We start from the raw sequence: 60948 nt of genomic DNA on the forward strand, positions 1-60948 counted from the left end.
TTTTGGAAATTATACCTCTTTGGGAATTTATCTACAGTTAGGGTATGTGCACACGATGCAGAAATGAAGCAGAAAATTTCTGCATAATTTCTGCATCTCCCTGGCAGAAAAAACGCATGCAGATTGTGCATGCGTTTTTCCTGCGGAATACATGCGGATTCACATGCATTTCCACATGCGTTTCCGCATGTGGATTGACAAGCGCTTTCCAGGCGATTTTAGCATCACCTGGAAAGTGCTTGACAACTAGGTCACACTATATAAATCCATGCAAACAGCATGGATTTATATAGTGTGACCCGAGAGAGTGTATATACTTACCTCCGATGGCCCGCGCTGTCCTGCTCAATCCGTTCTCCCTCGCCGGCAACTTTGAATTGAAAGACCTGCCGACGTCAGCGTCACGTGACCCGTCACATGACTCTGACATCAGCGCAGGTCCTTCAACTCACTGCAAAGTGCCGGGAACCAAGCAGGAGCGCTGTGCGGGCCGACAGAAGGTAAGTATACATTTATTTTTTATTTTATTCTTGTTTACAGCTTTTTTAATGGTACCTGGGTGTGGAGGAGACTCTCCTCTCCTCTACCCCCGGGTACCATCCGCACATTAGAACGCGCCAATAGCGCAAGTACAAATGCAGTTTTGCGGAATTGGCGCGTTCTAATGCAAGTCAATGGCGGCGAAAACGCCGCGTTTATGCAAAATTAATTGACATGCTGCGGATTTTTGAGCGCAGCGTTTACGCTGCGGAAAAATCCGCATCATGGGCACAGCACATGCGGATTTCAATTGGGGAACATTGCTGCCCTTCTACCATGCGTTTTTAATGCGTTTCCAAGGGGTTTACGCAGCTGCAAAAACGCCGCGGAAACGCATTAAATACGCATCGTGTGAACTCAGCCTAATAGTGATGATTTTGACTCTGTGGGTGTTTTACAGAAACAAGTAGAAGTGGATGTTGCTGAGTGAAAATTGCAACCTGCCATTGTAGTGACCAGTATGTTGTAGTGCCCGTACATTGTGCCCAGCTCATGCTTCTGGAGACATGCACCCATAAATTAGGCGGGCTCTCATCACTACAGAAATGCCAGACATGTGGACGCTAACTGCAGTTTAGGCACACTGGGGCTCAGAAGGGAGGGGGCATTTGGATTTGGGAGCACAGAATTGGCTCGATTTCTTTTGGGGGACGAGGAGCCATTTAGCTTTTCCAGACCTTTTGTACTACCAGTAACGTGGAAGCCCCCTATATTTCCAGTGACAGATGATGGACTTGAGTGGGGGCTTTTCTTGTGGATTGATTTGAAGCTTTTGTTGGGAACATTTTATATAATGTTTGGGGTCACATTTATACAGCGTTCTACGCTGAGCACCTACATCAGGGTTTCCATCTTTGGCTACGGCCCCACTATCAGTATTTGGTCAGTATTCGGTCAGTATTTTTTCTCAGGAGTGGGAGCCAAAACCAGGTGAGGAACAATCAGAGAAAAGGTATAATAGAAACAAGTCCACCAATTCTGCATTTATTACACACTCCTGGTTTTGGCTCACACTCTTGAGAAAAAATACTGACCGAATACTGACCAAATACTGATAGTGGGGCCGTGGCCTAAATCTCCAAGTGACGTGATTCAGATGAAATCCCCTAGGAATTCATTCATTATAATGAGGCAGCAGAGTTACTCTGGACTCTGTCTGGCCCCTGTTCAGCAGTGTCCTTTTTTTCAGAGGTGCACAAAACTGTTGCAGACGGCACTTGTATGGACGCCTAAAAAGACGGACACCGCCGGATTACAGGCCAGACAGCATCCACAGTGCCGTCATCTGCCTCATTATAGGAATTCTTCCACCGGGGGTTTCACATATTTCAGATATTTACATGGAAACTCTGGTGTAAGCGCTCCGCATAGGGCACAGGATAAATGAGCGCCGAGCCATACTGCAATCTTTGGGAGGCAGAATAAACAAATCAACAGCAGCTGAAGAATTGGTTTTATTTTTTTTTTACGCCGTTCCTCATGTGGTATAAGTGATTAGATGACTTTATTCTTTGGGTCGGTGCGATAACACTGATACCAGATTTACATTGTTTTTTTTTGTTTTGCTGCTGTCACACACTAAAAGATTCTGTTTTGCAAAAAGTAGTTTTTGCATTGCCATGTTTTTCCATATTTTAACCAACAGAGTCATGTGAGGGCTTGTTTTTTGCGGGACGAGTTGACGTTTTTATTGGTACCATTTTCAGGCACATGTAATTTTTTTCATCGCTTTCTAGTTCAATTTTGGGAGGCAGAATGAACAAAAACCAGCAATTCAGGAATTGTTTTTCTTAATTTTTTTTATGCTTTGTTCCGCGTGTGGTAAAATTGATAAGGCTGCTTCATTCTTCGTGTCAATACGATTACAGCGATAGCACATTTATATCTTTTTTCGTGTTTTGGCCCTTTTACAAAATAAAAACTATTTTAGAAAAAAAATAATTAATTTTGCATCGCTTTATTCTGAGAGCTATAACTTTTTTATTTTTACGCTGATGCAGCATGTATGGCAGCTTGTTTTTTGCGGGACAAGATGATGTTTTCAGCCATTTTTATGTACTTTTGTCTATTATTCCACTTTTTGTTTGACAGTATGATGATAAAGCATCGTTTTATGCCTTGTTTTTTTATGGTGTTCACTGAAGGGGTTAACTAGTGGGACAGTTTTATAGGTCGGGTTGTTCCAGACGCGGCGATACAAAATATGTGTACTTGTTTTGTTTACCGTATTTTTCGGACTATAAGACGCACTCCCCCCCCCAAATTTTGGAGGAAAATGGGGGGAGTGTCTTATGGTCCAGACGTAGCTTACTGGGGAGTTGTGGTGGTGGTGGAGTGGGATCGCAGGAAGCAGGGTCCCTCCCTCAGGAACCCGGCCATGCATACCAGGATGGGGATGAGGGGTGTCATGCATACCAGAATGGGGATGAGGGGAGCCATGCATACCAGGATGGTGGATTTGGGTGCCATTCATATCAGGATGGGGATGTGGGGTGCCATGTATACCAGGATGGGGATGGGGGCCACGTATAAAAGGAAAGAGAGGCCATATATACCAGTATGGAAGATATTAACAGAATTGGGGGATATTACCTCTATACCAGTGTAAGCAGCAGACCCCCTCCCCCATAACAGTGCATCATGACCACATTTTTTGCTCACATTTTTTTTTTCTATTTTCCTCCTCTAAAACCTAGGTGCATCTTATAGTTCGAAAAATACGGTAGTTAATAAATAACATTTACCACATGTCTACTTTATATCAGCATCAGTTTTGAAACATAATTTATTTTGTTGGGAAGTTACAACGGTTAAAAGATTATCAGTGGTTTCTCATTTCTCCAACAAAAATTCACAGAACTACTTATTGTAAGGATCACATCACATTTGAAGTGACTTTGAGGGGCCTACTGTATATGACCCAAAAGTAACACCATTTTAAAAACTGCACCCCTCAAAGTGCTCAAAATCACATTCAAGAGGTTTATTACCCCTTTAGGTGCTTCAGGAATTAAAGCAATGTGGAAGGAAAAAAATTAAATTTAACTTTTTCTCACAAAAATGTTGTTTTAGCCCCAAAGTGTAACATGAGAAAATGCACCACCACATTTGTTGTGCAATTTCTCCTGAGTATTCCAATATCCCATTCGACTTTTGGAACGCAAAATTGTTTGAAAAATAATAGACCCCTCAAGGAATTTATCTAGATATGTGGTGAGCACCTTGAACGCCCAGATGTTTCATAGAATTTTATAACGTTGAACCGTGAAAATAAAAATCCAATTTTTCCCTACAAAAATTTGTTTTAGCCCTATTTTTTTATTTTCACAAGGGTAACAGGAGAAAATGGACTATACAATTTGTTGTGCAATTTCTCCTGAACATGCCGATATCCCATATGTGATGGGAAACTTCTGTTTGGACATACTGCCGACCTCCAAAAGTGACGTTTTGCAGCACAGACTTTGATGGAATGGTCTGCGGACACCATGTTGAATTTGGAGAACCCCTGATGTGCCTAAACAGTGGAACCCCCCACAAGTGACCCATTTTTGGAAATTACACCCCTCAAGGAACTATCTAAAAGCATAGTTATAATAATAATATTAATGCTTTTTGTTTTACTGGTGTATGAATTCATAGTGTGGTAGTATGTACAAGTATAAAAGAGTGTTGTGTTAACAGGGTAAAAACAAATTTTATTAATTTATGGACTTGTGATATGCTTTGAAGCAATCCTTAATGCAATATTTCTCAGGCCAAGTTTCACAATGGTAAATTGTGTCCTTTCGTATTCCCCTCTTGGAGCATACTTTGCACCTTTTTTGTGTTCTTCCCTCCTTGCAGTTTGGTGAACCTCACCGGGAAAATGTTGACCTGGTACAATACATGCACCATCAGTTTCAGAAGTACTGGGACCCTCACCTACTTGACTACCAAACATTAGGGCCGTGATCAGGGGCGTACATAGAAATCATGGGACCCCATAGCGGAAGCTCTAATTGGGCCCGACACAAAAAATAAATATTGGTCTGTGTCACAGAAGAGCAGATCTCACAACTTTCCATCCTTTACACATTAACTTTCCTCCTGCTTAAGTCCTAGATTCCTCTTTCATTGCCCCATAAAGTGGGATTCCAACAAAAGTGCCCCCCAAACACAGTATGATACTCCCATGGTGCATTCCTTCACATTAGCCTCCACATGCACAGTATAATGACCCTATTGTACCCCACTTCAACTCCCAAGGCAAAGTATGGTGACCCCAACACAGTATCTCCCAACTGTGACCCCCACAGAGCTCTCCATACACTAGAATGTGCCTACATACAATATAATGGCCCGCACTAGCCCTTCAAACAGTATAATGGACCCCACACAACCCTTCACACTGTATAATTGCTTTCTTACAGTATAATGGCCCCACATAGCCCTCAAAATATTATAATGGCTCCACAAAGCCTTCCATATAGTATACACCACTGATAATCCTCCATATAGTATAATGCGCCCCCCATAATCCTCAATATAGTATAATGAACTTCCCATGGTCCTCCATAGAATATAATGCACTCCCCATAGTCCTCCATACAGTATATTACACACCCCATAGGGTAAAATGCAGGCCCCATATAGTTTAATGCACCCCACAGTTCTGCAATATTATGGGCACCACGTACTCACTGATTTTAAAATACTGTATATTTTAAATAAGCCGACCCGAGTATAAGGCGAGGCCCCTAATTTTACCACAAAAAACTGAGAAAACGTATTGACTTGAGTATAAGCCTAGGGTGGGAAATGCAGCAGCTACTGGTAAATTTCCCCATCCTGGTATGTATGGCATCCCTCATCCTCCAATCCTGGTATGTGTGGCACCCCTCATCCTCCAATCCTGGTATGTGTGGCCTCCCCAATCCCCAAATCCTGGTTTGTGTGGCCTCCCCAATCCCCCAATCCTGGTTTGTGTGGCCTCCCCAATCCCCCAATCCTGGTATGTGTGGCCTCCCCAATCCTGGTATGTGTGGCCTCCTCATCCCCAAATCCTGGTATATGTGGCCTCCTCACCCCCCCCAATCCTAGTATATATGGTCCCAATCACCGCATACATAAAATACTGCACACATAAAGGTACGCCATTGGCCTTGATGACTACCTCCTGAAACTGAAAGAAAGTCCCCGTGTTACCGGCATATTGAAACAGCACAAAAGTATTGTGCCATCTGTACAATGAGCATGGCCAACTTTTTGTACCATACTTTTTATTCTCACATGGCACTGTATGGTTTGACGACCTGATCTGAGAGGTCTACACCCATATGAACTTATTATAATCTGGCCCTTCTTGTAATAATAAGATTAACTCCTTCCCTGCAAACCCTGTGAATCTCAGCAATATTCCTTGCATGCCATTTGTCTCTTTTAATTGTGCCCTCTGGAACTCACAGTCAGCATGTAACAACTCTCCTACATCCATGACTTTTTCCTTTCAAATTCCTTTAACTTTCTGGCTCTTACTGAAACCTGGATACAGCAGTCAGATACGACCCCGCCGCTGCTGCTCTCTCATATGGTGGCTTACATTATTCTCATACCCCGAAACCTGGCAACAGATCAGGTGGAGACGTGTTGGTTTGCTCCTTTCAACAAAATGTATTTTTAAGGTCATCTCCCCAGTACCATCCCTTATCTTCCCTTCTTTTGAGGTCCACACTGTCAGACTCTTGTAGCCCTTCTCCCTGTGAATGGTGGTTGTGTATCGCCCTCTGGGCTCCTCCTGTCAGTTCCTGGTTCTTTTTGGCACCTGGCTTCTAAACTTTCTATCCTGTGACATCCCCACTCTCATCATGGGGGACTTTAACATCGCCATTGGTGATCTCCTCTCCCCATCTGCCTCTCACCTTTTCTTGTTAACTACCTCCTTCGGCCTTTCACAGCTTACTAATTCTCCTATGCATGAAGATGGGAATATGCTGGACCTGGTATTCTCCCAGCTCTGCTCAGTGTATTACTTTACTAACTCCCTTCTTCCGCTCTCTGACCACAACCTTCTTTCATTCTCGGTCAAGAACTGTCACACCGCTCAGGACACCCCCACTTTCCACTCTTATAGAAATATACTTGCCATTAACACCCAGAAACTTATGAAGAATTTGCAGTTGTCATTGGCCCCAATCTCCTCCCTCTCATGTCCTGATCTGCACTGAAACATTATAATGAAACACTGCAAAGTGCCCTGGATGAAGCTACACCTCCTACACTTAAAACAACTCGGCACAGCGTTTTCTCCAGCGGTACTCCAGGTGCACCGAATGTCTGTGTAGAAAATCCAATCTGGCTGAAGATTTCATCCATTATAAGCTTATGCTTAAAACATACAAATCCACCCTTCATCTCTTCAAACAAGTCTACTTCAACAATCCTAAACGAGTCTCTGACACTTTTCACTTTCTCCTCAATCCAAGACTGCAGGCAGTGTCAGACTGGGGTGTCTGGGGCCCACAGAAGGAATTGATCCTAGGGGCCCACCCTACAGCTATATGCAAATACGTGATAGCCGATATCCCTGTTATAGTGGAGCGTCTGCTATAATTGGGATGTACAATTACGGTAGATTGCAGTAAAGGGGTTATTTGGTTAAAACAAGTTATCACCGATCCATGGGATCCACAGGATAGGTGATGACTTACTGATCGTTTGGGTCCGAACATTGGAAACCACACCGATCAGAAGAATGGGGAAGTTTTATCCCTGTCAGGACACTTCTCCCCATTTTAAAATGAAGCACGTGGGACGTCTGACCGCAGCTCCATTCATTCTCTTTGGGGTTTCCAGAAAAAAAACAACAACAGTCACTGAGGGAATTAATGGATCAGTGGTCAAGTCGCACATGAGCTCCTGTCTAATGGGGATAAAAGCTCCACATTCTACCAATCGGTATGGGTCCCAGCAGTCAGACCCCCACTTATCAATAATGTATCACTTATCCTGTGAAGAGGTGATTATTTGTTTTCCCCGGAGAACTCCTGTAAGTGCATCTTGTTCCAAGTATTTAATCACTAATGGAAATAAAGAATCTTCTCCTAATTAATATCAAAGAGAACAAATGACCGCCATACACAACACAATCCACTGTAACAACACAAATAGTACCACATACAAGGGAGAAATACTGCCACACCATGACTGGACTACATATTACCACCACATAGTGACCGAATAATACCACATACAAGGGAGAAATACCACCACACCATGACCAGACCACATATTGCCACCACATAGTGACCGAATAATACCACATACAATGGAGAAATACCACTACACCATGAACAGACCACATATTACCACCACATAGTGACCGAATAATACTACATACAAGGAAGAAATACCACCACACCTTGACCAGACCAGATATTACCATCCCATAGTGACCAAATAATACTACATACAAGGGAGAAATACCACCACGCCATGACCAGACCACATATTACCACCACATAGTGACTGAATAATACCACATACAAGGGAGAAATACTGCCACACCATGACTGGACTACATATTACCACCACATAGTGACTGAATAATACTACATACAAGGGAGAAATACCACCACACCATGACCAGACCACATATTGCCACCACATAGTGACCGAATAATACCACATACAAGGGAAAAATACCACTACACCATGAACAGACCACATATTACCACCACATAGTGACCGAATAATACTACATACAAGGAAGAAATACCACCACACCTTGACCAAACCAGATATTATCACCCCATAGTGACCTAATAATACTACATACCACCACGCCATGACCAGACCACATATTACCACCACATAGTGACTGAATAATACCACATACAAGGGAGAAATACCACACCATGACCAGACCAGATATTAACAGTATATAGCGTCAAAATAATTTCCCATCATTTCTCTCCCCCACCTCCATAATTGCTCTCCCCATCATTCCTCTCCCCCCACCTCCATCATTGCTCCCTCCCATCCCCATCATTGCTCTCCCCCACCTTGTCATATCTCCCCCACCTCCTCCATCATTGCCATATCTCCCTCCACCACCTCCATCATCATAGCCATATCTCCCCCCACCACGTCCATCATTGCCATATCTCACCCCACCTGCTCCGTCATCATTGCCATATCTCCCCCACCTGCTCCGTAACCATTGCCATATCTCCCCCACCTGCTCCATCATTGCCATATCTTCCCCACATGCTCCGTCATCATTGCCATATCTCCCCCCACCTGCTCCGTCATCATTGCCATATCTCCCCCACCTGCTCCGTCATCATTGCCATATCTCCCCCCATCTGCTCCGTCATCATTGCCATATCTCCCCCACCTGCTCCGCCATCATTGCCATATCTCCCCCCACCTACTCCATCATAATTGCCATATCTCCCTCCACCTGCTCTATCACTAATGCCATGTCATATCTCCCCCCACCTCCTCCATCACCATGCCATGCATATCTCCCCCTACCTCCTCATCACCATGCCATGCATATCTCCCCCACCTCCCCCATTGCCATGCCATATCTTCCCCCATCATGTCATATCTCCCCCACCTCCCCCATTGCCATGCCATATCTTCCCTGACTGGGTGGATCAGGGAAATGCTGTAGATATAGTATATCTTGACTTCAGCAAAGCATTTGACAAAGTATCTCACATCATCCTTATTGAAAAAATGACCAAGTATGCAATGGACCAGGCAACTGTTAGGTGGATTCATAACTGGCTTAGTGATCGGACTCAAAGGGTGGTTGTAAATGGCTTCACATCCAGCTGGATGAATGTCTCAAGTGGGGTACCACAGGGCTCCGTCCTGGGACCTGTATTGTTCAACATCTTTATCAATGATTTAGATGAAGGAATTGAGGGTAAACTGATTAAATTTGCTGATGACACAAAGCTAGGAGGGATAGCTAATACTAGAGAAGAGAGAGAGAGGATTCAAAAAGACCTAAATAAACTGGAGCAGTGGGCAGCAACCAACAGAATGGTTTTTAACCGGGAAAAATGCAAAGTACTACATCTGGGCAATAAAAATGAAAAAAGCATATACAGAATGGGAGGAATAGAGCTAAGCAACAGTACATGTGAAAAAGACTTAGGTATACTAATAGATCATAGACTGAACATGAGTCAACAGTGTGATGCAGCAGCAAAAAAGGCAAATACAATTCTGGGATGTATTAACAGAAGCATACAGTCTAGATCACGTGAAGTCATTATCGGTCTTTACTCCTCTTTGGTCAGACCTCATCTGGAATACTGTGTACAGTTTTGGGCACCACATTTTAAAAAAGACATCGACAAACTGGAGCAAGTTCAGAGAAGAGCGACCAGAATGGTGACTGGTCTGCAAACCATGTCCTATGAGGAACGGTTGCAGGATTTGGGAATGTTTAGCTTGCAAAAAAGAAGACTGAGAGGAGACTTAATAGCTGTCTACAAATATGTCAAGGGCTGTCACATTGTAGAAGGATCATCTTTATTCTCATTTGCACAAGGAAAGACTAGAAGCAATGGGATGAAACTAAATGGGAGGAGACACAGATTAGATATTAGAAAAAACTTTTTGACAGTTAGGGTGATTAATGAGTGGAACAGGCTGCCACGAGAGGTGGTGAGTTCCCCTTCAATGGACGTCTTCAAACAGAGGCTGGACAGACATCTGTCTGAGATGATCTAGTGAATCCTGCTTTGAGCAGGGGGTTGGACCAGATGACCCAGGAGGTCCCTTCCAACTCTACCATTCTATGATTCTATGATTCTATGATTCCCCCATCATGTCATATCTCCCCCCACCTCCCCCATTGTCATGCCATACAGTGGTGGCCAAAAGTATTGGCACCCCTGCAATTCTGTCAGATAATACTCAGTTTCTTCCTGAAAATGATCGCAATCACAAATTCTTTGGTATTATTATCTTCATTTAATTTGCTTGCAAGGAAAAAAACACAAAAGAGAATGAAGCAAAAATCAAATCATTGATCATTTCACACAAAACTCCAAAAATGGGCCAGACAAAAGTATTGGCACCCTCAGCCTAATACTTGGTTGCACAACCTTTAGCCAAAATAACTGCGAACAACCGCTTCCGGTAACCATCAATGAGTTTCTTACAATGCTCTTCTGGAATTGTAGACCATTCTTCTTTGGCAAACTGCTCCAGGTCCCTGATATTTGAAGGGTGCCTTCTCCAAACTGCCATTTTGAGATCTCTCCACAGGTGTTCTATGGGATTCAGGTCTGGACTCATTGCTGGCCACCTTAGAAGTCTCCAGTGCTTTCTCTCAAACCATTTTATAGTGCTTTTGTAAGTGTATTTTGGGTCATTGTCCTGCTGGAAGACCCATGACCTCTGAAGGAGACCCAGCTTTCTCACACTGGGCCCTACATTATGCTGCATAATTTGTTGGTAGTCTTCAGACTTCATAATGCCATGCACACGGTCAAGCAGTCCAGTGCCAGAGGCAGCAAAGCAACCCCAAAACATCAGGGAACTTCCGCCATGTTTGACTGTAAGGACCGTGTTCTTTTCTTTGAATGCCTCTTTTTTTTTCCTGTACACTCTATGTTGATGCTTTTTCCCAAAAAGCTCTACTTTTGTCTCATCTGACCAGAGAACATTCTTCCAAAACGTTTTAGGCTTTCTCAGGTAAGTTTTGGCAAACTCCTGCCTGGCTTTTTTATGTCTCGGGGTAAGAAGTGGGGTCTTCCTGGGTATCCTACCATACAGTCCCTTTTCATTCAGACGCCGACGGATAGTACGGGTGGACACTGTTGTACCCTCAGACTGCAGGGCAGCTTGAACTTGTTTGGATGTTAGTCAAGGTTCTTTATCCACCATCCGCACAATCTTGCGTTGAAATCTCTCGTCAATTTTTCTTTTCCGTCCACATCTAGGGAGGTTAGCCACAGTGCCATGGGCTTTAAACTTCTTGATGACACTGCGCACGGAAGACACAGGAACATTCAAGTCTTTGGAGATGGACTTGTAGCCTTGAGATTGCTCATGCTTCCTCACAATTTGGTTTCTCAAGTCCTCAGACAGTTCTTTGGTCTTCTTTCTTTTCTCCATGCTCAATGTGGTACACACAAGGACACAGGACATAGGTTGAGTCAACTTTAATCCATGTTAACTGGCTGCAAGTGTGATTTAGTTATTGCCAACACCTGTTAGGTGCCACAGGTAAGTTACAGGTGCTGTTAATTACATGAATTAGAGAAGCATCACATGATTTTTCAAACAGTGCCAATACTTTTGTCCACCCCCTTTTTTAGGTTTGGTGTGGAATTATATCCAATTTGGCTTTAGGACAATTCTTTTTGTGTTTTTTCATTGAAGACAAATTAAATGAAGATAATAATACCAAAGAATTTGTGATTGCAATCATTTTCAGGAAGAAACTGAGTATTATCTGACAGAATTGCAGGGGTGCCAATACTTTTGGCCACCACTGTATCTCCCCCCACCTCCTCCATTACCATACCATGCATATCTCCCCCTATCCCCTCCATCACCATGCCATGCATATCTCCCTCTACCTCCTCCATCACCATGCCATGCATATCTCCAGACACCTCCCCCATTGCCATGCCATATATCCCCCACCATGTCATATCTCCCCCACCTCCCCCATTGCCATGCCATATCTTCCCCCACCATGTCATATCTCCCCCCACCTCACCCATTGCCATGCCATATATCCCCCACCATGTCATATCTCCCCCCACCTCCCCCATTTCCATGCCATAACTTCCCTCACCATGTCATATCTGACACCACCTTCCCCATTGCCATGCCATATCTCCCCCCACCTCTTCCATCACCATGCATATCTCCCCCTACCTCCTCCATCACCATGCCATGCATATCTCCCCCTACCTCCTCCATCACCATGCCATGCATATCTCCCCCCATCTCCTCCATTACCATGCATATCTCCCCCTACCTCCTCCATCACCATGCCATGCATATATCCCCCCACCTCCTCCATCACCATGCCATGCATATCTCGCCCTACCTCCTCCATCACCATGTCATGCATATCTCCCCCTACCTCCTCGATCACCATGTCATGCATATCTCCCACCACCTCCCCCATTGCCATGCCATATCTCCCCCCACCTCCTCCATCACCATGCATATCTCCCCCTACCTCCTCCATCACCATGCCATGCATAGCTCCCCCCACCTCCTCCATCACCATGCCATGCATATCTCCGCCTACCTCCTCCATCACCATGCCATGCATATCTCCCCCCACCTCCTCCATCACTATGCCATGCATATCTCCCCCTACCTCCCCCATAGCCATGCCATATATCCCCCACCATGTCATATCTCCCCCCACCTCCCCCATTGCCATGCCATATCTTCCCCCACCATGTCATATCTCCCCCCACCTCCCTCATTGCCATGCCATATCTCCCCCCACCTCCTCCATCACCATACCATACATATCTCCCCCCACCTCCCCCATTGCCATCCCATATCTTCCCCCATGTCATATCTCCCCCACCTCCTCAATCACCATTGCTCTCCCTCAAAAAAAGTACCTCTCAGCGCGTTCCCCCGCAGCACCGTCCTCTGCTTCCTGCCCGGCATCTTTCTTCCTGACACAGGCTCGTGCTGCATGATGATGTCATCAAGCAGCGCGAGCCTGTGTCAGGGAAGAAGCGCCGGACAAGAAGCAGAGGATGGATCCCTCCAGCTCCACTGCCATTTTCCTCCTGTCGACAGCGGAGCTGGAGGGATCGCTCCCTGCCCGCCGCACAGGATGAGAGCAATCTGGCCATGGGACCCCCGGAACTTGGGGCTCCGAGAAGCAGGCCAGATTGCCCTCATCAGCCGCACTGCAAGGGCCCTCCTGACTCTCCGGGACCTTGCAGTGCGGAGCACCGGTGGCCATGTTAACCAGGGAACCCTGTGCGTCCTGCTCGGGTTCCCGCTGAGGACCCGGGCTCACCGGAAAATTCTCCGGTGTCCCGGTGCCCCAGTCCGATCCTGACTGCAGGCCCCCACCACCGACCTCAGCGCTGGTGATCTGACCAATTATTTCAAAGACAAAATAAACCATATCTGACAAGAAATTTTCTTCCAATCCTCTAACGTTATGCATTCTCCTCCCTCCTGCACTGCATCTAGCTCACTTTCTATCTTTGAATCAGTCATGGAAGAAGTGACCAAGCTCCTTGCATCTTCTTGCCCTATCATCTGCACCAGTAGGGAAAGGTAAAATAGGAAGTAAATGAATAATATAAACATGTTAACAGCGCCCTCACAGAGACTGAGGCTAGTTGCTTCCAGTCATACCCAATACACACCCAAGGTAACTCAGTTCACAGCCTCCAGGTGTTCCAGGAACTCAAGTAGCCTTAAAATGTCCCTCAAAGTTTTCCGGGCCTTGCAGCAGCCGGGAGACCCAGTGGCTCTGAACTCTGGTAACCTGAAAGGTTACCTGAGTTCAAGTCACCAGGTCTCATGGTAGCTCCAGTGCTGGACTGTTGAATGCCGGAGTGCTGTACTTATGGTCGTTCATCAGACCGGCACTGACACTTGCAAAGCAAGAGAAACAGCTGCTTTGAAAAAAAAACACTTGGGGTCCTCTAATTTGATAATCAGCAGAGGGAAAGCTGACGGCTGGTGTTAATATTCTGGGAAGGAACCAATATCCATAAAGGTTCCCAGGCTATTAATATCAGCTGTTTTCTTAGCCTTTCCTTTTTATTATAGGGGAGACCCCCCCCAAAAAAATGACGTGGGGTCTCCCCTGTAATCAATAACCAGCAAAGGCTAAACAGACAGCTGGGGGCTGATAATAATAGCCTTGGAAAGGGCCATGAATATTGACCCCCTCCCAGACTAAAACATCAGCTCTCAGCTGCCTCAGAAATGGTGCATCCATTTGATGCCTCAGTTCTGGTGCATAGCCTCGCTTTTCCTACTTTCCCTGTTGCGGTGGCAAGTGGGGAAATAGTTGTGGGGTTGATGTCAGCTTTGTAATGTCAGCTGACATCAAGCCCACAGGTTAGTAAAGGAAAGGCGTCTGTAAGACGCCTCCATTACTAACCCCATAGTCAGATTGTAATAAAGACACAGCAAGAATAAAGTCCTTTAATTGAAAGAAAGACACTGACACCTTTATTAGAAATAAAACTCACCACCCTCTTTTACCCATTTAATAACAAAAAATAAAAAAGCAAACCTATACTTACCTGTCCAATGAGGAAACAATCCACTGAAGCCCATGTCCCCTGTAAAAGACAAAAAAATAAACGACCATATTCTTCACCTGTCTGACGAGATAATCCATATCTGTTCCACGAGGATCCAGATGATTTGGATAGCGGTCACATAAGTGATGCGAATGCTATCCATGCCAGTCGGCTCACACTGAGACAGGAATGTAACTACGCTCCTGCAGTGTGTACCGCTGAGGTGCTGTGAGAAAAGTCACCGGAGTTTCGTCACCTCACTTACGGCAACTTTCTGATGTGACCGCTATCCAAATCATCCGGATTGTCGTGGGACAGATATGGATTATCTTCTCGTTGAACGGTTGAGGAATATGGTGGTTTATTATTTTGACATGGGCAGCAATGGATTATCAGCGGAAAGGGGAGTATAACTTTGCTTTTTATTTTTATTTAAAATAAAGGTGTCAGTGTCTTTATTTCAATTAAAGGACTGTCTGGGTATTTTTTACAATCTAACTATGGGGTTAGTATGGGGGTGTCTTATAGACGCCTCTCCATTACTAACCCCTGGCCTTGATGTCAGCGGCCATAAAATTGCTACCATCAACCCCAGATCTATTACTCCACTTGACACCACACCAAATAACAGCGTAAGACACCTTTCTATTCTTGATAACCAGCCATGATAAAACTGACAGCTGAGGGACTGCACATCATTTATTTATTTATTGCACAGGTGCCGACTGGTGAATACTCCCATCATCATACACCTGCTCTTGCTGCTATGAGTGAGAGCAGGCGTAGGATGATGAGAGTAGTACTCTCATCAGCCAAAGCCTGTGACAGGAGGTAACCTTTTTACCGCTGGTCAGAGCTGCTGGCTCATGCTGTCCTCTATTTGACAGCATGGGAAGCAGAGCATTCTGACCTGCGGTAATGAACTTACCGCCGATCAGAGCCGTTGTTTCTCATATTGTCACACAGATGACAGCAAGGGAAACACTCAATGTTCGGACTGCCAAACCCGAAAAGTAACTCAGATTTCCTGCAGAAATCCGTGTTCGGAGTCCGTGCACGGACACTAGGTGCTCGGTATGGAACCCCGAACTTTACCGTTCAGGTTTGTTCATCCCTACACCCAATTAGACACATCGTCTTCTAACATCACCTCTGCATTACTACAAAATATCAGTGATTGTCTTTCCGCTGTCTCTAATATTATGTCCTCCCTCTATATAATACTGAATCATTCAAAAACTGAACTCCTTGTGTTTCCTCCCACCACTATCCTACCTATGCCCAACATTGCCATTTCCGTGTGTGGCCCCACCATTACTCCCCAGCAACATGCCCGCTGTATTGGTGTCAAATTTAATTCAGATCTTTCTTTCATTCCCCACATCAAATCACTCGCTCGCTCATGGCACTTTTTAAAATTTGATTATTTGGACCAATGTGCTTGAATACATACCTATAAAAGAACTGCCATCCGCCAGACCTGTGTATTACCTGATGAAAGAGGACGATACCTCTAAAATGCATAGTTTAGGTTAAAGGGCTCGGTCCAAATCAATAAGTCCGCAGTTACTCTGTGTGACTGCAGACTTATGAATCCCCCCTGTGCACGCACTGTGCGCTGCAGGGATTGGCTGGTTTCAGACCCGGGACCGGAGGTTATGTATGCTCCCGACAAGTGGGCACGGCCTCGATTCCATACAAGCCCACTGGTCGACCGCGTCAGTAGACCTGGGCATGGTCTCGTTCAATACAAGTGTATGGAGCGAGGCTATGCCCGATTGACGGGCCCTGGCCGGGAGTATGCAGAACTCATACATATTGATTTGGACAGGACAACCCTTTTAATCAGCACTCTTTTTGCCTGAAAGACAGCCTGTAGCCAGTGATGTCACATGTGTGAAGGGCAGCAGTTTTTTCAAACGGTGTCCTAGCAAGCGTGACCAGCCAGAATGCTGCGAACACTGTATTTCAGTACAGCACGGACCCAAGGTGAAAGATCTACAACATTCAACAATCGATCACACTGAATGGATGGATATCTACTATAGGAGACTGTACACGCCACCTACATAGGGACGACTCATATCCACAGGTAGGCGTCGATTAACTATTATTTGCTATCTATTACTTTATTCCTATATTTCATACGAACAGATCACTAGGTGTATTTAGCGCATATCAATGACCGAGCCTCATTTTCTAAATCTGACCAGTGTCACTTTATATAACTCTGGAATGCTTCAACGTATCCTAGTGATTCTGAGATTGTTTTCTCGTGACATGTTGTACTTCATGCTAGTGGTAAATTTTGGTCGATATGATTTGCGTTTATTTTTGAAAACACAGAAAATTTGACAAAAAATTTGAAAATTTTACAATTTTCAAACTTTTAATTTTTGTGCCCTTAAACCAGAGTTATACCACAAAAAATAGTTAATAAATAATATTTACCATGTCTACTTTACATTAGCATAATTTATGAAACATTATTTTTGTTTGTTATGAAGTTAGAATGGTTAAAAGTTTATCAGCAATTTTCCAACAAAATTTACAAAATCTATTTTTTTTTATAGACCACAGCACATTTGAAGTTACCTTGAGAGGCTCTATGACAGAAAATACCCAAAAAATGAAGCGATTTAATAAACTGAACCCCTTAAGGGGCTCAAAACCACATTCAAGAAGTATATTAACCCTTTAGGTGCATCACAGAAATTAAAGGAAAAAAAAGAAGGAAGGAAAAAATTGAAATTTTACTTTTTCCCACAAAAAAGTTGCTTTAGCTCAAAAGTTTTCATTTTCATAAGGGTAACAGGAGAAAATGGACCATACAATTTGTTGTCCAATTCCTCGATACCCCTTATGTGGTGGAAAACTACTGTTTGGGCGCACGGCAGGGCTCATAAGGGAGGAGCACCATTAAACTTTTGGAGTGCAAAATTGGCTTGAATAGATAGCGGACACCATATCATGTTTGCAGAGCCCCTGATGTGCCTACACAATGGAAACCACCCAAGTGACCGCATTTTGGAAACTACACCCCTCAAGGAACTTACCTAGATGTGTGGTGAGAACCCTGAAACCACAGGTGCTTCACAGAATTTTATAACGTTGAGCCGTGAAAATGGAAAAATACATTTTTTCCATAAAAATGTTCATTTAGGCCCAAATATTTCATTTTCACAACAGGACCACATAGGAGAAAATTGACCATACAATTTTTTGTGCAATTCCTCATGAGTACACGGATACCCCAAATGTGGCAGAAAACTACTGATAGGGCGCACGGCAGGGCTCGGAAGGGAAGGAGTTATCTGACTTTTGGAGTCCAAATAGTCTGGAATACATAGCGGATGCCATGTTGTGTTTGAAGAGCCTCTGATGAGTCTAAACAGTGGAAATCCTCCACAAGTGACACCATTTTGGAAACTACCCCCCTCAAAGAATTTATCTAGAGGTGTGGTGAGCATCTTGAATGAACAGGTGCTTCGTAGAATTTTAAAACAGTGGACCGTGAAAATTAAAAATTAAGTTTTTCCCCCAGAAAAGTTGTTTTAGCCCCAAATTTTTAATTTTCACAAAGGTAACAGGAAAAAATGGACCACATAATTTGTTGTTGTGCAATTTCTTCTGAGCATAGGAATACCACATGTGCTCAAAAACTCTTGTTTGGGCAAACGGCAGGGCTTGGAAGGGAAGGAGAGCGTTTTGATATTTGGAGTTCAAAATTGTCTGGAATAGATAGTGGACGCCACATCGCATTTGGAGATCCAAACGCCAAGGTTCCAGAACAGCAGAATCCTCTATGGGTGTAGTACGCATTTTAAACCCACAGGTATTTCACAAAATTGTATAACATTGGGCTGTGAAAATGAAAAGTTACGTTTCTTCCACTAAAATCTTGTTTTAGCCCCAACATTTTAATTTTCAAAAGAGAGAACAGAATAAAATTTGCTACACAATGTCTCCTGAGTATGATAATGCCCCATATATTGTAAAAAACGTGCCATATCAGAGTGCAGATTTGCCTGGAATGGTTTGCAGGTGCCATGTCACATTGGCAGAGCCTCTGAGGTGTCAGAACAGCAGTACCCCTATAAGTGACCCCATTTTATAAACTACACCTCTTAATGAAATCATCTAGGGGTGCAGTGATCATATTGACATGTGTTTCACAAAATGTTATACCATTGAGCGGTGAAGAAAATAAAATACATTTTTACCACTATAATGTTGTTTTAGCCCCAGATTTACATTTTCTCAAGGTAATAGGTAATTAGGTAAAAAGAAAAACCATATAAAATGTCAGATTATAGGTTTCCAACTGACTATGATAGCCCCTCAGCAGACTCAAAATCCAGAAGCTCATGTATACTTATAGCATGCTCGATCCCTTGGATGTTCTTTGACTCACGCACTGATGGAGAGGGATGCATGCTAATGGTCAAAGGTACTATTTCGTCCAACAAGGTCACATTTGCCTCCTTGCATCTTCCCAATTCAGGCCAGGAAAAAGTGCTCAACAGTTATTTATATCAGCTGGCGCAGTTAGCGGAGCAAACACTGTTTTAGGGGGTGACTTTAATGCAACCTTCGACTCTCCCATGGACAATTTCAAGGGAGTATCTTCCCTTCCACGCCCCCCCAAAAAGGGTATATTAAAATCGCTGCAGGAACACCAATTGGTTGACACGTGGCACCTTCTCCACCCAGCAGATAAGGATTTCTAGTTCTACTGTAGTGCTCATGTCGTCTACACGAGGATTGATTACTTCTAAGACATCAAGATGTTACGTTACTTTGAAGGGCTTCCATTGACATTATATTCTTCTCAGACCACACGCTTGTTAGTATCTCCATTACTTTGCCCATTTTCAGAACTAAGCAATGCCATTGGCGCCTCCTAGATGACCCCATTGTAAAGTCTAACTTACAGAGGACTCTTGACACATACTTTGTTGTCAACTCTATTGAGGATAGATCCTAGTATTGTGTGGGAGGTGCACAAGTGCGTGGTCAGAGAAGTACTTATTAAATATGGGGCCCGGATTAAACGTGAACGCACCCATGAGGTGTTGAATCTGCTGTGAGAGATTGTCGACATGGAGAGATCTCATAAACTAGCTCTCCTACTGATGATATAAGGAAGTCCCTTATAATTAAACATGAATCTTTTCGTTCTTTACTCCTACGTAAAGCAAAGGCGGACTTTACCAGGTGTCGTCGCCATTACTACAAACAAAAGTGGTAAATCTGAACCAACACTTATGTCCCCTCTATTTTAGATCAATTGCAGAAACACAAGCATTTATTACCTGACATCGCCGACACGTTTAAATCCTTCTTTTCCTCATTATGCTTTGTAGACTTAACAATCCCGAAACGCAAAATACAGACTTTAAGTCTCGTATTCAAACATACAGGTGCATAGAATATCATCAAAAAGTTAATTTATTTCAGTTCTTCAATACAAAAAGAGAAACTCATATTATATAGAGTCATTACAAACCAGAGTGATCTATTTCTAGTGTTTATTTATGTTAATGTTGATGATTATGGCTTACAGCCAATGAAAACACAAAAGTCATTATCTCAGTAAATTAAAATAATTAACAAAAAACACCTGCAAAGGCTTCCTAAGCTTTTAAAAAGGGTCCCTTAGTCTGTTTCAGTAGGCTCCACAATCCTGGGGAAGACTGCTGACTTGACAAATGTTCAGAAGGCAATCATTGACACACTCCACAAGGTCCCAGAGTTCCAATTTTCATTTGGAAATCAAGGTCCCAGAGTCTGGAGGAAGAGTGGAGAGACACACAATGCAAGCTGCTTGAGGTCTAGTGTGAAGTTTCCATAATCAGTGATGGTTTGGGGAGCCATGTCATCTGCTGGTGTAGGTCCACTGTGTTTTATCAAGACCAAAGTCAGCGCATCCGTCTACCAGGAAATTTTAGAACACTTCATGCTTCCCTCTGCCGACAAGCTTTTTGGAGATGGAAATTTCATTCTCCAGCAGGACTTGGCAAATGTCCACACTGCCAAAAGTACCAATACCTGGTTTATAAACAACAGTATCACTGTACTTTATTGGCCAGAAAACTCGCCTGACCTTAACCCCATAGACAATCTATGGAGTATTGTCAAAGCAACCTGAGCTTTCATAACACCTCAGCAATGCCAAAGGCTGATCCCCTCCATGCCACGCTGCATTGATGTAGTAATTGATGTAAAAGGAGCCCCGACCAAGTATTGAGTGCATTTATTGAACATACATTTCAGTAGGCCGACATTTCAGATTTTAAAATAATTTTTCAAGCTGTTGTTATAAAGTATTCTAATTTACTGAGATAATGACCTTTGTGTTTTCATTGGCAGTAAGCCATAATCATCAACATTAAAGGGGTTGTCCAGTACTTTAGATTACCCCCCCCCCCCCGGGGCCCCTAAGGATTTTTGTAATTAGCTTATGTTGCAGATACTGCCTGTGAGCGGCGCTATCACTGGCTGCTCACAGGCAACACGTGATCCCCAGCTGCAGCCGGCTCTGACATCCGCTGACGTCACGACAAGCGCTGGCAGCAGCCAGAGGTCTCTGTTCTCCTGGTTCCATGGTGGATGCCAGGCTGTGGGCGGAGTTACCCCCCCACATCACACCCGGCATCCACCGCACGCTCTGCCTCTCCCCATTCATTGGGAAAGCGCGCGGTGGATGCTGGGTGTGATGCGGGGGTAACCACGCCCACAACCCAGCATCCACCGCGGGGACTCCAGCGCTGAGTCACGCCTCAGTTGTCGTGATGTCAGCGCGGGGTCACGTGATGCCTGTGAGCGGCCAAGGATAGCGCCACTCACAGGCAGAAAAAGCAACGTAAGGTATTTGCAAAAATCCTTAGGGGCCCCAGGGGGATAATATAAAGTAATGGACTTCTTTAACAGTAATAAACACTTGAAATAGATCACTCTGTTTGTAATGACTCTATATGAGTTTCACTTTTTGTATTGAAGAACTGAAATAAATTAACTTTTTGATGATATTCTAATTTAGTGAGATGCACTTGTACATTAGAGAGTTTGGATTACCAGCTTTGTTGGAAGTGGACACAGAAGCCCTGAAATTGCAGTATAATGAGGGGGAATTAAAGACAGCCATTAAAGAGTCCAAATCAGGGAAAGCTCCGGGCCCACATGGTTTCTTCTTAGCTTACTATAGACATTTCCTGGTGTCCTTATCCAACTTCAATGCAATCTCTAAAGGCTCTTCCTTCCTGAAGGACTGAGAGCACACAATTCTGTTTATCCATAAGGAAAGGAAAGGTCCTTCCCAAAGTGCAAGTTATAGACCAATCTCCCTCCTCAACGTGGACACTAAATTATTTGCGAAAATTATCACGTCTAGATTATCCCCCTTGCTTACAGATATTATTAACCCATACCAAGCGGGTTTCATGAGGGGGAGGGAAGCTAGAGACAATACTACCAAGGCACTGAGCCTTATACATATAGCTAGAATAAAGACCTTTAATTTTTATACTTACTATGGAACCTTTTTTTTCAAAGGGTCCGGGTTAACACTAACTGTGATATTACACAGGCAGATCACCTGTTACACCCTGCTTATGGCTGGGTCTAACAGGCCACCGTACCTGGCACACCAGGTCATTGTTTGACCTCCGGGTTCCATGACAACCATCGGCTCCCCATGATTTCTTTGCGGGGATGGCGATGGGGGTGAGAGAGGGAGCTCACATCCTCTCACAACCTTCGCTATCAATGGCGGCATCTGAAGGGTTAATCAGCCAGGGGCAGTGCGGGCACCGGCCCTGGCTGTTACCACAGGAGCTTGGCTGCCAGCTGCGCCGAGCTCCCGGCGGTGATCATGCAGGGAAGAACTGATGTTCAAGCACCTCCCGCACGATCATGCTGTGATCTGATTGACCGATTACAGCGATCAGCTGAAATGGGTCCCTGCATCTCTGGCCGTGCAGATCAGCAGTCAGTAACCAATGTCGTCAGGGAGCTGTCACTGTGTGTTTTCAGTTTGACGGACATAGCAAGTCATGTTGTGAGAACTGACACCTGTTCATGACGCGCTAAATCCGTTATTGGTCGTTAAGGGGTTAATTAATGATGCATTTACTGATACTTTTGAACTGAATCCTAGCAGCTCCGTGTTTGTAAAATGTCACAAGTCACTGCACACCATTACACATAATCACACACTAGTGGTGGGGAACTTAATGGGAACCTGACAGGTCCCCTATGCCCTCCAACTCACCAGCATTTGCATATTTGTTGTTAAATACCCTGCCTAACCAGCCCTTTATAGTGTTTATACCCTGGATCCCAGTGTTTAACACCATAATACATGTTTAAAAAAAGCCTTTATAAACTTTGCTTTTCAGATGCTAATTACCGTATATTCCGGCGTATAAGACGACTTTTGAAGACTGAAAAATCTTCTGTCTAGTCTGGGGTCGTCTTATACGCCGGTAATGCTTTTGAACTTTCAGAAATTGACATGCGGGGATACTCTGGGGGTGTTAATAAGCTGCCGTGGCCGTATCCCTGCCATGTCGGAGTTAATATAAGGTGGAGGGAGTTAAAATACGGTGGCGGTAGGTCCAGACGGTCAGCGCTTCTGTGCTGAAACGGACACATCGCTGCGTATTCCCAGCTCCGGACACAGCGCAGGGCTTCTGTGCCGACAGCTTTCACTTGTCACAGAAGCGCTGCGCTGTGTCCGGAGCTGGGAAGTTCGCATCGCTTCTGTGACAATATATGAAAAGCCGGCAATTCAGCAGCGGCATAAGCCGGCACCCGACAATTTAGAATAGAAAGAATAGAGCATCACACATAGATTAGATAGATAGAAACATGTCAGTCACATATATATGAAGTACAGTGACAGTAATGCTTACTGTACTTGTCATTTAGTGTAAAGGATTTATTAAAACAAATAATAGTGTTTTCATGCACCGTCTCTTTAAAAAAGCCGGCCGGCAATTCAGCATCTGTACCCGACAATTTATAACAGACAGAATAGAGCTTCACACATAGATTAGATAGATAGAAACATGTCAGTCACATATATATGAAGTACAGTGACAGTGCTGGTTACTGTACTTGTCATCTAGTGTTAAAATAACGGATTTATTAAAAAAAAAATTGGCGTGGGGTTCCCCTTAATTTTAGTCTCTAGCGGAGGTTAAGCAGACAGCTGGGGCAAATGTTTGAAGCCTGGGAAGGGGGTAATACCCACGGAGCTTCCCAGGCTACTAATATCAGCCCCCAGCTGAATACCTAGCCTTTACTAGCTATTAAAATGGGGGATCCCAAAAAAATGACGTGGGGTCCCCCCTATTTTAATAGCTAGCAAAGGCTAGGCAGACAGCTGGAGGCTGATATTAATAGCCCAGGAAGGGTGCCATGAATATTGGCCCCCTCCCAGGCTAGAAACACCAGCCGTCAGCCGCCCCAGAAATGGCGCATTCATAGGATGCGCCAATTCTGGCACTTAGCCTCGCTCTTCCCACTGCCCTATAGCGGTGGCAGTGGGGTAATAGGGCTGGGGTTGATGTCAGCTTATAATGCCAGCTGACATCAAGCCCAGGTTAGTAATGGAGAGGCGTCTATAAGACACCCCCATTACTAACCCCATAGTCAAAGTTAAAAAAAACACAAACACCCAGAATAAAGTCCTTTAATTGAAATAAAGACACAATCCTTTATTGTTCTAAATTAAACCATACTTACCATCACGCCCATTCCAGCTGAAGCCAACGATCTCCTGCAATAAAAGAAAAATAATAAAGCAACCTCATCCTTACCTCTCCATGGTTCCCACGACAGCTTCAGCTCTGCTACATCGAGATGACAGGCTGGACCGCAGCAGAACACTGCCGTCCAGCCTGTCATCCCGCAGACACTGAGAAGCGCAGGCATGCTTGCGCTCCTCAGTGTCTGACTGTGACGGCATCCAGATGAGCCGACAATGAACTCAGCTCACCTCCTGGACGTCCGTCACTGACAGCGTGGGAAACTTCTACTGCGCATGCGGGGAGCAGGAGAATTTTCCCACGCTGTCAGTGACGTGCATGAGGTGAGCCGAGTTCATTGGACATGATCTCGGCTCATCTGGATGCCGTCACAGTCAGACACTGAGGAGCACAAGCAAGCCTGCGCTTCTCAGTGTCTGCCGCATGGCAAGCTGAACGGCAGCGTTCTGCTGCGGTGCAGCCTGTCATGTGAATGTAGCAGAGCTGGACCGGTCCTGGGAACCATGGAGAGGTAAGGATGAGGTTGCTTTATTATTTTACTTTTATTGCAGGAGATCGTTGGCTTCAGCTGGAATGGGCGTGATGGTAAGTATGGTTTAATTTAGAACATTAAAAAATTGTGTCTTTATTTCAATTAAAGGACTTTATTCTGGGTGTTGTGTTTTTTTTAATTACTTTACTAGAAATTCATGGTGTTCATGTCTAATATTGGCGTGACCCCATGAATTTCGGGCTTAGGGCCAGCTGATAATGCCAAGCTGGCCTTAACCCCTTTATTACCCAGTGAGCCACCGCACCAGGGCCCTGGATGAGTTGGGTACAGCGCCAGAAGATGGCGCTTCTATGAACGCGCCATTTTCCGGGGTGGCTGCGGACTGCAATTTGCAGCGGGTGGGGCCCAGAAAGCTTGGGCCTCCCTGCGCTGCAGATTCCAGTCCCCAGCTGCCTAGTTGTACCTGGCTGGACACAAAAATAGGGCGAAGCCCCACGTATTTTTTTTTTTAATTATTTCATGAAATAATTAAAAAAAAAAGGGCTTCCCTATATTGTTGTGTCCGGCCAGGTACAAATAGGCAGCTGGTGGTTGGGGGCAGCCCGTTCCTGCCTGCTGTACCTGGCTGGACACAAAAATATGGCGAAGCCCCACATCAACATTTTTGGGAAAAATTAATTACAAAATTAATAATTTAGGGACTGCATCTTTATTAACCCCTCAATTGTCATTTAGTGTTAAAATAAAGGATTTTTTAAAAAGAAAATTGGCGTGGGATCCACCATCATTATAGTCTCTAGCGGAGGTTAAGCAGACGGCTGGGGCAGATGTTTGAAGTCTGGGAAGAGGGTAATACCCACGGAGCTTCCCAGGCTACTAATATCAGCCCCCAGCTGAATACCTAGCCTTTACTAGCTATTAGAATGGGGGACCCCCCCAAAAAATGACGTGGGGTCCCCCCTATTTTAATATGTTTATGAGTGACAGTTTTCCTGCTATATACCTGCATGTCATAAGAATTTAAATTAAAAAAGGACCATGTTAAATTCAAATCTGTTTTTTTTTAATTTTTACCGGTGTTTGGTATGCGTTGGAAAAGGGGTAGTCTTATACGGTGAATATATCCTAAACTCTATATTTTAACAGGAAAGTAGGGGGGTCGTCTTATACACCAGGTCGTCTTATACGCCGGAATATACGGTAGTCCTTTCACTATTCCATGGGGCATTGCTTTCCCCAGACTAGTCGGCCCTCACAGCATATTATCATGCCCTTGTGGGCGTGATAACATGATTTGCAAGAGTTGGCTTCATCCATAGCAAGTTTTCAGCAAATCTTGCGCATGTGCGCGCCTTTCAACACCCATGTCATTGCGACTCTAAAGCCAGGTGTACACTTCCCGGCTTCAGAGGTACACTGCGCATGTCCAGAAGTGAGGAAGACGTCAGACTGTCAGGTTCCCTTTAAATTGTATTTCTTATCTATTTTTCTATTCAATTACAGCTTTAAAAACATGATTATAATAGTTTTCTTAATATAATAGACTTTTCATTGTAGGATATTATATTAAGAAATTCTCTTTCTAATACTCTAATGCCATGTTATTTCAGCCACATAGGTGGGAAAATCTTGGTTTGAAAGGGAACTAGAGAGTGACTACAAATCTAAATTTGGCAGTAGATCCTGATCCTGTTTGCAAAAATTACAGCAACACCATAATAGAAAACTGCCAATATCTTTGCCAGAAAAACAAAACTAACTTAATTTATGAATTTCACCTAACGTCTAAATTACTGATTTATGACCATCTTCAAGTTTTGGGTAAAAATCCTTTTTAACTGGACAACACAGATTAAAAATATCACAGGGGTAAATTTATCATATTTTTTAAGTAGAATTTCTGTATATTTGCAAAAGTCCAAATAATTGTAACATTATGTAATCAAAAAAGTAACACCCCATAATTATGAAGCATTAGTATGTATTGTGAAATTTCTTACTAATAGTGGTAAATTTTAGTTATGCATTACAATTACGCTATATTAATTTTAATTTTTCTTGCTGAATAAAAACTCCTACACTCAGAAGCTACTGTTGCATACAGAACAATTAAAAGCCAACATACGCTCAACCAGCAGTCTCATTGTTGATTTTTTTTGTAGCACTTTGCAGTATAAATAACATGGCCTCCAAATAAACGTGCAGAGAAAAAGTAAGGGTCAACACATTGCTCCAAGAGTAGCGCATTTTAAGTAAAATATCCATTGTGTAGGTATACAGCTTGATTTGCATGTCCAAATCTTAAAATTACACTGTTGTGTTTCAGCTTGCAGGTTTTCACTACAAGCTTAAAAAAAAGAACAAAAAACTAAGAAACTTGTGACAGTGGCTGTGAGATATTCAGGCTTCTAGTTTCTTTATTTCAAATCTATGGTAAGAGATCAGATTCCATTTCTGCAGGGAGCTTAGAGTGGAAAGAAAGAAGATCCACATCATAGTCTGTAAATACAAAACAAGAGTACATTAGAGAACATAGTGAATAAATTGGTGAATGAAAAATAAAATATGCTACATGTACAGTGTCCATTTTAAGACCTGATCAGATATCAAAATCAAACATCAGAATGATGTCAGTTTGAGGCTAAATACCCTGTCTTAGAACTGACTTTGATAAGTGACTCTGATATGGGACCTTGTTATCTGACTTTAATATATAACTTTGACATCTGACTTTTACAACTAAATAAAAAAAAAAGTTCACTGTCTGCTGCTGGGATATGAACCTAAAACTCTATGCCCAGAAGCCAGTACTCTTACAATTGAGCTATACACTCTATGTGGTTATGTAATTTTCAGTGCAAACCTGTATGAAACTCATTGGGACTTTCACACAGACCTCATCCAAGCCAAATTCAAATGATGTGTGACTCTGATATCTGACTTTCTTCACACATCAGAATCAGAATCACAATGACTTTTAGACAACCTGAGTATTTTCATGGGTAATCCGATAAGCAGAGAAAAACTACCAGTCATTAACACTTGACCCAATGGCTGCGTGGTAAAGCTTCTGCCTCATAAAGTGCAGCTTCTGGGTTCAAATCCCAGGAGCAGAATATATATTTTTTATGTTTAGTTAGCACTCAAACTGCATGGATGTTTTACTTTTAATATCTGACATTCTGACTGTTATCCTGACGTATTAAGAAAGCGTTTTCAGACACGCTGTCTATTTGCATGGTAAATCACATAGCCAAAGTAAATTGGGAGGCACTAATTTACTATATATCTTTTTCCAAGTGATTGTATGTTTGCATAATTTCTTAGGAAGGGGTCTAATGATAACATTTCTTTATTGTAAATTTTTCTTTCCATCGACCCAAGAACTGGCTGCAACCTCCCAATTCTCATCCACCCTGAACTTATTTTAGTGTGCACCATAATAAATGTTATGACTAAGTGCATTGTTTTCTGCCCTAAAATTAAAAGTGAAGTGCAAACAACTGTTCAGAGCAGTTACCAACCTATTTCATCCAGTCTGGTTGAGGTAGGGTTCTTATGAAACAAATCAATGTGTTTATCCATTTGGTCTCTCGTTGCAGTTGAAAAGTTACACTGCATACACCTGTAGTTGTCTCGTGTATGCTCCCATATTATACGACTGTTGGTTGTATGGCCTAGAAGGAAGATAGAAATATGTACGGTAAATCATGTTGTATCAAATGTAGACAACAATACCATGATCATTTTGCGTTACAGTCTTTATTTGCCTTGATTCTATGGGTTTTGCAGTCTTTTAGCAAAAAAACTTTAAAGTTTGTGGTTCAATGACAAACTTTCCAACATAAAAATATAAATCCTGGCCAAATCCTTCCTGCTTGTTGGACTGTAAGGGAATATATGCCAATATCATGAAATCACCCCTAGAATCCAAGTAAAAATATACAAAGAAAAACAGAGAGTAAAATAGAAATAATTGGTGGAAAAATAAACAGTAATGTAAAATGTAAATTGCGACTAAAATAAAGGGAGATTCTAGAAGTCATAATATCAAACTGATAAATATAACAAGATCAAAACAAGAAGACACTGTGGTCCAATGTAGGATCCTAATAGTGCATTCAGATTAACCCCTTTACCCCTAGGGTGGTTTGCATGTTAATGACCAGGGCAATTTTTACAATTCTGATCACTGTCACTTTATGAGGTAATTACTCTGGAATGATTCAACGGATCCCCCTGATTCTGAGACTGTTTTTTCATGACATATTATACTTTATGATAGTGGTAAAATTTGTTCGCTATGTCTTGCGTTTATTTGTGAAAAATCAGAAATTTGGGGAAAATTTTGCAATTTTCAAAATTAGAATTTTCATGGCCTTAAATCAGAGAGATATGTCACACAAAATTGTTAATAAATAACATTTCCCACATGTCTACTTTACATCAGCACAATTTTGGAAACACATTTTTTTTTGTCAGGAACTTATATATTGGTTAAAAGTTGAAAAGTGAATTCTCATTTTTCCAACAAAATTTACAAAACCATTTTTTTTAGGGACCACATCACATTTGAAGTGACTTTGAGGGGCCTTTATGACAGAAAATACACAAAAGTGACACCATTCTAAAAACTGCACCCCTCAATGTGCTCAAAACCACATTCAAGAAGTTTGTTAACCCTTCAGGTGCTTCACATAATGTAATGTGGAAGGAAAAAAAATGAACATTTAACTTTTTTCACAAAAATGTTACTTTAAACCCCAATTTTTTTATTTTCGCAAGGGTATCAGGAAAAAATGGACCCCAAAATTTGTTGTGCAATTCCTCCTGAGCACGCCGATACCTAATATGTAGGGGAAAACCATTGTTTGGGCGCACGGCAGGGATCGGAAGGGAACGAGCGCCATTTGACTTTTTGAATGTAAAATTTGCTTGAATAATTAGTGGACGCCATGTCGCGTTTGGAGAGCCCCTGATGTGCCTAAACAGTGGAAACCCCCCACAAGTGACACCATTTTGGAAACTAGACCCCTCAGGGAACTTATCTAGATGTGTGGTGAGCACCCTGAACCCCCAAGTGCTTCACAGAAGTTTATAACATGGAGCCGTGAAAATAAAAAAATCTAACTTTTTCCACAAAAATAATGTTTTAGCCCCAATTTTTTTATTTTCACAAGGGTAAGAGGAGAAAATGGACCCCAAAAACCATTGTGCAATTTCTCCTGAGTACACCAATACCCCATATGTGGGGAAAATACAGTGTTTGGGCGCACAGCAGAGTTCAGAAGGGAAGGAGCACTGTGTGACTTTTTGAACGCGAAATTGGCTGGAATTGAGAGAGGACGCCATGTTGCGTTTGGAGAGCCCCTGATGTGCCTAAACAGTGGAAACCCCCCACAAGTGACACCATTTTGGAGACTACACCCCTCAAGGATTTTATCAAGGGGTATAGTGAACATTTTGAACAGAATTTGATAACTTATTCAATATGATGACCTAATATCATTAGTCTTGAGTGCAAGTGCTCGCTACTTGAGTTTGCATCGGATACTCAGGTATGCACCATGTATCGCGGGTACTCAAGTGACATGCTCGAGTCCCCGCCCGCATGTTTCACGGTTGTTAGACACCCAAAAAAAAAAAACATATGGGGGATCTTGTGCATGGCAGGCAATCCCCGCGAGTTTTTTTTGGCTGTATAACAGCTGCAAAACATATGGGGTGGAGATTCAAGCATGTCACTCGAGCACCCGATGCAAACTCAAGTAGCAAACTTGCGCTCAGCACTAATCGCCATATCGTCGTCATTTTTCTTTACTTTTGAAAAAATCCCAAACCCAACACAACCCTAACCCCAACCCTAATACAACCCCAGCCCTAGCACAACCACGACCCTAGCCCAACCCTAACCCTAGGAGTTTATGTTTTAACGCCGTATAAGTGATTCAATGACTTTATTCTTCGGGTCAGTGCGATTACAGCGATACCAGATTGATATCGGGTTTTTATGATTGACAGCTGTCACACACTAAAAAAAACATTTTTTTGCAAAGACTAGTTTTTCATCGCCATATTTTGAGAGCTATAATTTTTCCATATTTCGGCCGACAGAGTCATGTGACGTCTTGTTTTTTGCGGGACAAGTTGACGTTTTTATTGGCACCATTTTTGGGCACGTGACATTTTTTGATCGCTTTCTATTCAGATTTTTGCGAGGCAGAATAAACAAAAACCAACAATTCAGGAATCGGTTTTTTTTTATGTCGTTTTGCGTGTGGTAAAATTGATAAGGCAGCTTTATTCTTTGGGTCAGTACATTTACAGCGGTACAACATTTATATTTTTTTATGTTTTGGCGCTTTTACACAATAAAAAGTATTTTCTAGAAAAAAAATTTTTGCATCACTTTATTCTGTGAGCTATAATTTTTTTATTTTTCGGCTGATGGAGCTGTATGGCGGCTTGTTGCTTGCGGGACAAGATGACGTTTTCAGTGGTACCATTTTTATTTACATTAGTCTTTTTGATCGCGTTCCTTTTGTTTGGCGGTATGATGATAAAGCATTGTTTTTTGCTTCGTTTTTTTTTTTTCTTTTTTACCGTGTTCACTAAAGGGGTTAACTAGTGGAACAGTTTTATAAGTCAGGTCGTTCTGGACGCAGCGATACCAAAAAAGTGTACTTTTATTGTTTTGTTTTCATAATATTTATTTATGGGTACAGTATATTTTTATTTTTTTGGATTTTTTTAAAATATTTTTACAAAGTTTTTTTTATTTTTGTTTTCACTTTGACACTTTTCTTACTTTTACACATTGTCCCACTATGGGACTTTCACTTTTTGCAGTCTGATCGCCTGTATAGCATAGACATGCAGCAGCATCTCTATGCTATCCAGGCTGTCAGCGCTGCACAGGGCCAGCCCGAGAGATTACGGCGCCCTAGGCAAAACTATTTTGTTTCGCCCCTACTATTCTTGGCAGTAGATGAAAACTTGGGATATAAATTTAGGAGCAAAATAAACCACAACAACGATTAATTAACTCTCTCCTAACTCTTTAATCTTCTGAGAACTTGTATAGGACAAATATATACAAAGTAATCAATAACACAAAACAAAAACGACCATAGGTAATTAAAATTTTTGTTTCCTTGCCTTTTTTTTTGAAAAGGATGACACTAAGTCACCGAGGTTAATTTGTTTAGCAACTTCAGATTCTATCGAAATTGTTGCCAACCCAACCAACCTCTCTTGCGTCATATTTGCCCTTAAATATGTTTTAATTAGCTTTAGTTTTCAGAAGCTTCTCTCTCCTGAGGCCATGGACACAGGCAGAGTCAAAAGAATTCTTAGAGCCACCACCAGGTTGGGGACACTTTCTTTCAAGTCAGATTTAAGCAAAAGTTCAAGAACGTCTTTTGGTGATGAATCTTCTGGAACACGTCTTGACATTGCCTGCAGTTCACCACATAGCTCTATGGCATCGATGTCTTTTACTTCGTTGTGTGTAAGAGACTTTTCCAGAGCTTTACACTTATCCAGAACAGATTTGCTTGGTTTTCCCTCAAGTGAACGGATGTGGTACAAAAATCCAAATTTCAATTCCATTTCTTTCAGCTGAGTGAACAGCTCATCAACTGAATTTATAGCAGTATCTAAGATCTCAAAGTAAAAGTTTATTTTGAAACTCTGTTTCTCATCTCTTATGGGCTCATCTTTCCCTTCATAAGAGAACTGTCTGTTTTTTTTCTTTAAACGTTTTGGCGCAGAACTTGACTCAAAATTAGCTGGTATGCCAAGCTCTTCTGCGATTTCCCTCGCATCAACTAACAGCTTCTCAAACTCTTCATCGCTTCTTAATGATTGCAGATATTTCTTTGTTTTGTCAAGGTGTTGAGAAGCAGCAGCTAAATCGAATTCTTGTGACTGAAGTAACTTACTTGTCAAATTGATTTCGTACAAAATGTTGAACCATACTAGAACAGATGTAACAAGATGTAACAAAAGAAAAGGTTCCAACTTGTTTAGCAAGACCTTGAGCTTCTAGCCGGGAGACATTTCCAGAGCTTCCTGTGAGACTTAATATTTTCTGCTATGTCCATTAGGGCATCATGGACTTCGCTCAATTGGTAACGGAGGAGGGCCAGAGCATCAATTCTACTTTCCCACCTTGTTACGCTTAGAGGTTTTAGAGTCAGAGATGGCAAATGACGCACGAGTACTTCCCAACGCTGAGTTGACGAAGAGAAAAATATGTAGAGATTTTGAACTAACAGGAAAAAAGTTGTCGCTCCAAAACAACATTTAGCGGCATAGTTGACGACTAAGTTTAGAGAATAGGAGCTGCAAGGCACAAAGAATGCATGTGGGTTTATGTCCAAAATTCGTCTTTGTAGTCCAATGTTTTTTCCCTTCATGTTGCTCCCATTGTCGTAGCCTTGCCCTCGTAAGTTGTCCACAGAGAGCGACAGTTCTTCAAATTTGTTCAAGACAGCGGCTGTCAAACCACCTCCAGTTGTATCAGAAACAGGAATGAATCCCCAGAAGTGCTCTTTAATTTCAAACTTTTTGTCTTCTGATGTGGAAACAAACCGAACAATGATAGTCATTTGTTCAACATGAGACACGTCAGAAGTACAATCCAGCACTACAGAAAAGTATTTTGCAGTTTTGACATCGTCAAGAATCTTTTCCTGAATACCATTACTTAGCAGTTGAATCATCTCATTCTGTATTGTTTTTCCCAAATAATGTGCATGAATCTCTTTGTCCCGGATTTTCCGAATGTGCTCACACATGACGGGATCGAACATAGCCAAATACTCCACAAATTTCAAAAAGTTCCCATTATTAGATGCAAACAATGCATCATTTGATCCACGGAACGCTACGTTTTGCGTACCTAGTACCCTCACTAGAGCTATCAACCTTTCTAAAATTTGATGCCAGTATTTTTCTTGCTCTTCAATTTTGCGTAAGTGTTCTTCGTCAATGGTCTTGTTCATATTAAGTCTATTTTCGAGTTCCTTCCATTTTTGAAAGCTAATCATGTAATCTTTGCTTTTTTCGTGGCTGGCTAAAATAGCAGATATGTTTTTCCAGTCATTTACACCATCAGTACCTAAGGCTGAGCGTTTGATGATTCCTAGTTGAAGTGATGAGTCTGGAAACAACGTGCAGCAAAAACAAAAAACTGAATTTTTCTGAATAGAATACGTTAGCCAATTGCGTTCAAGACTTTCACCATTGACAAGACGACGTTTATAGTGAACACAAGAAAATTTTCTACGATTAGTGTCCAAAGGAAAATCAAAATCTTTAACTTGTGTGGGGCCGAGTTTTACTACATCTAGGGGTAAGTCATCATTGATTACGGTCCACGTAGCGGGATCGTCCGAATAGTCTTTGCGTAGTATTTCTATAGATGTACCAGCCTCCATGTCAGTACTGGTACTTTGATCAGATCTACCACCAGATATTGATGGTTGTAGTTCACTATTTTCAGCATGAGAAACAAATTCTATTTCCACATTCGATATTTCCGAGGCAACAGAAGCCTGTTGTTCCAACGTTTGGAATTCCGCGTCTTCATTTCTATTGCTTAGATATTTTAAAAATGACCCTTTGATTTTTGAAAGTGATTTCTCCTCCTCAGCTTTTCTTTTACGGTTCTGAAACCCCGAAAGTTTTTTCTTCTCATCAGCCATGACTCGTTACAACACACAGCATTTACCTAAAAGTTAACGCACCGATTAAAATTGTTATCTGAACATTATATAATACGATTTTACTTTTAAGACAAAAACCACAAATTTCTTTAACAATTTCCAATGTTTCCAATATTTTTGAAAATCAAAACAATATACCTACCTCGCAGCACCTAACACTTTAGAACCTAGGCCAAAAATTTACTAAAAACCTCCTATTTCTATTTGCATTCATGAAACCTCATGGAACAATGAATCTAATGAATATACAAAATAACAGCAATGGCTCACATGATAAAGCATGCAAACAGTAGAGACATACCTCGAAAATATTATAATCGTGCGCGCCGACATGCAAAAAACGTAGATACTATCTCCCTTGCCTTAGCTGGCCTGACTGGCAGTCCAGGCAGTCTACGCCAATGCGTCAAAACAGACTTCTCCCACTAGCCGCATCGACTGCTGATGACATCTATCAAATACCTGTCAGCAGACAATGCAAACGACTCACGTCCGTAGTTTTGCGCCTTCCTTCCATGCGTAAATTGAAGCTCAACGTTTTTTCTTTTAAATTTATGGTAAAAAAATTTATGTACACTTTTCTTTCCATCCCTAAAACTTTTTGCCTTTTGAAAAGATTTTTTATAATTTTTTCTATTTTTTCTCGGGCGCCCCCTTAGGGTCGGCGCCCTAGGCGGCCGCCTAGTTCGCCTATACGTTCGGGCCGGCCCTGGCGCTGCACAGGGAGAAGTTACTTTGATCGAGCACTGCACACGATCAAAGTAACTTCCTCCAGTCTGGTGACAAGCACTGGGACCCAGCTCAGATAGCGCGGGACGCCGGAGAGGAGGTAAGTATGGGTGCTTACCTTCCCTTGCTCCCGGGACCACTCCTTGCACATTGTCACAGCTGACATCAGGTACTATCAGCTGACGCCTCGTGGCGATCGCGCCCGCAGAGCTTGGGCGCGATTATTACGTATCTGGCCCAAAAAGCCCAGGGCACAGATAAGTATCAATACGCCCCATGTCAGAAAGGGGTTACAGAGAATGTGCCATCAAAACATGACCAATTGTTTAAACTTTTAACTTAAAATAAAAATCCTAAAATCATGCAACTTTCATTTAGGACATCTAATTCTGTAGAGATCACTTTTCAGTAATCCTATCGATGCCATTACAGGCAGAAAATAACAGATTTTTATTTATTTATTTTAATCACTTTTATAGTGCCATTAATTCCACAGCGCTTCACAGACAATATCAGCACTGTCCCCATTGGGGCTCGCAAACTAAATTCCCTATCAGTATGTCTTTGGAGTGTGGGAGGAAACCGGAGAACCCAGAGGAAACCCACACAAACACGGGAAGAAAATACAAACTCCTTGCAGATGTTGTCCTTGGTGGAATTTGAAACCAGGACCCCAGAGCTGCAAGGCTGCAGTGCTAACCACTGAGACACAGTGCTGCCCGTGAATGAAAAGGGGAGAACATACAAACACCTCACTCCTGTATATACAGTCGGCACATAAGATCCAACATTCATAGTAGATGATCGTCATGGCTCACATCCTTACTCTCCTTTCTAGTGATTTTTTCATGTCACGGAGCATGCTTATTTTCCGATAAAAGTTAATGAGTTAGATCTGTCTATTGCTGTCTTTGGTCTATGTGGCTTCTGCTTCAGTAAGCAGAACCCTTGTGAGACCATATGCTGGTGCGGTTTGCCCTGGGTTCCTCCTAATGCAGAACAATGCCAGACCTCACGTGGCTGGAGTGTGTCAGCAGTTCCTGCAAGATGAAAGCATTGAAGCTATGGACTGGCCCGCCCGTTCCCCAGACCTGAATCCAATTGAGCACATCTGGGACATCATGTCTTGTTCCATCCACCAATGTCACATTGCACCACAGACTGTCCAGGAGTTGGCGGATGCTTTAGTCCAGGTCTGGGAGGAGATCCCACAGGAGACCATACGCAACCTCATCAGGAGCATGCCCAGGAGTTGTAGGGAGGTCATACAGGCACGTGGAGGCCACACACAATACTGAGCCTCATTTTGACTTGTTTTAAGGACATTACATCAAAGTTGGATCAGCCTGTAGTGTGTTTTTCCACTTTAATTTTGGGGGTGATTCCAAATCCAGGTCTCCATTGGTTAATAAATTTGATTTCCATTGATTATTTTTGTGTGATTTTGTTGTCAGCACATTCAACTTTGTACAGAACAAAGTATTCAATTAGAATATTTCATTCATTCAGATCTAGGATGTGTTATTTGAGTGTACACACACACACACACACTACAGACCAAAAGTTTGGACACACCTCATTTAAAGATTTTTCTGTGTTTTCATAACTATGAAAATTGTACATTCACACTGAAGGCATCAAAACTATGAATTAACACATGTGGAATTATATACTTAAGAAAAAGTGTGAAACAACTGAAAATATGTCTTATATTCTAGGTTCTTCAAAGTAGCCAGCTTTGCTTTGATGACTGCTTTGCACACTCTTGGCATTCTCTTGATGAGCTTCAAGAGGTAGTCACCGGAAATGGTCTTCCAACAATCTTGAAGGAGTTCCCAGAGATGCTTAGCACTTGTTGGCCCTTTTGCCTTCACTCTGCGGTCCAGCTCACCCCAAACCATCTCGATTGGGTTCAGGTCTGGAGACTGTGGAGGCCAGGTCATCTGGAGTAGCACCCCATCACTCTCGTTCTTGGTCAAATAGCCCTTACACAGCTTGGAGGTGTGTTTGGGGTCATTGTCCTGTTGAAAAATAAATGATGGTCCAACTAAACGCAAACCGGATGGAATAGCATGCCGCTGCAAGATGCTGTGGTAGCCATGCTGGTTCAGTATGCCTTCAATTTTGAATAAATCCCCAACAGTGTCACAAGCAAAGCACCCCCACACAATCACACCTCCTCGTCTATGCTTCACGGTGGGAACCAGGCATGTAGAGTCCATCCGTTCACCTTTTCGGCGTCATACAAAGACACGGTGGTTGGAACCAAAGATCTCAAATTTGGACTCATCAGACCAAAGCACAGATTTCCACTGGTCTAATGTCCATTCCTTGTGTTCTTTAGCCCAAACAAGTCTCTTCTGCTTGTTGCCTGTCCTTAGCAGTAGTTTCCTAGCAGCTATTTTACCATGAAGGCCTGCTGCACAAAGTCTCCTCTTAACAGTTGTTGTTGAGATGTGTCTGCTGCTAGAACTCTGTGTGGCATTGACCTGGTCTCTAATCTGAGCTGCTGTTAACCTGCAATTTCTGAGGCTGGTGACTCGGATAAACTTATCCTCAGAAGCAGAGGTGACACTTGGTCTTCCTTTCCTGGGGCGGTCCTCATGTGAGCCAGTTTCTTTGTAGCGCTTGATGGTTTTTGCAACTGCACTTGGGGACACATTCAAAGTTTGCCCAATTTTTCGGACTGACTGACCTTCATTTCTTAAAGTAATGATGGCCACACGTTTTTCTTTACTTAGAATTTGTATTATGACAAGAAAAAAGCAGCTAACAGTCTATTCAGTAGGACTATCAGCTGTGTATCCACCTGACTTCTGCACAACCCAACTTATGGTCCCAACCCCATTTATAAGGCAAGAAATCCTACTTACTAAACCTGACAGGGCACACCTGTGAAGTGAAAACCATTTCCGGTGACTACCTCTTGAAGCTCATCAAGAGAATGCCAAGAGTGTGCAAAGCAGTCATCAAAGCAAAAGGTGGCTACTTTGAAGAACCTAGAATATAAGACATATTTTCAGTTGTTTCACATTTTTTGGTTAAGTATATAATTCCACATGTGTTAATTCATAGTTTTGATGCCTTGAGTGTGAATGTACAATTTTCATAGTCCTAAAAAATACAGAAAAATCTTTAAATGAGAAGGTGTGTCCAAACTTTTGGTCTGTACAGTGTATATCTATCACACACAGACACACCCCCCTCTTGAAAAAGCAGTCACGTGAAATGCGTGTTAGGGCAGCGAGGAGTGCGTTTGAGGTCCTGGGATAATATGGGTAAGCACTTGTCATTCTGCACTTTGCATATACCGTACTAATTGTCCTGGTGTTCAGGGGGTCCATACTAGCACTATGATTGTTTCTATGTGCACTTGCTAGCTGTTGACCTTGGTGTATTCACTGGGGCTCCCTCGGGTTGCTCCCATATCCCACACTGGACTCTGCTTATCCTTTCACTTTTTCAAGTTTCCTCCTTAATATACCTTGATATTGTATATTGATATTTGTCATTCTTAAATTTTCTCAAATTTGTACTTTTAAATTGGTGGTTAGTAGTTACTCCAGTTCCTGGTGGTTTCAACAGATACCAAACATGTATGGTTTATTTTTTATTTAAGTGGTGAAAAAAAAAAAATCGGAAATTTGTAAAAAAAAAAATTTTTGCTTTTGTCACCATTTTCCGAGACCCATAACATTGTAAATTCAGGAGCTGGGGCCGCATGAGGGCTTATTTTTTTGTACAATGAGCTGATGTTTTTACTGATGCAATTTTAGGGTAGATACAATGTTTTGATGGCCTCCTATTGCATTTTTTGCAAAGTTACAGTGGCCCATAAAACAATTTGATTTTTTTTCTCGTTAACCCGTTTACGATCTGATTTTTATTTATATTTTGATAGATTGGACTTTTACAAATGCAGCAATACCAAATGTGTATTTTTTTTTTAATTGCTTTAATAGGGAAATAGTAGGGCTATTTGAATTTTTTCTTTTTAATTTCCTTCATTTTTTTTAAAAACTTGCTTTTAACCTTTATTGTATTTATTAGTCCCCTTAGGGGACTTGAAGATGCGATTATCTGATCGCTTGTACTATACATAGCAGTGCTGATGCACTGCTATGCATAGTGAAAATCACGGTCTCCTATAAACACGCTTTTATAGAAGTATCATAATGGCAGGTCCTGAGGTCTTCAGCAGACCCCCGGCTGTCATAGCAACCCATTGGCGCCCCCCCGACCATGACATGGGAGAGCGGAATAACGCGCACCCTGCATTCAAACGACTGCTGATCGGTAGACGTTTACCAAATCGGTGGTCGTATCGTGCCACTGCTTGGTCCGTGTAAACAGACTTTTAAGAAAAATGGGCAAGTTCAGTTCTACAAGACGCCTTGTATTGTAGATATTTTGTACCTGGGACCTCCGTGTCCCTGTGCAATAATCGATGAGGTGCACATATAGACTGAACCAACATAACTCTGTGCAGGAGTAGTGCATGAACCATGAGCAACAAATCCGCCATGATGTTATAGAGATTATGTGTTGTAAAGATAATAGTGTAATTTCACAGTAGGCGCTCAACTGTAAATGTGATGTGTTAGCAATGAACTACAGCTAGTTGCTGTAGTGATTTGGCACCAATGATTGTATTAGGGTACATACAGTTCCAAACTTTGCAAAGACACTATTGTGACCTAAATTGCCTTCTATAATAACAGACTGATGTGTGTGGCAGTGCATAGAGAATGCACAGCTGACAATGAGGAGAGTTAAAACTGATCAAGACAAATTTTAGTCCGACACTCATGAAAATATTTGTTACAGTCTCACAGACCAGAGTATAGTGAAGCTGAATGCCTCTGCAAATGTATTGGGAAAGTGCTGTTGACTCTCAAAGTGATTGGTGATATTAAATCGATCTCTTGTCAGTGCTAGGGCTCATTCACACTTCCATGTATTGAAAGCATCATTGTTTTTCTCCCATTGAAGAAATCGTGCCAATATATTTAAATTTATTATATCTAGTCACAAATCTGTTTTTTTGTTGAACACATGTTTATGTGTACCATACCGAAAATGTATGTATTAAAAGATAATATATCTTTCCATATAAAAGAGATTTGCAAAGATGACACACTATAGCTCAGTTAAAAGAGTTGGCTGTGTGCGAAGGCCAAAAGCCAGCAGGGAAAAAGGGTCACCTTGCAAATATTTTTGAGTTTCAACTAATGTGTATTGGTACTGATTTTGTCCTTAGAGCGTGCCTGCAGTCCCCATTAAAGGAGTTCTCCGAGAACACGTTAAAAATTGCTGTTGTCACATATTTCAGGCTGCAACCCATCCTAGTCATGTTATAGACCGAAGAAAGAAGGCTTGAGACGTGTCATTTGTCAGCACAGAATGACAGTTCAGACCAAGTATAGGGCTTGATGCATCAGGGTGTGGCTAATCATTTAAAATACCTTCCCACCTGCTTGTTTTGCCCCCACCACATATTTGATTGACAGCACTGATTTCATAGAACCAAAGAAAGGTGGAGATAGATACAAAACAAGTAGGTGGGAAGGTGCATTTAAATGACTGGCCCCGCCATGACACACCGAGTGTCTGTATGTGGTTTGCACAGTCATTCTGTGCCGACAGAGTCCCTTTAATTTCTTACGGCAACTAAGGCGTGGCTCCATAAGAAGCATTTCAAGGTCCTAGCCAGTCTCTAGACCTGAACCTAATAGAAAATCTTTGGAGGAAGCTGAAACTCAATGTTGCCCAGCGACAGCCCTGAAACCTGAAAGATCTGGAGAAGATCTGTATAGAGGAGTGGGCCAAAATCCCTGATGCAGTGTGTGCAAACAAGAACTACAGGAAACAAAGAAACAAAAAGGTTTCTGTACCAAATATTCCGTTCTGTTTTTCTATTGTATCAAGTACTTATGCAATAAAATACAAATTAATTATGTAAAAATCATACTATGTGATATTCTGTATTTTTTTTTAAATTCATTTATTTTTTTTAAGATTCCGTCTCTCATATTGAAGTGTACGTACGATAAAAATTGCAGACTTTTTCATTCTTTGCAGGTGGAAAAACTTGCAAAATTATCAGTGTATCAAATACTTATTTTCCCCACTGTATATGGTGCATTATACTATATGGAAGACTACTCATGTTGCATTATATTATAAGGAGGACTATGGGTGCATTATACTATTAGGAGGACTATGGGGAGTGCATTATACTTCTGCTATGGAGCACCATGACTTCTATGTACACCCCTGGTGAGTATAATGGTTTATTTTTGTCTATACATTAAAGAACCGCGACAGAATGGGGCCGAGGGTAAGGGATGGAGATTATATAGGGAGAGGGCCCTGGTCCAAATCTTGCATCGGGGCCAATCAGACTTTAGTTACGCCACTGGCAGGTAAATAGCATTTTCCAAGATGAGAGGTTCCCTTTAATAGACCCAGTAAGATGCTCTTTTAACTGAATTCCTGAATTGAGAACCCCTCCATACAAATTTGAGTGTAACAGGGTTTATGAAAATAGTTACCCTTTTAAACAAGAACATTTAACGTTTATAAAATGCCATAGTGAAGGCATAATAGATAATCTATAGTGGTAGACCTCTGAGGCTCTCGGTGGTCTCCTTTTGGTTTTCTGATAACTGACAATTTTACTCCTGAAGACCAATTCTATCATGAAGGACATATGTGTAAAGGGCCTTCAGATGTGCTTATTGATACATTATTTGGAGTTAAAGGACCTTGAAACATTTCCACACCATAACTGCAGGGTAGAGCTCCTTGCAAATTGTGTTAATACAATTTGGTAAAAACTTTCAAAAACCAATATTGTTCAGGTACTCTTACACAAATAGTGGCTGAGCTCACAAATATCAGGAAATGATTGGGCACATTGGAGTTTTACACACCCGATAGTTTGTTAACAAAGCAGATTATACTTAACCCCATAAGATGTGGAGAGGGGACTGAGGATGAATATCTATCAACCAAACATGGATTTGGGCAATGGCTATCTAAGGTGTATGGCCACCCTTAAGGTACTGTGGCACAACAATCTTTTCACTTATGTGTATACAGATCAATTTGAAGATGTAGTCACATGTTTGAAGTTGGGTCAGATAGGAGAGCTACCTGGGATGTAATGAGGCAAATATAAAAAACATATCAACTGAATTACATTACAAAAGAAAAAAGTGCAGATCACTAAATTTGGTGACAAAATCTTAAAAAAATATATTTAAATCATTGTCACTTTAAATTTGTTACTATTCTTCCATTATAACACCCTTAATAAAAACAGGCATATCGCAAAACACATGCCTCAGTAGAACAACAAGTCATGTAGAAATCAGAGAACCAGCAGAAAGGATTTTTTTATGTTTCTGATTCCCCAACAACCAGTCCACAATTGTTTTCAGAAGTAGCATTAACATCACAATTAAAAAGAACTACAACTCTAAAATACAGTAAAAGGGCCAACAGTGTAAAATAAAGGCCATAATAAAATACAAGATAGAATACCTCTTTTGGACAAATGTGTAAACTATGTTTTAGTTAATATGAACAAAGGGACATTACGCCTCACTTGGCATAGTTCTCGATTGCCCATGTGTAAAAAAACAACAACAAAAAAAAAAAAAACACAAGTAACCGTACTAGTCCATGAATGTAACCTAGTTACCTTATAGCTGCCATCATCATACTTCATACCATGTAAATAAAAAAAACAAATTTACATTTCAATACACAGTAACCATCATAAACTTTCTGCCTGACCTTGGTTCTTTTTCCACATGGCATTAGAAGCAGGCAGGCTTTGGTTCCCCAGCAACGGTTTAAGTTTTTGAGACATGGATGCCTGTGGGGAGTTGTAGGATGATGGATTCATGTAGGGCAGATAGGAACTGGCAGCACTGGTTTGGGATGTGCCCGACACCCTTCCTCCAAATAGGTTTGGGTCAAACGCAGAAAATGAATTAGAAGCTTTAGATGCCAACTTGCTCATTGAGGCAAGATGTCCACCAGGAAGAGTAGAAGTTGAAGCTACTGCTGCCATTGATGTTGTAGGAATATCATCAGCCGCTGGGAGAGGAGTGTCCTTTTTAATACACTGGATGACACTTGTTTGACGACTCACTGGTCCTGCTGGGGTTGCTGTATCAGAATCAGAAGATGTGGGAAAGGATGCGGTACTTTGTGAGACTGAGCGTGCAGCGTTGTCAGAACACACATGAAGATGTTTAAATAGGGATCGGTGAGTACGGAAATGCTGCATACAGTTTTCACATCTGTTGAAGATTAATGAGAAAAGCAGAGAATTAAGTAAAAAACGAGCTAAAAATTAAACAGTTATAAAACATAATTCATGATTTCACTTCTTAAAAGTGAACACAATGGGTGGAGATGATCAATAGCGGTCTAATAGCAAAACTGGCTTAGTTGCCCATAGCAACCAACCAAAGCTCAGCTTTCACTTCTCTGGTAAAATGAAAGCTGCACTCTGATTGGTTGCTATGGGAAACTAAGCCAGTTTTACTATTAGACAGTTTTTGATTATCATCCCTAATGGGTTGGAAGAAGCTTAAAATGGAAGAGAAATCCCGGCCTTGACTCTGCTACAGGAGGGGGATTCGGTGATTGCTGTAGCTAGAGATCTGGGTGTGTTGAGAGAGGCAATTTATCAACTGAAGCGGTCAGAGGCGCCATTGCCTCCTGGGATGGCACCGCAGAGGAAGTTAGGCTTTGGCACCTAAGACTTCACCAAGGACTGATAAGCTTTTGAAGCATGAAGTGATGTCAAATCCTTCTATAACCGTCATTGAACTAAAAAAAAAAAAAAAAAAAAAAGTACCCTATGCTCCTTCAGAACATCGCAACTAGGACAATTCGTCACCACCTGCAGAAGAACTTGGGTCTACCAAGTCGCCATGCGGCAAAGAAGCCTCTGCTCACAGCAACAATGAAGAAGAAGAAAAGGCTTGCCTTTTGCAAGAAATATCAAGATTGGACATCTGAAAAGTGGAAGAAAGTGATGTTTAGAGATAACAGCACTTTCAGGTTGGTCAGAGGAGGCTCAAAGATTGTGCATTGTCCTAGTACTGCATCATGGTAGGACCCGAAATATGCGGTTAAGACTGTTAATGCACCCCACACTGTCAGGGTGTCTAAGTGGAAGCATGGGTAGGGCAGGTTTGTACTTCCTTCCCAAGAATGTAATTAAGAAAGCAAGCAGTTATATTAATGTTTTGGAAGAACAATTGCTTAATTTTTGGGTCATTCATCGGTGTGATAACTTTAGACATGATGGAGCCCCTACCCACAAAGCCAAGGCAGCATCAAAGCTTCTCAATGACCATAATATTAAACATTTTAGAGTGGCCAGGTAATTCCCCTGACCTTAACTTCATAGAAAATGCCTGGAATTTAATGAAAAATAAGGCTCAAGAGACATGACTTGGCAACATCAATGATCTAAAGGAGGCGCTGAAGACACTGTGGGTAACCATTGACTCCACGTACTTCACCAGCCTTGCTGAATCCAGGCCTAAACGACTGCAGATGGAGATAAAATGTAAAATAACGAAATATTAACTAACGAAATATCCACAATAAAACACTTGAATGTTGATTTTGTGGTGTTGTTGAACTGGTAAAGATTTTTGCCGGCACTGTACATATCCACTGCTACAGCCAAATCAATACCATCAGTAAAGTACACCAGGCATGTGGCTGTAGAGAGCAGTGGGCATCTTTCTCTAAATGATATGTAACCCTGTTTTATAAACACACTATTCGGCCATGTTCTCATAAGAGCTCATTTTGCAAAGAAAAACCTTTTCATATGGTCAATTTTTCATCCATCAGTGTTCTGTGGGTCATCGTTTTTCTCAAACAAAGAAACAAAAAACTTATTTCCTACATTATGTGTTATGCATTGTCCTTCTACAACCCCCATTATAGAATCACCGGGCTTGGAGGATGTTCATACAGTTGTTTAATGTTATTGAAAAAAAGCAGATCACAGACATGGCACAAAACTAAAGTCATTTCAAATGGCAACTTTAGGGCTTTAAGAAACACTAAAGAAATCAAGATAAAAAATATGGTACTCAGTAAGGTAATTTTTTTCAGACCAAGCAGAGGGAAAAAATTATGGAATCATGAAAAACAAACACACAAAAGAACACTCCAATACATCACTAGTATTTTGTTGCACCACCTCTGGCTTTAATAACAGCTTGCGGGAATGGACTTAATGAGTGACAAACAGTACTCTTCATCAATCTGGCTCTAACTTTCTCTGATTGCTGTTGCCAGATCAGCTTTGCAGGTTGGAGCCTTGTCATGGACCATTTTCTTCAACTTTCAAAGATTTTCAATTAGATTGAGATTTGGGCTATTTACAGGCCATGATATTGACCTTATGTGTCTTCTTTCAAGGAATGTTTTCACAGTTTTTGCTCTATGGCAGGATGCATTATCATCTTGAAAAATGATGTCATCATCCCCAAACATCCTTTCAATTGATGGGATAAGAAAACTGTCCAAAATATCAATGTAAACTTGGGCATTTATTGAAGATGTAATGACAGCCATCTCCCCAGGGCCTTTACCTGACATGCAAACCCATGTCATCAATGACTGTGGAAATTTGCATGTTCTCTTCATGCAGTCATCTTTATAAATCTCATTGGAACGGCACCAAACAAAAGTTCCAGCATTATCACCTTGCCCAATGCAGATTCGCGATTCATCACTGAATATGATTTTCATCCAGTCATCCACAGTCCACGATTGCTTTTCCTTAGCCCATTGTAACCTTGTTTTTTTCTGTCTAGGTGTAATGATGGCTTTTATTTAGCTTTTCTGTATGTAAATCCCATTTCCTTTAGGTGGTTTCTTACAGTTCAGTCACAGACATTGACTCCAGTTTCCTCCCATTCGTTCCTCATTTGTTTTGTTGTGCATTTCCTGTTTTGGAGACATATTGCTTTAAGTTTCCGGTCTTGACGCTTTGATGTCTTCCTTGGTCTACCAGTATGTTTGCCTTTAACAACCTTCCCATGTTGTTTGTATTTGGTCCAGATTTTAGACACAGCTGACTGTGAACAACCAACACCTTTTGCAACATTGCGTGATGATTTACCTTCTTTTAAGAGTTTGATAATCCTCTCCTTTGTTTCAATTGACATCTCTCATGTTGGAGCCATGATTCATGTCCGTCCACTTGGTGCAACAGCTCTCCAAGATGTGATCACTCCTTTTTAGATGCAGACTAACGAGCAGATCTAATTTGATGCAGGTGTTAGTTTTGGAAATGAAAATTTACAGGGTGATTCCATAATTTTTTTCTCAGAATTGAGTGATTCCATAATTTTTTCCCTCTGCTTGGTCTGAAAAAAATTACCATTACTGAGTACCACATTTTTTATCTTGATTTCTTTTAGTGTTTCTTAAAGCCCTAAAGTTGCCATTTGAAATGACTTTAGTTTTGTGCCATGTCTGTGATTTGCTTTTTTTCAACAACATTAAACAACTGAATGAACATCCTCCGAGCCCGGTGATTCCATAATTTTTGCCAGGGGTTGTGTATGTATAGAATTACAACAGAACATGACAGTTTGCAAATGTACATGTGCAATTCACCTTTACATAACTGGGACTTTGAGAAAAACTGCTTGCAGATCACGGAGCTCTATATAACTTGCTATAGAGTCATCTATAATATAACCGGGGATGCGTGTCTCGGTCTGAAGCCTCGATAGACTGCGCATGCGTGACGCACCTGCGCAGTCTGGCTCCAGACAGAAGCAGGCATCCAGCCGTTACAGATAAGAGGAGGTGTATGGCGCCGGAGATCGCGGTATGCGTAGACACTGAACGCATACCGCCATAGTTAGATACTTACCTGACCAGTAGGAGCGTTGCCGCGGCGCCTCTCTTCTGGCCGGAGACCGGGGCAGGAGTGAGGCGTCGGATCGGCGCGTGTGCATAGCGCTATCCTTCGTCATTTTACTGAAGACACATTTACAGTGCGTCTTCAGCAAAATGGTGCCGGACAGCGCGGTGCTCCGGCGCCGCTCTCCTCCCCCGGCCTCCGGCAGAACAGGACGCTTCAGCGCTGGAGTACAGAGAAGAGAGGTGAGTATAACTGTTTATTTTTTTTTTGTATGTGTGAAAGGGATGAGGGGGCCACACATATCAGGATTGTGGGGTGAGGGGACCATGCATATACCAGGATTGTGGGGTGAGGGGGACCATGCATATACCAGGATTGTGAGGTGAGGGGTACCACGCATATACCAGGATTGTGGGGTGAGGGGTACCACGCATACCAGGATTGGAGGTGAGGGGTGCCATGCATACCAGGATAGGGATGAGGGATGGGGTACCATACATACCAGGATAGGGATGAGGGATGGGGTACCATGCATACCAGGATAGGGATGAGGGGTGCCACGCATACCAGGATTGGGGGTGAGGGGTGCCACGCATACCAGGATTGGGGGTGAGGGGTGCCACGCATACCAGGATTGGGGGTGAGGGGTGCCACGCATACCAGGATAGGATGGTGGGGACAGGATGGGGGCAGCACAAATACCAGGAGGGGGGGCAGCACATACCACACATACCAGCATGGGAGACCATATACCAATAAAAATGCTCGCCACCCCGGCGTAGAACGGGTTCAATAGCTAGTTGTAATATAATGGTGACCCAGCATGAAAGCATTTTTTTTTCAGCCCCCCAAATCTTGTACAGTGAAGTTCATTTTGATAGAATAAGATCTTAGAATGAAATTATACCAATGTGCAACTTTCCATTACACACCTTGTCTGAATGTAGCGCAGTGTTAGGAAATGGCAACTCATGAAAAATTGCAGATGCCTTATGAAAAGTATTAGACAATGCAAACACTTGTATTAAAGTTTAATAAACACATATACAATGTTTTGCTAGAGCAAATACCCCAAGAAAAAAAAATAGAAGACCTTGAATCTATTCACTTACTTAAAGTAGCGGTTAGGCTTGTAATGGACTTTCAGGTGGCTCATAAGGTCTTGCATGCTATTTAGTATTTCTCCACATCCACTTATAGAGCAAAAGAACTTTTTATCTGTAAAAGAAAATAACAATTGTCAAAAAAAAAACATTTCTATGAATAAGATAGTCTCCATGATATAGTACTGAGGAAAATAACAGCTCTGTCACAACCAATGGACATTTTTATGTCTCAGATAAAAGGAAAAAAGTTAGACTTGAAGAAGTCCTCATTCTGTTACCAATGCCTAGCAAATATTTGTAAGCATATGAAATAGCTTTAGAAAAATACATAAAACTGAGAATTATGGACCGAGTGTGTTTATAGTAGATAGTCAAATAATGGATAACATCCTGCAAGTACAGTATAGGAAGGTAGTTAGAATCCTATATATCACCTTTGTGACCCCTTCCTACATAAGCAGTTTTGCAATAGGAATTTTGCTTCTCTTCTGGGATAAAACAATTACTCATCAAAAGAAATCTAGTCCTGCTTAAAAAGGAAACCCTTAAAAGGGTTTGTATGGTATTGACGCTATGTAACTTCAGACATCTGAATCATTTCAGCGAGCACACAGAACGCTGTCAGGATTCTCCAGTATGGACATCAAAAGCGGGGGATCACGTGACTGCAAGTATGCGATTTGCATACTTTCGAACACTACTAGACATGCTCAGCCTCGCTCAATTCACTAGTATTTAGCGATGCCGAGTACATCTAGTCGGCATGTGACCACATGCATGCAAGTTACATACTTCTGGTGATTTGACCACCCGCTCTCATCAGAGAATCCTGGCAGCATGCAGTGCGCACTCTGAAAGGATGGAGTGCATCGAAAGACCGAGCAACCCCTTCAAACACAGGGCAAGATGGCACATAAATATTCAAATTCAGTTCTGTCAAGATGGTAACTGATACAAGTGCACCATTCAGCTTGATTGGATTCCTTAGTGCAGTTGTTTTCCAGTTCAGGAAGTTGCATATATATGTGCTGCATATAATGTAAGTCTAGACTGCTGGTTTAGATGGCAGCCATTTCTGCCTCACACATCTCTTCACCACTAGCAGAAAGGCAAAAGTTAATAAAATAATTGTTGTTCTCTCATTGCCCAGAAAAGTTGCTTCCGATGTCCTGCAGTCAAGAGTGTAGAGATAGTCTGGTCCCTTACTTATAGTTTTTATTAGTAGCAACAATGGACTCTGGTACCTAAAGAGGTCATGGAGTTTTTAAAGTTGATTCTACTAGCGAATTAAAGGAGTTATCCACTACCGAATAACCCCTACTTAAATGCTAAAAAGTGTTCATAGTAAAATAAAAAATATATACTCATCTCCTATACCAACACAGTTCCAGTGATATCTATCTATAGTACAGACCAAAAGTTTGGACACACCTTCTCATTTAAAGATGTTTCTGTATTTTCATGACTATGAAAATTGTACATTCACACTGAAAGCATCAAAACTATGAATTAACACATGTGGAATTATATACTTTACAAAAAAGTGTGAAACAACTGAAAATATGTCTTATATTCTAGGTTCTTCAAAGTAGCCACCTTTTGCTTTGATGACTGCTTTGCACACTCTTGGCATTCTCTTGATGAGCTTTCAAAGTTATGAAAATACAGAAAAATCTTTAAATGAGAAGGTATGTCCAAACTTTTGGTCTGTACTGTACGAAAGGCTATATAAACTTGTTGATATCAATCAACTGCATGGGATTGAGTTTTGTAAAGCCCAACATCTTCAAAAGATGAGCTCAAGCTCAAAAATAAAGGCAAAAGCAGTTCTCAACTTAACCATTCAGATAAAGTATTATGAAAAGGAAAGGGTAATTTAAGAGATCTGCATCAACCTTGAAAAAAACAAAAACAAACATTCAGTTTATGTACTTGATATGGGATGACAGCTACATCATTATGGTGTCAAGGTGTTTCCACACATTTCTTGGTATATTTGGGCAATTTACTGGCATTTTTACCCTAAAGTTACAGACCTAGACAAATTAATTCAACGCATCAAATATTGGTGGAGGGTGCCTTCGTGGTACAGCCAGTTGATAATGGGCTTTTACATGGTGTGAACAAAAGTCACATGTCTTACCTTGCATAGACTGAGTTGGTTTATAGTGGATAGACACATGATGAATGAGATCCTGCATGTTGAGGAATGTACGGTTACAGCCATATGTAGAACATCTGTGACCCTTTTCTGTGCAAGATAAAAAGATATAATAATAAATAATAATAATATGAATATCCCTACATACATTACAATATTTAAAAGGGGGGTTTCCTCCAGGCTATACAAGAACCCATTACCATAGAAAACCCCATCACTGTAGAAAGTGGAAAATCATCCTTAAAGGGGATGTCCAGCGAATGTCCAGCGAAGATGGATAGGCGATAACTTATAGATTTCAGGTCCCAGTGGTCAGATCCCACCAAAGATTGCTAGAACCTGACACTCCCATCCCCATCCCCAATGGAGTGGCAGTACATATACCAGCCGCATTACCATTCATTCACTATGGGGCTGCTGAGCGCAGTGCAGTGTTCTGCTTTTTCCAGCAGTCCCATTGAAACTAATGGAGTGGGGCTTGGGCACGCACATTTCCGCTCCATTTTAACAGGGAATTGCCTATCGGTGTGGGTCCCAGCAGTCAGACCCCCATCAATCTATCTCCCATCTTCACTGGACAACTCCTTTAACAAGGATTTGCCTCCTGCATAATGCATTGTTTCACTGATCCCGCATAGAGTATTATTACTTCATGTAGAAGTGACCTTTAGGGCAAGGGAAAAGACCCTGTTGTGACCACTTAAAGCACCAGTCGAGCGGATTTTTTTTTTCAGGGCTGGATTGGAGCTTTAAGTGTAAGCCCCCAACCACCGGCGTCTTCCCCGGTTTTCAGCACCGTCCCGGTGCGCCATCTTGTGAGCGCAGCTTCTGATAGACGGAAGTCAGAAGCTCCGCTCACAAGCTCTCAATACAAGTCTATGCGACTTGTGTTGAAAAGGGACCTCCGGCTCGCTCCAACAGACACTGGAGTGCGCTGGCAGGTCACTTTTCACAGGAGATGGACAGGAGCGGCGGGGAAACCGATGAAGGCAGCGGAAGGCCAGTATGAGACAGGGGACTTACATTTAAAGCACCACTCCAGCAGTGCAATAATAACAAAAAATGCTGGAGTGGTGCTTTAAGGAAGGAAAGGTCCTGCTGTAAATCTGGGATGAAGCAGGCTTAGCAGTTACTGCATTTTTCCGACTTAAGGTGCATCTTATGGTGTGGTGCATCTTTATGTACCTAATAATGTGCTAAAATGTTTACAAGAGTAAGACAATAATACCTTTCTAATATAAAGATCATTACAGGGACATCTCCAGCTTAAACAATGCTACAGTGTGTATGAGAGTGACAGACTATTACAGAGGCATCCATGGCTGACAAAGTGATATATGGAGGACCTGTAGAAGAAAACCGATTGTGGAATAGCTTTGTACTATAGGTGTTAAATGTCAGTTATAGTTACCAATATTAAAGGTGTCTTATTTATTTGTCATGTTAAGGGTTAACTGTGACTGAAATTTATCAGTATACATTATCTGATGCACACACTTTTGGGGAATATTATTGACTAACGCGCCGATGTAGGTTTGATTGTGACTGGATTGACGGAGTGCAGAACTCATCTCTGACGTTTTGTCTAGTGCATGCTAAACCCCTGGAAACGCCTGGTCCTGGAGCTGACACGGCAGGGCTTCTGATACAGACTGGAGCAGGCACACAGGCATTTGGAATTGCTGTAATACCCTTCCTATGTCAGTCCCTCATACAGGAATAGAGCATGTCGCTCCATTCAGTCCTAACTGCAGTTTGGAAAAAATGGGGAATCAAAATCCTCGTTCCGGGGATAGGTGGGTCCCCAGCAGACATTTATCGTTTATTCTATGGATACATGTTTTTCATGGTAAAACTCTTTTTATCATCATTAGGTTGTGTATGAAATAATGTGCTGCAGTTCAATATACTTACTTGAGGGCAAGATGCCCCGCTTCCTGCCTCCTTCTCTTGGTCTCTTAGTTTCAACCTTGACCCCTCTTACAGACTGGGGAGTAGAAGGGACTGTATCTGCAGCTTGTGCCTGTGCAGAGGGCTCTTCTGTTTTTTCCTGAAAATGTGGGTATCATTTTATTAATAGTTTAAAGATGGCACATAATTTACTACAAAACACAAATTAGAGTCTAACCAGCAGCAGTGTAATGCTAATTGTAAAATGCCAAGTATGCATCATGCCATCAATACACGTGAGAACTGGCTCAAATACTATGTTTGATTCTCGTTCACAGATGTCACATTTTCCCACAGATCCAGGCTCACATGTTGCATATTTGATGCAGATTTTTTTCGAGCATTATCTTTAGCAAAATCTTTCTGTAATAGACCGTATTCATATATGCATGTCACAGCTTGAGTAGAAGCCGTGATGCAGGAACCGGCAATAGGTCTCCTGACCTGAACTTGACAGTCTCATAAATGCCTCAGAGACTGTTGAGTTTGGGAGTGTCATAGGTGTGTCGCCACGAAGATCGTCGCGACTCCACAGCCTGACTTCTCACAGCTGAGTTTTTGGTGCTTTGTGTTTTTTTGTTGTGAGGGAGTTAGTTCTCTCTCTGTGCTTGACGAGGCTCAGCCTCGCCCAGCTGCAGTTAATGCTGCAGTATTGGGATTCCTTCAAATACCTGCTGGTCTGATAGGGAAGTTGTCGGTGAAAGCATTTCTTGCAGACCTTCAGAGTGGATCGTTGTTTGGTGGAGTTCGGAGCGAGGAGTATGCGGTGTGGTTTGTTCCCTTCCTCCCTTTATCATTTATCTCCTAACCTGTTGTTGTTCCCTCTGTAATTGTGGTGTTAGTTTTTGTATGCAAGGTGGTTTTTGGTTTTCCCCTTGTACTGTCTCGTTTGTCTAGTACTGTGTTTTGGGCATTTTCTATCCTGTTCCCCATTGTTGTGATTGGGGTCCTTCTCAGGACTAGATTACTTAGGTTCAGGGATATTCAGGAGTTTAGGGTTACGCTGGCGGCCTGGACCTCTGTACCATTAACTGTACCTCCAGGTTAAGGGATTAGTCAGGGCCCCCGTCTAGGGTCAGCTCAGGCCCCTGACCTCCCTGTATGCTGAGACAGCGTGACATTTTCACCGACCGACAAAAAAAATAAAAAAAAAAATTTTTTTTTCCAACCACCATGGATCCAGTAGCCAGTCTAGCTCGGCAGTTGCAGAGTTTGTCCATGGAGTTGGCGGACGTTAAGTCCAAGGTTTTGTGTGCTCTGGAGCAAGCCGGACCAGAACCTAAAGTAGCTCTCCCTGACAGGTTCACTGGGGGGCGGGACAAGTTTTTTGTTTTCCGGGAGGCATGCAAGTTGTACTTTCAGCTGCGGCCTCGGTCATCGGGGAGTGAGGAGCAAAGGGTGGGAATTGTCATCTCGCTCCTACAAGGGGACCCACAATCTTGGGCGTTCTCTCTTCCCCTGGGCTCCCCGGCTCTCCAGTCAGTGGATAGGTTTTTCGCTGCCCTGGGACTCGTATATGATGACCCAGATCGGATCTCCCTTGCTGAATCTAAGTTACGTAGGATCCACCAGGGAGATCGTCCGGCGGAGGAATTCTGTTCGGAGTTCCGTAGGTGGGCCACGGACACCCAGTGGAATGACCCGGCTCTTAGGAGCCAGTTTTGTCAAGGGTTATCTGACAAATTAAAGGATGTGTTGGCACAGTATGACCCTCCCGCCTCACTGGAAGCCGCTATGGCCCTGGCTATTCGCACTGACAGACGGCTTCGGGAGAGGTGCGGGATAACTCCGCCCCCTGGGATGACTCCACCTCCTACACGGTCCCCTCATATGGAGGTTCCCCTGGTCAGTCCAGAGGAGCCTATGCAGTTAGGAGGGACATATTTTCGGGGGAGGGGACCGGCGGTGCACCACAAGACTGGAAGGTGCTTCTTCTGCGGGAGAAAGGGACATTTTATTGGGGGGTGTCCATCCCGTCCTTTGCAGAGTAAAGAGTCGTCGGAAAACTATTGATCCCAGGTTGTGTGGTGGACGGCAATCTGGGAGTAGGTATTTCATCCCTAGGTTCGTCTCAGTTTCTCGTACCGGCGGAGGTGGTGGTGGGTACGATAACTGAGAGGATATCTGTTCTTCTAGATAGTGGGGCCGGGGCTAATCTGGTGGACGCTCGGTTTGCCCGGGTTCAAGGGATGCTATTGAATATGTTGGCTAAACCCATCCCCATATTTTCGATCGACGCCAGGCCTCTCGGTCAGGGAAGTTTTTTGCAAGTGGTGCATAACGTAAATCTTCAAGTGGGGGCGATACATAAAGAACTGTTGTCTTGTTACGTGTTGGAGGGTCTTCCCACTCCTATTGTGTTGGGCCTTCCTTGGTTAACTAAGCATAATCCGGTTATTAATTGGCAATCCAGAGAGATAAGCCAATGGAGTGAATTCTGTAATAAAAACTGCATGAATACGGTCATCGGTGCTGTCACTCCTAGGGTCTTACCTCCATTTCTGGCGGACTTTGAGGATGTATTCTCGGAGAAAGGGTGTCAGGAACTACCTCCTCATCGCGTGTATGACTGTTCTGTAAAATTGCTCCCTGGGGCCAAGTTACCTAAATCTAGGTTGTATAACCTATCTGGTCCGGAGAGGCAGGCCATGAAGGATTATATTTCTGAGAGTCTGGCTAAGGGGCATATTAGACTTTCATCTTCCCCGGTGGCCGCGGGGTTCTTCTTTGTGAAGAAGAAAGATGGAGGCCTACGCCCTTGCCTGGATTTCCGTGAACTTAATCGGATTACGGTCCGAGATCCGTATCCACTCCCACTTATCCCCGATCTCTTTAATCAGATCGTGGGCGCCAAATGGTTCTCTAAGTTGGATCTCAGGAGGGCGTACAATCTGATTAGGATAAAGGAGGGGGATGAGTGAAAGACTACGTTTAACACTCCGGAGGGGCATTATGAGAACCTTGTCATGCCATTCGGTCTGACTAATGCCCCGGCGGTGTTCCAACACTTTGTTAATGACATTTTTCGCCGCCTGGTGGGTCAGTTTGTGGTCATATATCTGGATGACATCTTAATTTACTCGCCTGATCTTGTGTCTCATCAGGAGCATGTTAGGCAGGTGTTACAGATCTTGCGGGATAATAAACTGTACGCCAAATGGGAGAAGTGTGTGTTCACCGTACAAGAACTCCAGTTTTTAGGTTTCCTGGTGTCAGCGTCCGGTTTTCGTATGGACCCAGGGAAAGTGCGGGCAGTTCTTGAGTGGGATCTGCCAGAGAATCTTAAGGCACTACAACGTTTCCTGGGGTTTGCTAATTATTACCGGAAATTCATTCGTAATTTCTCATCCATGGTTAAACCTCTCACAGACATGACAAAAAAGGGGACGGATTTTTCTAGGTGGTCTGACAAGGCTTGTCAAGCATTCTCCTCCTTGAAAAAATGTTTTGCCTCAGCACCCAGACTCATTCAACCTGATGCGTCACAGCCGTTCATTGTAGAGGTAGACGCTTCTGAGGTAGGGGTGGGAGCAGTTTTGTCACAAGGTTCGTCCCCTGGTAAGTGGCGTCCGTGCGCTTTTTTCTCCAAAAAATTGTCGTCCGCTGAGAGGAATTACGATGTCGGCAATAGGGAACTCTTGGCTATTAAGTTAGCTTTAGAGGAGTGGCGCCATTTTTTGGAGGGGGCAGTCCATCCGGTCACAGTCATCACTGATCACAAGAACCTGCTTTATCTGGAGTCTGCAAAACGTCTGAATCCCAGACAAGCCAGGTGGTCGTTGTTTTTTACCAGGTTTAATTTTGTCGTTACATATCGTCCTGGGTCAAAAAATGTGAAGGCGGATGCCTTATCTCGTAGTTTCCCTGGGGCCGGGAATACGGATGATCCGGTTCCTATCCTTCAAGAGGGGGTGGTGGTGTCGGCAGTATGCTCTGAGCTTGAGGAGGAGGTGTTGGAGGCTCAGGGGGCCGCCCCTGTTGGACCTCCAGGGAGACTGTTTGTTCCAGATCAGCTACGACAAAAGGTGATCGAGGCACACCATAACTCAGCTTTGGCTGGACACCCAGGGAGTAAAGCAACTGTGGATCTCCTCTCGCGACGGTTTTGGTGGCCTAACTTACATAAGGAGGTGGTAACTTTTGTTGCGTCCTGTGGGGTTTGTGCGCGCTCTAAGACCCCACATACCCGTCCGTCTGGGGCCCTCTTACCTTTGAAGATCCCGGAGCGTCCTTGGACTCATCTGTCTATGGACTTCATTACGGACCTCCCGCCGTCCTCGGGTAAAACGGTCATACTCGTTGTAGTAGACAGGTTCAGCAAGATGGCACATTTTATCGCTCTTCCTGCTCTTCCTAATGCTAAAACTCTTGCGCAGGTGTTCATTGGAGAGATTGTGAGGCTTCACGGGGTACCCTCCGATGTGGTGTCGGATCGGGGGTCTCAGTTTGTGTCCAAATTCTGGAAGGCTTTTTGTACTCGGCGGGGGATGCATTTATCGTTCTCATCGGCTTTTCATCCTCAGACCAATGGTCAGACGGAACGTCTGAACCAGAGTTTGGAGACATATCTCCGGTGTTTTGTGTCAGAGAACCAGGAGGACTGGGCTTCTTTCTTACCTCTGGCGGAGTTTGCTCTTAATAATAGGCGGAGCGAATCCACTGGTAAGTCCCCGTTTTTTGGGGCATATGGTTTTCACCCCCAGTTTTGTACTTTCAGTAGAGGGGGCTCTTCGGGGGTTCCTGAGGAGGAACGATTTTCGTCATCACTCGCTTCAGTATGGAGAGGGGTACTGAATAATCTGAGTACTATGGGGAACCGATACAAACGTATGGCTGAAAAGAGGAGAGTGTCTGGTCCGGACATAAATGTGAACGATCGGGTATGGTTGTCTACCAAGAATATAAAACTCAAGGTTCCCTCCTGGAAACTGGGTCCCAGGTTCATCGGGCCGTACAGGATCAGTTCTATAATTAATCCAGTGGCATTCTGTCTTGACCTCCCCCCTATGTTTAAAATTCATAACGTGTTCCACAGATCTTTGCTTAAGAGGTATGTGGCGCCAATGATACCGTCACCTTTACCTCCTCCTCCAGTGGTGGTCAATGGAAATTTGGAGTTTCAGGTATCGAAAGTCATCGATTCACGTTTTAGTCGCCGGTCCCTTCAGTACCTGGTTCATTGGAAAGGGTATGGTCCTGAGGAGAGAATGTGGGTTCCTGCGTCAGATAATAACGCAGACTGGTTAATTCGGGCCTTCCACACGACTCACCCGGATAAACCTGGCCCTGAGGGTCCGGAGGCCCCTCGTAGAAGGGGGGGGGGTACTGTCATGGGTGTGTCGCCACGAAGATCGTCGCGACTACACAGCCTGACTTCTCGCAGCTGAGTTTTTGGTGCTTTGTGTTTTTTGGTTGTGAGGGAGTTAATTCTCTCTCTCTGTGCTTGACGAGGCTCAGCCTCGCCCAGCTGCAGTTAATGCTGCAGTATTGGGATTCCTTCAAATACCTGCTGGTCTGATAGGGAAGTTGTTGGTGAAAGCATTTCTTGCAGACCTTCAGAGTGGATCGTTGTTTGGTGGAGTTCGGAGCGAGGAGTATGCGGTGTGGTTTGTTCCCTTCCTCCCTTTATCATTTATCTCCTAACCTTTTGTTGTTCCCTCTGTAATTGTGATGTTAGTTTTTGTATGCAAGGTGGTTTTTGGTTTTCCCCTTGTACTGTCTCGTTTGTCTAGTACTGTGTTTTGGGCATTTTCTATCCTGTTCCCCATTGTTGTGATTGGGGTCCTTCTCAGGACTAGATTACTTAGGTTCAGGGATATTCAGGAGTTTAGGGTTACGCTGGTGGCCTGGACCTCTGTACCATTAACAGTACCTCCAGATTGAGGGATTAGTCAGGGCCCCCGTCTAGGGTCAGCTCAGGCCCCTGACCCCCCCCCCCCCCTCTGTACGCTGAGACAGCGTGACAGGGAGACCAGCAGTTTTTCCGTGACACACGGATGTGAGAATGCAGCCTTAGGTCTCATATGTATGGCAAAATTTTGGTATTTGTAAGCCAACACCAGGAGTGGGTCCCAAAGACAGAAAAGAGGTTACTGTATATTCACACAATTGTTTTTTTTTTTTTTTTCCAACACCAGATTTGGACAGAGTCCGCACCATAAACCACCTGAAAAAGTGATCAGAAAACTCCCAAAAGAATCTTCCTACTCATTTCTATACAAGAAAGACTTTGCTTTTGAGCATTTTTTAAGTGGATGGAAATCTGATTATAAAAGTACTTGTTTTACGCATGACCTGTCACATGACTGAATGACGTCATGGAAGGTCCTTTTACGCCATCGCGAGCCACGACGTACCGAATAGAAGACTGAGGACCATCAGAAGGTGAGTATAATGTGTTTTTTATTTAACTTTTTTTTTTTTTTTTTTTTTTTTTACAGGTACTATGGTACCCTGGTCTGGAGGAGAGTCTCCTCTTCTCCAGACCCGGGTACCATCCGCACATTGAAACGCATGGAATCCGCATCTGCACATGTAGTCATGGGGATATTAAGCGATTCAATGTCGGTGAAAACGCAGCGATTATGCAAAATAATTGGAAGTGCTGCGTTTTTTTTCTGCAATGATAATCCGCAGCGGACACTTCCGCAGCATGTGCACAGCACATGCGGATTATCATTGGGGAACATGGCAGGCCTTCTACCATGCGGTTTTTAAGCGTTTCTACAGCGGAATTGCCGCTGCGGAAACGCTTAAAAAAACGCGTAGTGGGCACACAGGCTTAGTCTATGAGCGGCTCGTTCTGGCTCTCGTAGACTTACATTACGTAGTCACTTCTGGATCTCTCAGCAAATATTGGAGGAATCCAGCAGGGCACAGACTGCTGAAAATAAACGGAATGGCGCTGATAACAGAAGATGATGGTGGCTGGTAAATATTTTACTGAGGGCAGGGTACTTAGGTTAGTGTCACCACTCCATGCTGGAGTGCTTGCTTTAAGCCGCTCCGCCATGCACATTAGGTTTATAGTGCTCTGAAGGTAGCAGGCACCTGCATTAGGGCTGGCTGTCAGTCAGGACCGGTGGTGCGCTTACAGCCGCCTCTGTGTATACTCGCAGCGGTGACTGAACTGACGCCATGCCGCGCCTGTGACTGAAACCAGAACACTGTGGGGGATGGGGTATAAAGGTCATTTCTCCCGGCAGCGTTCAGCTAAGTGCAGGCGCCGGGCAGCATAACCCCCATATCTGAAAGTGAATTTTTTTCTGGTGACAGTCTTTTCCATGACAGGGTCCCTTTAAGTAGGATAGAGAGATATATATATATATATATACTTCGAGTACCCAGCACAGACCACCATGGTAACCACTAGCTGAAGTACTAAGCTGCCATGGTTTATGTGGGCACTTTATGGGGGGTACCTAGGCAGGATTTAGAGGCGTCTCTAGCCTGCAGAGCAGCCATTTGTACAATGTCCTGTGTGTGAGGTAAAAGCACGGAGGAGGGAAGCCAACCATCGGCCCCAGCCAATGAGAAGCGAGGACGATCTACTTAACCCCTTCCCAGCCCGCCTAAATAGGAGCGCGTGATACAGCTCATGTGTACAGCGGGGGGGCTGCCGCCATAATTACACGGTGTATACATGTACGGGCACAGCCCTGCTAATGCGTCCTCGGGCGGCTCTCCGCTGACACTCACCATGGCTCGTGCTGGGGCCGCCTCACAGGTCGTTATGTATCCGGCAGACGATTCTTCTCACCGCTCTGTCACGTTGTAGCCATTTTGGGTGCAGTGATAACGCGAGATTATGGAGGGCGGAGGGGAGGACGCTGCTGCTCGCTTGGGTGGGGGATGGAAGCTTTGTGAGCTGTGGCTGTGTATACATAACTGCTTACTAATTGCCTCAGTGAGGAGGAACCTGGCGGCCATGACATACGTGCGTGTGTGCACGACACTGCAAGCCAGAGCCGCCATCCCGGGGGTGTGATAATGGCGGACGCTGCACATGGGGTGTGTGTGTGGCGGAAGGAAAAGCAGCACTGTCTGCTCTGCGCCCTACACACAGTATGGGCACTATGTGGCCTGCTTATAAGGACTGCTGCTGGGCGGATAACCCACACACAAGAAGATGTCATATGAAAACGTGCTTTTATAGGGGTGGCTTCCCAATAAAATTAGAATCTATTTTTTTCTTGTATGTCTTACATTAGTATAATTGCAAAAACTTGCAACTTTGTAATCTTCAAAATTATAACTTTAGGGTTAATTGCTCATT

At 43.0% G+C, this 60948-nt stretch overlaps 1 protein-coding gene across 1 annotated transcript; it reads right to left on the minus strand.

The window, feature by feature from the left end:
• Positions 1 to 27034: 27034 nt before the first annotated feature.
• ZNF414 (zinc finger protein 414) lies at positions 27035 to 60655 on the minus strand. Its single transcript, XM_073686284.1, is given in 7 exon segments — positions 27035 to 27569; positions 28595 to 28747; positions 43334 to 43845; positions 48569 to 48674; positions 50706 to 50813; positions 52638 to 52773; positions 60372 to 60655. Coding segments are annotated over 7 exon segments (1362 nt in total). The 5' UTR covers positions 60648 to 60655; the 3' UTR covers positions 27035 to 27498.
• Positions 60656 to 60948: the final 293 nt, after the last annotated feature.

Source organism: Phyllobates terribilis, unplaced genomic scaffold, assembly GCF_046119375.1.
Source record: "Phyllobates terribilis strain yellow unplaced genomic scaffold, ASM4611937v1 Scaffold_1__5_contigs__length_1240528914, whole genome shotgun sequence".
Classification (NCBI taxonomy): domain Eukaryota; kingdom Metazoa; phylum Chordata; class Amphibia; order Anura; family Dendrobatidae; genus Phyllobates; species Phyllobates terribilis.